We start from the raw sequence: 72,089 nt of genomic DNA on the forward strand, positions 1-72,089 counted from the left end.
TAGATAGCAGTAAGAAAGTAAGTAAAGAAGAGAGAGTAAGGAAGTATAAGGAATAAAAAGATACATGTTCATATTTAGCGATATAGTTTACCCTGGATTTGAGGAAGTTTGAGTGGTTTTGAAAGAAAAAGTGAGGCTATAGACCTGATGGATACAGATAAAAAGTTCCAGGCCTTAGCAAACTTATATGAGTACAGACAATGCCAGGCAGATTTGTTAGGTTTGCAGACAGACAAGAGTTTTTGGTCACTGGATCACAATGACTGACTGGGAACATAGTTGTGTAGAATGTATTTTAGTGCTGGACAGGCAGATGGATGCTAGATCATTTTATAGGTGGTAAGAAGATGTGTATAATTTATTTAATGTGGCGGTACTAACCAAGTTAGCCTTTTCAGTGGTGGGTTATGAAAAGGACAGGTGCTGCAAATTTAGCAACTTTGTTATAGTATTATTCAAGTTTTAATTTTTGTGAAGCCTGGAGGTTAGTAAGAATGGGATTGCCAAAAAGATGAGTGATGAGGAGATAAGTAGTAGCAAGTGTAGTTTTAGTTGTGTCAGTGAGAACTTTTTTGGGTCTGTAAAGCATCCCTAGTTTTTGATGAGCTTTTTTCTTATGCAATGTTGTATATGCAGGTTGAATGTTAGACTATCATCCACTATCACCCGTAATAGTTTGCTATTAGAGGTTCAATGTTTGTATTATTGAGAGAGGACTTTAAATTCTGCTTTTTTTATGAAAGAGGGATTTGGGGAAACAGTAGTAGTTTATTATTTTTTGGGTTGAGTATGAGTTTTAAAGCCATGTTTCAGTGGCTGTTAAAGCTTCCTGAGTACTTTTTTGGAGGTGTAGCATGATGTCAGACGTGCAAATGAAAGTGGAAGCATCCACATATTGCATTAGGGTAGCCTGTTGTGTGGAAGTACTGGTGGAAATGATAAAGAGGAGAGTTCAAAAGATAGAGCTATGTGATACACTGGTGGTGACTGGAAGATAAGGAGAGGGAAATGAGAATGTGTCAGACAAAATGAAATACATGCGGCATTTTACCACTTTGCTATAATTTCCATTTAATCTCTTTGTTAATAAGGTGTTGAACTAAAATACTGCACATGCATTTGCTTTTGTTAGAATTACTTTAGCCTACATTCTCTCAAAAACAGAACAAAAAGTTGTTCTAACATTGTAAATCAGAATTGTATACATCGCAATGCTGTGGGTTCAAACATAATACAATTCTATCGTTTTAGCAGCATGTCTGATGTATCACTCAGATGTTCTGGAATAATTCTATGCTTTAAATGTGATTTTGTTTGCCATATGCACAGTTTTGGGAATTCACATTGTACCACATAACCTTCCTTAGAATTGCATGAAAAATATGAACATATATCAAAAAGTTTTAAATTACAATGTTACTAATGATGATTACATGCATGAAAAATCTGAGCTTTCATCAAAACTTTTTTTAAATTACACTGTTGGTAATGGTGATCATATAATAAGCAATAAATTTCCTAATCTCTGGGTTCCATATCTTAAGACAATATCATCCAAATCTATGGATTTTAGATGCAATCTAGATTTTTTAACATGTCATTAAGACATTTCTTGACTGATATGATTCTAAAAAGTACAACATAAGCCCTCAGTAGAAGAGAATATGAAAATGAAATGTGCCAGTTCTCTTTTAGCGGTTTGTTGTGTATAGGATAGTCTGATAAAGAATGATTGTTTACCCATTTTCTTTGATTATTATAACTACTAGCCCTGAAAGTTTCCACACTGTCTATATTAATGTTATTTTTTCATATAATACATTTTTACCTGTATTATTATTATTATGATTAAGTTCTAGCTGATTATCCTACCAGTAGACAAAGTTTGAACCTAAGCATTGACTGCCTGAGGTTCATCTCACTGATGATCCTCCATAGCAAATCACTGTCAGAATCATTGTGCTGTAGTGATTCCTTTTTTGGGGGAATTTTCCCTTTTTTGAGTTGGTATATATAAGTTCAGGGTGTGTGGGAGATTGTAAAAAAAGCATTTTCTGGCGAGATGTTTTCAGCAAATGCAGTTTGGGGATTACGATGCTTGGTGCATTAACTTACATCCATTCATAGTGGAAGTGTTCTACCTATCATTTCCAAATTATAGTATCTTAAGTATTTTGATTGTATGATTAGCATTATCTTTTTAAATATCCTACAAGCTACATTTGTTTGGTCTTAAGAATTTTATTACAATGGGATACAAGATTCTATTACTTTTGATGGATAAACATTTGAACCCTAAAAAGGTTGTCCACAGATATCTGTCTAAAATGTTTGAAAATAATTTTCTTTAATGCATAGTAAAGGATAAAACTGGAGTAAGATTAATGCACTCCATTTTGGTAGGGTGTGAAAGAACAGGTCAGCAAGAATTTCAAAGAAGGACTTATACAACTGAAACAGGAAATAACTCAGTTGGTACAATAATATATTAGAATAGTAGGTCAAAAATATATGTCATCATTCTACAAAAGAAATGAGTAGGTAGATAAAGTAATGCTACATAGGAGATATACAAAATACTGACATTACATGGTAGAATCAGTGAACTAAACTGATGCAGGATTTTATCGATGTGGGAAGAAAATAAAGCAAGAAAAATGGATACACGATGCATTAGTCAAAGGATAGCATGATTATTGGGTGGGATACAAAGACGAGTTAAAACTGCTTAATCTTTGAGGTTTTCAGTCAGCAAGTAAGCAACAGATAGGTGACTATGGACAGTGCTGATCTATAGTTGCAGTGTTGATGATTACTGTGATAGTTATTAAGCAAGGACAGTTTTCTAGCATAAAACAGACACTGATTAGAGAGGCACAGAGTTTGTGAGTGCTGTCTTTGAGTCTGCTTGTCTACAGTGCAAGAAGTCCATAAACTTTTAAAATGTATGTCACATCCTCTATAATAACAAGCAGTGCAAGATAAAGTAAAGACAAATAGAAGAGAAGGCTGTCATAGGCTTCACCCAAACAAACAGTTTAGAAGATGGATTGATGGATGGATGAATGGATGGATGGATGGATGCATGGATGGATGGATGGATGGATGGGACAACTAGCCAGTAGAGAAAACTATGATGAATGAATTAACTTAGCAATATTAAAGAGAAAGATATAAGTTTGGAATAATACATAGATGACTGCTAAAGTAATTATATAGACTTGAGCAGTAAAAGCAAACATAAACTTTACATATTGGAGAAAATGGGTCTATATTATAAAGCTGAAAGCTCTAAAGAGCGAATACAAGTACAACGACACATAAAGAGTGATGTACAAAAATAGTGAAACATGTATTGAGTGAAAATCAAAACATCAGACGTGTTTCTTTAAACCACAGTGCCATGCAGGTATACATAAATTAAATAAAACTAAAATAACTTTTTGCAGGGGAGAAAGCGCCCCTGCACCCCCCATACCCCCCTACTTAAATATACCAACTATGAGACTGCACTACAGTGGGGAAAAGGATATATTTCCTTATCCCCAGGATCATGCTGCTGGCCAAAGAAATACGTTTGATGTTCTAATTTTCGCTCAATACGTCTTTTGCTATTTTTGTACATCGACTATTCTGTAAAAACAAGTTCCTTAATCCAATGGAGTATACTGCTGCCATGCATAAAATTGAAGAAAGCAACTAAGTGTAATAAGTCATCCACAGGAATGAGGGTATAATTATCAATATGGTATCCGTGCTCCATCAGTATTTATGAGAACCATTTTGTCACAGCTGAATGTTATGCTAAAATTGATGGATCCATATTTATAGCAATTTTGGAATTCATTACAAATAATGAAGAATGTAAAAGTGTCTCCTTAATGGGTGTTTGGGGGAAGAAACCCTCAAAAAAGAACAGGATATATCTATCTATATATATATATATATATATATATATATGCAGAGAGAGAGAGAGAGAGAGAGAGACACACACACACACACACACACACACACACACACACATATATATATATATATATATATATATATATATATATATATATATATATATATATATATATATATATATATATATATATATATATATATATATATATATATATATATATATATATATATATATGTATATATATAGATGGGTATATATCTATAGGCCTACTTCAAAACATTGAAAGCCCACAATATCCAGGACCAAATTGTTGAGAAGAAAGCACTGAAATCTTACTTCAGCGAATGACCAGATCAATCCATTCTCAGGGTAAGTAACCACTCATACCACAACTAATAAAAATGAAACTGTACCATCCCCAACCCTGCACCCTCCCACACACCCCTAACTAAATATATGAACTCTGAGATCACACTACATTTGGAAAAAGAACAAAGTACACCTTGGCCAACAGGTTACTTACCTTGGGAATGGATTTGCCGATCTGGTCGTTCTCTGAAGTGAGTCTCAATGATTTGGTCTTTGATATTGTGAGCTTTTTATGTTTTCAGGTAGACCCATATCTATATGTCTATATCAATATCTGTATCTATTTCTATATCTATATCTATCTATCAATCTATCTATATATCTATCTCTTTATATATATGCACAATACTGAGTGTGTTCTGGGGAATAGGGCAGCAAAAAAAAATCAACTCACCCAAGATGGTTGTTTGAATGATGGCATTTTCTGTCATCCCTTGCCCTAGTCATAGGAATGACTGGGTAAATTGATAAGGAGGGGACTGATGATTGACAGCTACTGGGATCAAAGAAAAGAAAAGAGAAAAAATACTTGTTTTAAATTTCTAGTAGCATGTCGGAAATCCATTTTACCCTTATAGTTTTATATTCTTTTTATGAATAAATGTCTTATTATATATATATATATATATATATATATATATATATATATATATATATATATCTGTATCTAGCTTCCTATTATATGTATCTATCTCTATATGTATATTATATATAGATAGATATATAGATAAATAGATATTTGTGTTAAGGATCCAAAGATCTTTAGAAACTGTTGACCGAATAAGAGAGGCACTTTGACTGGGGGGGCTTGTGCTACTGGTTGCTGGGATGCAGCCTACCCCTTCATTAAAAACAAAAAAGAAATTAAAATTTCAGAAGAATATGAAAGTTTATTATTATATTTCATTTAAATGTTATAAATCCAGTTTAAAATTCACTTTCAGTCTTGTTCTGAGTGCCTAGAATTCTGCACATGCCCATTCACCCTAAAAAATATGATTATGATCTACCAGTGGTCCACATGGGGCTGAATGACCTTATGTACTCTAACAAGGGAGACATGTGGAAGGATATGACTGAGCTTGCTATGCATGTGTCTAAAGCAATATAGACACTTGTCTTCAATGGCCTTTTTGCTATCACCAAAAAATGATGCCAAGATTCAAAGCTTTAGTAAATGGTCAAGCACTACCAGTGAATTGGAATTTTTTTTTTAGTACTTGGAATAGACCACAGATTTTCTTAGCATTTCCTGTATTTCTTCATTAAATAGTGTTGATCTGAGGAGACAGTGAGTCCCATGTTTTCAGTCTTCCTTATATAGTGAAAACAATCTTTTCTAACACCTGTCTCCAATACAAGAGCTGCCATCCTTTTCAACAGAAGCGCAGTCTCATGAAAGGACATATGATTAGACTGTCCTGGATAATTCTCTCAGACAGTGGATTTTTAGAAGAAATCTTGTTTTCTTAAAAACATGCTCATCAGCAGACTGTACAAAGTTCCACTGATAGATGAGATTGCAGTTGCAGTTATTAGGGTTAGAAGTCTAGTCAACAAACCCATTCTGAAAGATATAGGGTTCATTATGAAGAAACACTGCAGTGTTCAAGCTAGGACCTCAGAATCTTTCATTACATTCTTTTTCAATTGATGCAGGACATATTTGCAAAATTGTAAAATCCAGCTGTGAAAAGGATATGCCCTTGAAACTCAAGCAAACCTTAGGTGTATAACCAAAAGTGTTTTTAGAAGGACACATAATATTAAGACCATAATACAGAGTTCATTAGATATTTCTATCATTTGCAATGAAAAAATGTCCAAATGTGGGATGTGCAGACAATGTAGGTATATTACACAACAAATGTCTCAGTTAAAAACTATCAGATGACAATCCCTTGATTTGCAGATGCAACTGCAAAACTAGAACAGTAGTACAACTTGTACAATGTCTTTCCTGTGATACATATTATGTTGAAAAAACAAAGCATTCCTTTAAAGAAAGGACTTTTAAGCATATTGCATACATCAAGAAGGGGAATGTTAACAGTGCACCATTTAAGTATTCTCTTACTTGTCCAAACTACAAGAATTTGTATTTTTGTTATTAGAAAAATGAATATCTCTGAAAAGGAGGTCTTTGGAAATTGAGACTTGAATGGGAAGAACTGTTGAGACAACTCAGACTTAACACAGCAAAGTTTCCAGGAATGAAAGACATTTCCATATTTCCAGTCTTGAAACTAAAATCTTTGGAATACTATGATTAGATTTGTATGCAACGGTACACATACAATATGATGTACGTGTTTTATCACTTTAAATTTTTATGCATGCTAATTTTACTTGCTGATTTTGATTGGCTACTGCTGATCATATCGAGTCTTAGTCTTTAACGTGAGGTTGAAAATGTTTTTGCAGTTTTGATAAAGTCCATTTGTTGCTGTGGGATGAAAGTGTCCAACGTTTTCTTGTGAAGACAAGTGGAGTTCCTTTAGCACTTAGATATTTGTTTGTACTTCAGTACCTTGGCTGTGGGTCATTTAGCTACTTTGTTAGGCCTTCTGCTTTGTCAGCCGATTGTTTGCACCTCTCTTAACAAGGATTTTGTATTCTAATTAAAGCCTTTACTGCCCTTAAGCACTGTTTACCTGATGGACATTAGAACGCAGTAAATTCTAATTTGCAACATACTAATGTGGTTTTAATCAGAGCCACAAGTTCTAAAAAGTAACTTGAAGCTTTCTTGCAAGTTAAAATTATTCATATATGTATATTTACAGGGACAAGGTTTCAGAGCATTGAAAGCACTCCTTCTATTCCTGGGTACAGTGTCATGTCAGAAGTTTTGCAGATCAACTAACATGCCTTCACTACTATTGAAATGTGGATGGCTAATAATCATCTACCTCTAAACCCAAATAAAACAAAAATGCTACTATTCACTCCCAAGAAAAACATATCTTCCAACAAGACAAACTTTATCATTCATTCTCAAACCAATGCAACTATAGAAGTTGTCTACCACACTAAATTACTAGGGGTTATCATCAATGAAAATATGTCATTTGACCTCCATATCCATAATAATATTAAAAAAACAAACTATAAGCTAGGCTCCCTCTACCGACAAAAATACTATTTCAACTGCTCTACCAAACAAACTCTTGCCTTAGCTTTCCTCTTATCCTCACTACTCTATGGCACTCCACTACTAACCAATATCCACTGCACCCTAAAATAACAAGCTTGAGACTTGTTACAACAAGGTTGCCAAATTTGCAACCAATGCAAAATACTCTTCTCATCATTGTCATCATCATCTTCTTTCAGCTGTTCCCATTAGGGGTTGCCACAGCAGATCACCTGTTTCCATTTCTTCCTGTCCTCTGCATCTTGCTCTGTCAAACCAACCACCTGCATGTCTTCTCTCACCACATCCATAAACCTTATCTTAGGCCTTCCTCTTTTCCCGTTACCTGGTAGCTTCATCCTTAGCATCTTTTTCCCAATATACTCAGCATCCCTCCTCAGCACATGTCCAAACCAATGTAATCTTGTCTCTCGGGCTTTGTCTCCAAACCTTCCAACCTGGGATGACCCTCTAATATACTTTTCCTAATCCTGTCCACCCGCATCACACCCAGTGCAAATCTTAACATCTACAACTTTGCCACATCCATATCAAGCTCCTGCCTTTTTGTCAATGCCACTGTCTCCATCCCATATAACATAGCTGGTCTCACTACCCTCTTGTAGACCTTCCCTCTTACAGGTACTCATCTGTCACAAATCATTCCTGACACTCTTCTCCACCCACTCCATCCTGCCTGTACTCTCTTCTTCACCTCTCTTCCACACTCACTGTTACTCTGAACTGTTGATCCCAAGTATTTAAACTCATCCATCTTCACCACCTCTACTCCTTGCATCCTCACCATTCCTTTATCCTCCCTCTCATTCACACACATATATTCTGTCTTAGTCCTGCTGACCTTCATTCCTCTTCTCTCTAGAGCATATCTCAATCTCTCCAGGGTCTCCTCCACCTGTTCCCTACTCTCACTACAGATCACAATGTCATCTACAAACATCATAGTCCACGGGGACTCCTGTCTGATCTCGTCTGTCAACCTGTCCATCACCATTGCAAATAAGAAAGGGCTCAGAGCTGATCCTTGATGTAACCCATTGTATTTCCTTAAAATCACTTATCTGGCTTGAACTTTCTCATCATCCCACCTACCTACAGCTAATCACATCTCACAAAAAATATTTGCAAACCTTCAGACTGCCCAGCCCTCTCCTCCATCCTTTCCCACTACCACCCTAACAGGCCACTTATATCTGAAAACCAACTACTAGTGCAAGTACACAAACCTAGACTTCCTGTGTCGCCAAGCTTTGGAACTCTTTACCATCAGCTATCAGAACCTCTAGTAAAATCGCTTCCTTCAAAAACCAATTGCAATTACATCTCTCTTCCCTCTGGCAATGCACATGCCCCTACTCTCATTCTTCTATAACTTGATTGCCCACACTCTAAGTTCACTCACACACTATCCCACATCCCTCCCCTCTTCAAACTCACTCATAATCACTACCAAAACAAACCTTGCTAAACTTTTACTCTTCTATCCATCTTTTCTACATTACCTCTCACTGCCCCCTTCCAATCCTTTTACTAACCAGTTTTTACAAAATACCTTGTATATACCACTTATCTGTGTTTAATAACTCAATTACTCTTCTAGTTCTGCAACTTATGGTAGTTATTATGCTCACCTATACTCACATGTACATATCATTTGTGTGTCACCCTTACATTTATGGTATATTACTATGTATGCATTTTTTACTTGATTTTTATCTGAAGCTGCTTTATATTGTATTTACTGTTGGTATGTCTTTTACTGTTATACTGTGGAGCTTTTCTCCCCTGGCCTCCAATGAAAATGGGTTCTTTTGGCCAATAAATAAATAATGTCTAAAGTCATATTGGCAATTGTGGGGAATTATCAGTATTACTTAATTACACCATCACTTCATGACAGATTCCTTTTGACACTACATTTGAACTCCTAGATGTCCAATTCAATATAAACAAAACTGATTACAGTTTCATAGCTAGCTACAGAACACCATCTATGTCCATTTCTGAAAACCATAGCTATCATTACACATTAGCTGATCTCCATTAAACCCAGCACCTTTTGACTAGGGAACTTCAGCTATCCATCAATAAAGTGGCTGACATACACTGCCAATGGACAGCATGCCCAATGCCTAATTGACATTATAAACATTAACTCTCTCTCTCTTTTACAAATAGTTAACCATTTTACTAGGGCTCTCAGTGTCTTTTATCTAGTACTCAAAAATACAGCCATTTCTTGCACATCTCCTTATGTATCATTATGCCTTGTTGAATTGAACCATTTATTAGTGACCTTTTTCTTTAAAACTGGTGTTACTTCACCTCTAAATACCTCTGCATTTAGGGGTTTCTCAAAAGATAGATCCCATGACTAAAGCTGCTATAATTCCCCACTGACTTCTGTTCACTATATTGATAAGGCAGTCCTTATCCACACCAAATGTAATAAGACATTTAGAAACAAATCATAGTGGTGGAATACCCATGTAATTAAATTACATAAAAAAATAAATTAATGTAAAGCTTATAAGAGGTTTCCTTCTACCTAGTTTAAGTACATCCTTAAGGAACTTAGTAAAGAGCCAAATGAAACCATTATGAAGATCATAACTGATCATCAACTTAAAATAACCACTAAAATAAAACATAACTATAAATCTTTCTTTCACTATGTTAGGAAGCTATGAACTAACACTAAAGAATGTTCAAAGATTGACCTCAGCAATACTGTTCAATCTGACCAAATGAAATAGATAATATCCTAGCTGACCTATCTAGTGCAAATTTTATTCCACCAACAGCTGTAGCCATTCCACAGATTCCACAGTCCCAACCACCCCCTTTAATTAATAATGAATACGTACTCTCAGCCCATTCAAAAGCTAAGAACACCTCATCCATCAGATAATATGCAATGTTGCCAGATTATCAGTGCCAAATATGGTCTATCTGAACAACTACTTAGCATTTCCTTTAGTTACATTCCTGAAGCCTGGAAAACAGCCATTATAGTACCATTACATAAGGTTGGGCCAACCATGGACACTGATAACTGTAGACACGTTAGTCTCACCAGCCACATATGTAAAGTTATGGAGATTATTGCCTCAGGCCTCATTAATGTGAGCTTTGGATATTTCTTAACCTTGGACCTCCATCAATTCAGCTTTGTCAGAGGAAGATCCTACATTTTTAACTTCATTGATTTAATTGAAAAAGTAACAAAAGTAATGGATAACAGTTATGAAGTACAAAAAGCATATGTGGACCTGGTCATGCACTTTGACACTATTCCCTATGCAGTCATTATTGACAGACTTGTAAATGTGAATAGAAATCATTATGCTGTGTTGAGGATTACTAACTGCTTGTCTAAAAAAATAAATAAATAAAAACATGATTAAAGACAAATGGGCCATTTCTAAAAGCAAAGATTTACCAGTGGTGTACCACAGGACTATTGTTGGACCCTTTTCTTTTCGGCATCTGTTTCTCAGACCTTCAAGCCAACACTGCTGACCTAATTTTAGCTACATTTGCAGAGAGCTGCAAATTGGCAAATGGCTATTCTTATTTGATCTTTTACTGAGTCACAATTGCTCAAACATGGACTAGACCATGTTAACAAATGGTGCATGGACAGTGGTCTTAAGTTAAATGTGAAACAAGCCATAGCATCAAAACTGTAGAAGTCTATGAGTAAAGTATATGGTGTTAACTTTTAATCATAGGAGTTGTTAAAAGAATAACAATAGAACATTTTGTGAGGATTGGCAATGCCAAGTGCCATGTTATATGTCCAGATGAGTAGATGTTTGTGCACCTGCACTGAATTCATGTGTGTGTGTGTGTGTGTGTGTGTGTGTGTGTGTGTGTGTGTGTGTGTGTGTGTGTGTGTGTGTGTGTGTGTGTGTGTTTGTGTATGTGTAGATTTAGGCACTTTTCTTAATAATTATCATCTGTCCATCATGTCTCCACAGTAGTTTAAAAGCCTTTGATTTGGTTCTTCTATTTTCCAAAGTCAATCAGACCAATTATTTTATTTATTTATTTATTTATTTAACATTTGTTTTCCGGGAAAGTCTGACTTGGAACAAAGCGAATTTTCAGCAGAGGACTGGGGAGAAATGGTCTAGATGCATGTCTTTATAATGTGTCAGGAAACCGGAGCACCTGGAGGAAACCCACACGTTCTCAGGGAGGACATGCAAACTCCACACAGAAGGCACCACAGCCGAGAAATGAACTGGAGAGTCTCTTGCTATGAAGAGACAATGCAACCACTGCACCACTGCATCATCCAGTTATCGAATATAATGCATCTTTTGGTCAACTTAAAGAGACCTCAGAGATTCATAACTAAAAAGAGCAGTTTCCTCAGAAAATTAGTTCTCAGGACAGACTGGCAGCCCCCTCTATGTACTCAGTCTGCATGGAGCTATACCACTGGTCTTTTGACCCATGAAAGATTAAAACTTCCTTGACCTCTTGTTCCTTCACAGAAGAAATGGTACCTCAAATGCCCAGTTAAAGGAACAAAATCTTCATGAGCAGATAAACAACACACATTGGTGTGATGGATTCATATCCCAGTGTACTCGCCACCTCTGGAGCAAGCTTACACTATATGTCAAGCAGACTAGCACAATTGCCACCTTGAAAGTAAGCCTAGATAATTGGATAGGCAGCCTCAGATTCTTCCCTCTTCCATCTTGTCTTGCTATACTTGAGGCTTGGGAGGTGGCTTTTGAATAGATAGAATTTTTGGTTAAGCTTGTAATGGTCTGTAGACTGATTGCCAAGTACGTACCTATGAACCTGTTAAGGAGCAAAAGGAACTAGAATCAAGGACATGCTAAGAGAGAGGCAGCAGCAGGTATTTAGTAGAGTATTGAGAAAGTGGGATGAGAAAGGACTGACATATACAGAACAGATGCAGGTAGACTGAAGTAGAGCAGGCAAAGAGGACTTTGGGGCTGAAAGTAGGTGATTGGTTAGTATACAGGTGAGTAATTAGAAGTGATGTGAAGAAGGAAGAGGAAGGTCAGAGATGATCACAAAGAGGTCTTACAAAAAGGGGCAGTGATTGTGGGAGTATAAAATAGGGATGACAGATGTAGAGGGCATTGGGAGAGAAGATGGACACAACAGGCTTTGGCAAGCTTAAGTAGAGGTGGATAAAGGAAAGCAGGATGTGGGAGAGAGATAAAGAGTAGGCAAAATCATAGGGCAGGAGGAAGTATTTTCAAAAGTATCAAGATTAGCGAGATCAACATATGAGATTGTTACATAGATAGGATACGGCTCCAAAGATATTGGTAGAAGAGGGTCATTGGGGAAGTCTAGAATGTTGGAAATACATGGAAAAGGAAGCTGATGATATACAGATGTGGTGGGCCTGTATAGTGATGCAGAAAGATCTGCAGACAATGAAAGCAATATGGAATAAGTTGTGAAGGAGAGAGTTAAAGGGGGAACACATATTATATTTATTCAGATTGGCTGAAAAGCATGGGGACTAGAGGACAGAAACAGGAAGGAGACGCCATTGACGAAACATTTGTTAAAAAAGAAAATTTCAAAAAAAAAAAAAGAAAGCAGGGGATGTTGATAGTATCAAGAAGATAAGCTAGGATAGTGGATAAGACAACCGTTAGTAAGTGAAGGTAATAGAAATTGTGTGAAAAGTTTAAAGGAGGAATAGAACATGGTATATTGAGGTAGTTAGAAAAGAGTAGGGTGGGCTGTAGGAGTAGAGAGGCAAGGGGTGAGTAAGTCTATAGTTTCAGTTATGGAGAAAGTTTGATAGTAAACGGTGAAGGAGAATATGGAAATACAAATTATGTATGTATAAAGCATGCATTGTTATACGTGGATTTCCTTTGCTTTTCTGGAGGTATTTTCTATTACATATGTCCCAGTGTTTTTTTCCTGTACTGTATGTTCTTCTTATGTGGACATTTAATTGTGACTTCTAGGTGCACTATAAGTTGATGGATTACTAGAATTTTTCTCCCGAGGCCTTCTCTGAAAAACTGGTTCTGCTTTCTCTGAGATTTGCGGTTATCAAATGCAAATAAATATATCCCAACTTAATGGCATGCAGCTGTATACATGAAAACATACTTAGCTTTAAAATGGGTTCTGCTCACTCTAAGTTTCACAATTATCAAACAAAAATTAATAAATATATCCTGACTTATTGAGATGTGCTACTGCTGCTTACAAGAAAACATACTTATCTTAAAAATGGAGTCTGTCCATTTCCATTTGGAATTTCACTACTATCAAATCTAAATACATAAACAAAATATATCCCATATTAATGGCATGCTGCTGATTATTGCCAAAACAAACTTATTATAAATCATGTAGCATCTCAGACTTATTAAGCATCAAACAGAGAGTTGCTTCTAATAATCTGATTCAGCTTTGTAACCCTTGGTAAAAACTACATAACACCATATCATGAAAAAAACTGTATATGTACCTTTTGTTTCAGTTTTCCTTACTTTCTCCCCATGTGTAGAGTCTGCCACCACTGAAAGCTTTATCTAGACTAAAACCATATCATACATATGGTAGTTACCCTGATGTTCATTACTCTGCAGCCACAACCTTTTATACCCATCCCTTCCCTTCACTCCCTTAGCCACCTGTGTAATACTGCCATCTTAAACAATGCAGATTGGTCAGTCATGCAAATTAACAAACCCATCATTTTCTACTCCTAACCAGAACAGTATTTTTCTCTCATTTATGGAAATGTGACCTTCCTCTACACCTCTCCCTTTTTAAAATGCCCAACTTAGACTATTGCCCCCAGTAGTGTGAAATTTGACTGATAAATACACACACTAACCACTTACATCTGCTCTTTTTAGTTCTATTACCATCCGTATAAAAATAAAAATTGAAAGGGACCAGCGAGTAAAGCTCCTATTTTTATTAAAATGATTAAGCGCTTTTGTCCACAATAGACATGGACTTCATCAGAATAACTCAGTATCACCATCCACTTCTTTAAATACACCAAATAAAATCACATGACAAGTTCAATTAGCACTAAAACTGACAAATCTTAAAATATTAAAGGTGTCCCATCCCGATTGTATTACGACAAGCCAGCATACACTACAGCACTAGTTTTTCAAAAAAATTATAAAACATACAAACTATCCCTCTAAAATCAAAGACCATCCAAATAATCCAAATAACTTAAAAACATACTATAATGTGCAAGAGAATTGCAAAGCCTAGTTAGGACCAAATTAAATCAAATACATAAAGCTCCCCAGTTTTCATAAAATAAACTGGGCCTTTAACTTTAAAACACAACTAATGGAAGCCATCTCATTAAGCCCCAGGGGTGGGGGGGGGTGGCATTACATCTCAACTGTCACTTCAGCTCTTTGTATTTGAGATATAAATCAGAGGAACCACCTCTGGGTCCTAGATCTACCTGATTGATGGCAATAAATTTAAAATGATGAAGGGGGTTATTGTTAATGTGTTTAGCTGATACGTTTCTGTCACCACCACGATGAATGTCGTAAACATGTTGGTAAATTGTTTCCTTAAATGTCCTTTTAATTTTACCAGTATAAAAACATTTGCAACATTGGCACTTTGCAACATGAACAATATTGTTATTGCAATAGAATCTTTGTGTTAATTTGATGACCCCAAAGTTTGGATAAAAACTTTGGTTGTCTCCAAGATAGATCTACATTGGGAACACTGTCCGCCTTTAACCATAACCCCTTTAGGGTTCCTTAATAGAGCTCTTTCAAGGAGAGTCTTTAAACAAACATATTTTTATATACAATGGTAGGTTTCAACCCCACCTTACTAAGATCCTCTTGCTCTACCCCAAAAATATTCCAGTTCTTATTGATAAGATACCATCAGAATGTGTGTTGTACATCAAGACTAAAGCTTTCTGAAAAAATCTTATATCATTTGAAGTAGCTAAAACATTGTGATCATGGGTACCTGCAACTCAATCACCATTACCTAGTAAGTGAGAAAAATGTCCTACTTGCCTTTTCTTCTCAACCTCACTAAAGATACTGTTTAAAAATGGTTCTGCATACCCTCTTCTTTCCAACATCACACTTAAGGTAGAAAATTCCTCTTGAAATGTTTAATTGTTAGTACCCATTCTAGCCAGTCTCACATACTGTCCCTTCAGCAAAGATTTCTTTTGGTGTAGGGGTGCCAACTATCAAAATGAAGTAACAAATTAGAATTTGTTGGTTTCCTGTACAGTGTGGACTCAAACTTTCTCCTGGTTTTATCTTTAATTAAAGACACATCAAGGTAGTTAACCCTGTCCTTGTGTGTCTCATTTGTAAATTTCAAAAATCAGTACTAGAGTTCAAAAACTGGAAAAACTGGACCAATCTGTCCCTAGTATCAGTCTGAAAAAAATAATTATATAATCTAGGAAACATCCATCTAGAGACAAGCCATCAACAAATTCAGATGTAAAGACCTTGTTGTGTTCCCATTGTGCCAATATGACATTAACAAATACAGGGGCATATGCAGAACCTGTAGATATCCTGTTCCTCTGCCTAAAGTTCTGGTTCTCAAATACTATAGAGTTATTCTTTAAAATGGCTTCCATAAGGGTTCTAAGAGTGAGAATCTTAGTGTGGTCAAACCCAGAACTGATACATAAAATAATCATAGAACCACTCGATGCCTTCCTTGTTTGGAATGACTGAAAATAAATTTTGGACATCTATGGTAACAAACAGTAAGTCATTCAAGTATAAGTCATTTGATACCTTAGATATAAAGTCCCAGGAATCCTGATAGAGGTATTTATGTTTTAAATGTACCCCTTTAAATGAAGATCCATGTACCTAGCTAAAGGAAAAGTCTTGGATGCCTTAGCATCAACAATTCATCTCAGCGGAGGGTCATCAAGCCCTGGGGGGTGGTGGCATTACATCTCAACCGCCACGTCATCTCCTTGTATTCGAGATATAAATCAGAGGGCCCACCCCTGGGTCTACCTGATTGATGGCAATAAATTTAAAATGATGAAGGGGGTTATTGTTACCATCCAAAAACCTCCCTTTTTACTATCATCTTCTGACAGGTCCTTCTCTGCTCTTACAGATCTTTGGTTCCTTCTGTCCTCATTTCTGCCATACTGTACCTCCACCCCACAAAATAAATATTTCCCCTTTGGTGCTTGTCTTCCCCAACCTACATTCTTCTCCTCTTCTCATCTCTCTTATTGACTTTCCCTTCTCCCACCCTTTCCCAGACATACTACCTTCCAGTCCTGTTGTCTCACATTAAACCCCTGCTTCTCTCCCCCAGTTTTCTATTCTCCTTTGTGTCACTCCTACTGACGTTTTCACTCCACCATTACAACTCTTTGGTCCTCCTACAGGTTTCTTGCATATGTTTCCATAAAATATGTGTCATGACATGTAATGTTCCCAAAATATTCAATACTTTTATAAATACAGAGGCTATAGGTAAACTGGCATTCTGTATCCTAGTATCTTGAATGTAGTTATGTATTGTGCATGGTATTTATTATTTGTTTATTTATTTTACTTATTGACATTTGTTTACAGGGATATTCTGACTGAGTACTGGAGGCTGAGAGAGAAAAGTTCCATTTTACACACATCATGGACATCATAGATTCATAGGTTCATAAGTAGGTACTAGGCTATCGGCCCTAGGGCCTATACAATTCTAGCCAAAAAGGTACCCTGGCTTTTGCCACCCAAGAAAATTATTTCCTGTGACCCTGTCGAGCAGAGCCACAGAGGTTATCCCCGGGGTGAATTTCCTATTTCCCATCAGTCATCAAGATTTTTCTTGAAGAGTGCTAATGAGGAGCTTTGTTTGACATAGACAGGTAGTTTGTTCCAGAGTATGGGAAGTCTCTGGGACAGGAATCTATCACTCCAGCATGTTCTGTTTATTGTGGTGACAAGGTTTAGGTCCCTAGAGCATGTGGATTTCTTTAAGTGGAGCATGTCCAACAGCGCTGGGTTTGACATAGCTTTGTATGTTAGGCAGAGATCGCCTCTAAGTAGGCAATATGTGACAGAGTAAAGCTGGAGTTTTTTGAGACGGTCTGTGTAGGGCATCTGTTTGAGGACTGTAATCCTCTTTGTGAGGTATTTCTGTGGCCTTTCCAGTTGTTGTAGATGTCTTGTGAGGTACATACCAAAAGGGGTGCTGTACTCTATAATGGGTCTAATGAGTGATGAGTAGAGGGGAACAATGATCTCTTTTTTCCTGGATGAGAAACCTTTTGTGATGACGTATGCCACGTAGAAGCATTTCCTGACTACTGTGGTGATGTGATTATCAAAGGAGAGACTACTGTCCACCTGTGTCCCAATGTTTCTTATCACACTTTTGGTGTTAAGTAGACTACCACCTGTAGCTCATGGGTACAGAGTTTTTACCAAATGGGATGACAATGCACACTTTTTGGCATTGAGCTTAAGGCCATGGGTTTGACACCAGGCATCTGTCTCAGTGAGGCCCTTTTGCAGGATGTCCACATCATTAGGAGTTTCAATTATGGCTCCTAGTTTGCAGTCATCTGCGAACTTCATTAGCCAAAGGCCTTCTGTGTTAGCCTGTACTTCTGAAAAGTAGATTACAAACAGGAGAGGACCCAGGACTGAACCCTGTGGTACTCCACTTGTCACTGGTCTGAAGTCGGATTTGAAGTCTGCTACTTTCACAGTGTGGGTTCTGTCAGTGAGCCAGTTGGGAACCCATCTTGTGACATAGGGATTTATACCTAGTTTAGTAAGTTTATCTATAATTCTAGAGTGGGGGATGGTGTCAAAAGCCTTGGCGAGATCTAGATAGGCTGTGTGAACCACCTTACCCTCGTCTACGGCTTTGTTGACTGCTTCAAAGAAGTCTATCAGGTTTAGGAGACATGATCGGCCTTTTACAAACCTGAACTGGGTGGGGTCCAGAGTTTGGAGATTACCAGTGTCGTTGTTTATAAGTTCCATAATGATAAGTTCCATGGCCTTGCAGACCAGGCTTGTTAGGCTAATGGGGCGGTAGTACCCGGGGTCCGTGGTGGCTCCCCCTTTGTAGAGTGGGATAACCGTCTCTGTGCGCCATTCAGTGGGCACAAAGTCTGAGGTGAGGCTATGACTGAACATGGTGCTTAGGTGGGGTGCCAATTCATTCTGTAGTTCTTGTAGAACACAGCCTAGGATGTTGTCAGGTCCTACTGATGCTGTGTTCTTGGCTTTGGAGAATGTGTTTCTTACCTGTGCAGCTGTGACTACAGGAACTTTGCATTCTTCCGGTATAGAGATATGCCTTTTAGGGGGTGAGAGGGGGGTAAAGTTAGCACTGAACCTATCTGCCAGGATGTTGTTAATATCAGTTGGTTCTGTATATTTAGTGCCATTGTGCTGTGACTCAGAGCAGATCTGATTGTTGCCATTGAGATTCTTCTCATAGCTATAGAATGCTTTATGGTTGCCATTAGAATCAGTGGTGATTTTGTTTTCATAACTAGCTTTGGAGGATTTTATGATGGATCTCAGCTTCTTACTGAGGCTGACCAGGGAGTTCCTCCAGTCATGGGATTTTACTCTTTTTTGCAACAGTTTCTTTCTTCTGTTGTAGAGTTTGTTTATGGCAGGTGACCACCAGATTGGCTTCCTTTTTTTGGAGGCTAGCATATTGGTTCTGTTAGGGATGGAAAGCAATTTTAATCACTTATGACATTGCATCAGATATTTTCAGGACTGTTGGATCTGAATTGTGCAGTCTTCTTACACTTGCGCTCCAAACCAGCCATTTTACATTAAGAAGGTTTTTCTGCACTCTTATGTCAAAAGTGTGCTGATCTAAACCTATCTGAGTGAGGGATTACTGTTGGAAGACTTATTGTGAGCTTTCCTGATTGGTAGTTTGCTTAAAATCTGTTCCTTTTTGCCTGTATATACAGTAAGCCTCAGCACAACTGCAGTTAGCAGTGCCTTGTATAGATGCAAACACCTTGAAGATAAATTTCCATAGAATAGCTATCACTGAAACCATACCCAGCATCCTGCTGCCGTAGGAGCAACTTAGTTGTACAGCATCACTCTGTTGGTTAATGTTAGACTACACAATGTATAGGTCCCACTCATAGTGCCTGTGCTACCAGCACAGTCCAGTCTAATTAGTCCATTCCATTCCCTGACAAAACCCTCAGTAACAACCTGATATAATGGATGGGCAGTTTCCCACCATTTCTGTAGCCAGCCTGAAGGACATGGGGATCCTGAGGCAATGTAGCAATTGTCTCATGTTTGCTGACAACCACTTAATCCTGAAACAAGCAAATATTACATTTGAGAGATGTAGTTATACTGTGAAAATGGAGGCAAGACTCTCACATACAGACAAATCAAATGCAAAATGGGTTGTCAGTACACACACATCACTTCCCACACTAAATAAGGATTTGGCACATTAACCCACATCTGCAGAGATACTCACTTACCTCCAAAATGTTTCATTCAAAAAACACATATATACACAACAAAACAAACAACAACCACAAGAAATAATAATACACACATTAGTGTCTCAGCAAACAATCTCAAAAGGTGAAACACCACAAAACATTACATACTGGTCATAGAAGATTCCATAGTAAGACACACGGCTGTCCCACACACTAGGCTGGATAAGGAGAAAGTTACGATTATCTGCCTGTTAGGTGCCAGGATACATCAGATTACACAAGTCACTCAGCCACAAGTGCCTGTATGAGTCTGTAATTGTCCATGTAGGTGTGAATGACCTGAGACGTACCTCCCTGGACTATATGAAGACAGGCAAGATTGAGCACTCAGATTATGTGTCACAGGCAGGTATGAGCCTGGCCTTAAGCAGCAGTCTACCTTCACCAAGGATGATGTCACAATACAAACATAAAATGGTTGACTTTAACAATTGGCTTAACTTTTGGTGTCAATCCAAAGGGACCCAATATTTGTCAGCTTAGGAGGACATGATCGACACTGTTTTGCCAGTGATGGTCTGCACCTGTTTCATCTAGGATTTTGGATACTGGGAAAGACTTTAGCCACCTCTATCATGCCTTTTTTAGGTAGTGCCAAAGTAACCAACCTCCCAATGTAACAAAATCTTCTCTTGCTAAAGTCAAGGTACTTCTGCTCAAGTCTAGGAGTCTAAACAAGAAACTGCACTGCCTAGAAGCACTCCACACCTTGGAATATGCTGAAGTCTGTGCAGTCAGTCACTGAGAAATGGTTAAAAGCTGCAGAAAGCACCCAGCTGTGCAAGGTTACAATATCTTCCATATGTTCAGACAACCAATTGAACAAGAAAGAACCAAAGAGGGAGGTGTATCTATCTTCATATAGGATAAGTACACCTCAAGACTAGTTAAACAGTATGACTCTCTTGAGCTACTCTGTTTCCAGCTAACCATATGCAAAATCCCATACCACATCATCACTGGGTATAGATCCCTCACCATGAACCAAAACCAGGAAAAATATACCGAACACCTGGACTTACTGGAGTCACTCATCATGCAGCCCAATACCTTTAACTATCCTACCATTCACTGGAGAACATACACAACCACTAACATGCAGGATCAGAAGTCAATGGATTTTGTCAGTGCAAATGCTATAAAACAGCTGGTCAGCACACTCACAAGAGGCTCAGATGTCTTGAACACAGTACTCACTAACATGAGAGAACATTGCACCCCCCCCCCCGTGTGATGTCCTTTCTGGTAAGATCAGACCATAAATCAGTCTTATTCAATGTAATTATAAGACCAGATAACCCATCAAGCTCAAAAATGCTTAAGAATTTTCTAAGACAAATCCCCTTCTACTTAGTGATGGCAAAAAAAGTTTAAGGCCTCCTTGAATGCAGATAACATGGACTCCAATACAGAGGTGTACACCAATACCCTGCATAACCACTTAAGCAGTTGTATAGAATCGGCTGTACCTGACCAGATTAAAACCAGGTGTTAACGAAAAACAAGCCACTCTGGTGGACCCCTAGTATTAATAGGCTAGACAACAAGAGAAAGAAACTGATGTCCAAGAACAAGAGAGAACTGGCTCTAGGTTAAACAAACAAATCAGAGATCTTGTCAAGTCTTTTGAAGGACTACAGTTTTACTCATTAATCTGAGCTCTACAAGAAGAGTATCTGAGTTGCAAGCTCTTATGGTGAGTCACCCCTATCTCATTTTCCATAGGAATAGTGTTTCTTTGAGAACTAATCCTACTTTCATGCCTAAAATGTATCCACGTTTATATTAAACCAAACTATCCATCTCACCACTTTCTTTCCTGAACCTAAAAATGAGGGAGAAAGGATATTCCATACATCGGATGTCCACTGACAACTCAGATACTATCTTGACAGAACTAAATCTTTCAGATTTTGGATCAAATGTATATTTCTTGTAAAGGTAAGAAGAATGGACGACCTTTGTCAAAACAGACTATGTACAAATGGTTGAATAAGGCTATTACCTTTTGTTATGCTCACCATAGCAATTTTTTTCCAGACAGGGTCATCTGTGGCTTTTTTGGGACTGGTTTAATTTTAGAAATATTCTAGAAACTGCTACTTGGTCCTCCGTACAAACATTTACAAAGCACTGTACGCTTGATCCCTTGTCTAGGTCTAGATCAAGCTTTGCTAGGACCATTCTCCAAGTACACCTGGACCTTTCTCCTTCCACCTCCCAAATGTAATTAGCTAGACTAATCTACCCATATAGATAAGACAGTGATCAATATGAAGAACATAGTACAGTTGTGTAAGCAGAACTTATCAAAATAGTAGATGTTTGAGTGATCACTGTTGCAGTAGCTGCTTCCTCCCCCATCCCCAGTGTATTGTTTTTTTATGTCAAGGTATATATATATATATATATATATATATATATATATATATATATATATATATATATATATATGTGTGTGTGTGTGTGTGTGTGTGTGTGTGTGTGTGTGTGTGTGTGTGTGTGTGTGTGTGTGTGTGTGTGTGTGTGTATGTGTGTGTGTGTAGTTGTTTTTGTTCCTAGTATTGTCCTTTCCAGGCCCAGCCTCCATTTCTTTGCTGGCATGAAAGCTTTTGAAGGGCTTTGCACACAGACTTGTCTTTTAGCCAGTTCAGCTCATGCTGCTTGACAGTTTGGGCATGTGGAAGGTTCCCTGCAGCATTGGAAGCTGGCTGGCTGTTATACCCTTAGGAAGATATAATTCATATAACTAAGGTTGTTGCAGAGGTGATCATATGAACATCTGCTCCTTAGTTCAACTTTCACAACTGTACTTTCTTTCTTCTGAATTTTCAGTAAACCAACAATATGAATATTACTATGTCTGCTACACTTTTCAAAGTAATCTTCCTTTCAGTTTTAGTAATTTTGTTTAATGGTGCACTTTCATGATTCCATCTAGATGAACCTCCTTTCACTGACATTTACAGCAGCTTCTAATGTTAAAACTTTGTCAAGAGTATGGCAGTGTTGCTTTAAAAACTAAAAACTGTAATTCAGATTTTTTTTTTAAAGTTTGTTAGTACATCATGAATGCTTTTTTTACTGCAAAAGCAATTTCTGATAGAACGCAAGTTAATATCTGCACTGGCATTTTCACTTTGTGTACTGGTGACAGTTAACATTTTCTTCAGTCATTGAATAATGACAGGCTGTAAGGCCTTCAGTTTCTGAGGGAAAAAGACTCATAAAAACATTTATTTTTTGCCAAAAGTTTTGAAGTTGTTGACTTCCCAGACCTCTTCCTAGATGACATCTTCAAGATTAAATTACTTTAAGATCAACTTTTGTGAAAAAATGGGATTAAGGTAACAAAACATATTTCACACACTTCAGTGAGAATTGACTTGCTCATTGGTTCATGCATGTCCATATTCCACCTTTGATGACCACCGCTGTAACCTCCAACCAAAGTACTACACTGGGCTCTCTCACCCAGTATTTTTATAATATACAGCAACTGATGTGAATAATTAGTTATCAGAAAAGGCTGATAGCTAATTATTCACATCTGGTATCAGAAAAGGCTGTCTTTTATATAAAGTGCAAATAGCAAGTATATTTTCCATGTCATAATAGCAGTAATGCACCCAGGAATGTGACAATGTGTGCCACTATGATTTCCACAGGACAGGACATACAGTATATCTAAAAAAACAGCAACATCCTATGATAATTAATCTTGTTGAAAGACATACATTGATGAATATTAAAGACACAACAACTCCTCTGACTTTCAAAACCAGATCTTGCAGTTTAATCCATTACCATTTTCCTGCTGTGCTGACATTTAGAGATAAAGCTCTGTCTATGTCCCTGGCAACCTGTGCACATATAGTGTCTTGGGTTCTAAATGGAGCTGCAGGGGAGGATGGGCATGCTTGGCATGTGTGGGAGGGTGTTTATTCAGGCCATGCACGGCATATGCTGAAGGGCATTTATTCAGTCACAAGAAAAGTTACAGACTCTCACAGGAAGAGCAGCAAGTTGAAGATGCAGTGTGAGGGCAAGTGTGCAGACCTCCAAGCCCTTGTCATTCATAGATCAAGTACATGGGAGTATTTGCTTACATGTGTAGTATGTAGCATCCCCTGCAGTGACACTAGTCACACATGCCCCTAATGGTAGCACTAGGCTATTACAATAATCCCTCACTGCTAGTATGCTGGCGAGGCCACAAGCAATTTTCATGACTGCCTGAATGAAGGCCTCTCCTGATGGCTGTCACTCCCATACTGTAATGGGCATGTCTGTAGTATAAGGGGATGAATGGACTAGGTCTAACTAGAGGAGGTCTAATAGTCATCAGCAGAGAGGCAACAAGGAACAAGGAACAAAAATATATGACCTTTTACTTTTTTTGATTTTCAAAAACAGTTTTTAATTATAGTCCTAATAAGGTAGTATGTTGTCAGACTATCTTCATTCAGTCATTTGTCCATAAAAAATGTAAACTCACATCTAAATTCAGTTTAGATTTTATACACCATAAACAATAGAGCAATTTCCTTGTTGAGAATAATAACTCCTACAATACTACGTTTTTATCTTAAATTTATGTTGAACAATTCTGCAGTCCCAAAAGCAATGGCATGCAGTCAAGCTCACCCAGTGGTGTATACAAATATGCGTTAACTAAAATACAGAAAGCTCAATAAAACACATTCATATAAAAATACATTTCTTGAGCTTTCTAGACAATGGTTATAAATTATATTGCTAGTACATTACTATCAAATGGCTTGATTATATACAAACAGAAGTAATCAAATGCTGTTTACTGTACATGTATGCAAAGCTTATAGTTAGTTAGAATAAAATAAACTCTGTGCTATTCAGTATCCTTTATAGACTGTTGTATATTTGAAGTTTATATCTTTAAGGCTAATGTGCACCAGCTACAGTGACTTGCACGTAAGTATGGTACACAGTTCTTAAAATACTTAAGCAGAATATACATTTCATGGAGGTAAGACCACATCTGCTGTACCTATGTGTTATTTTGTTAAGCTGTCTAATGTGACAAACTAAACAGTAATCCATTAAAACATCTATCCCATACAAAAATTGAGTTGACACGGTTAGACTCTATAAATACACAGGTTGTTGGGTGGACCTAAACATTTCATTTAAAGATCAAGTTGACATATGTAATAATACTGTCTTAAAAGAACTTAAAATATGTTATAAGCTGGCAAAACATCTACCCTATGACACCAGAAGAGCCATTGAGACTGGGGTCAATACCAAAAACTGAATATACATTCCAGTCTTTACCATTAACTCATTTCAAAATACCCATGCCTTTCAAACAACATTGGACAACACCCAGTTATTACCCCTAACTCATCTCAAAACACTAACTCTGTTCAATCAACATGGCACAGAAAGTGTATGTTTATACCCTTTCATACTCACAAGAATATTACTGCTTGTTGTTGTAGAAAATACTGGCTTCTAATAACTGCATGTACAACGATAAAGCTAAACTATTTTGCCATCAAACATATTTCCCCTGTGGTATAGCTCTTCTTCTGTGAACAGGCAATAAAGTTTTCAGTAAGCTTTATACTTTAAGATCTTACAACCAAGAGACCCAGTGTCTAAAAAGCCAGCCTTAAGTTTATATGTAAATGAAAAGTAATTCAACAATAGATGTCCATTTTCTTGGAAGTTGATATCTGATACTGTCCAAAACGAAAGCAACTTGGTGAGCTTTAAAAAAAGCAGGTAATAGATTATCTAACTGTAGCATATAAGTACAAGTTAGAAAAGAAAAGTGACATATCCCTTTCCTACCTCTATTCAGAAATAAAGTCAGTTTCCATTTTGTGTTTACCTTGCACAGTTCTGTTGTATGATTGCATCGGTGTACACATGCTCCTATTTTTCTAACCAAATTCTGTTTTATGACTGTATCTGTGCACACATGCTCCTATTTTTGTAACCAAATTCTGTTTTATGACTATCTGTGTGCACATTCTCCTATTTTTGTAACCACATTCTGTTTTATGACTATCTGTGTGCACATTCTCCTATTTTTGTAACCAAATTCTGTTTTATGACTATCTGTGTGCACATTCTCCTATTTTTGTAACCACATTCTGTTTTATGACTGTGTCTGTCTGCACATGCTCCTATGCTCCTATTTTTTAACCACATTCAAATTTGGAATGCTCATTTGTTCATGCATTAAATAATTAAAATGTGTGTCTAAAGTCGGTATAAATATAATTACAGTGAATATAAACTATAATGTTGCCTACAGCTCATTTGTAGGTGAAAAGGGACTCTGCAGCAGTCCACTTAAAAGGTTAAAAAATAAATAATTTTTGAGATCTGTGTTTCAGTTGATCACTTAAATCATCTTTTGCATTACTTTCTTCTTTATGATGCTCACATACACAAACACACACACTCATGCTAACACAAACACGTACATGTACATACACACATACATGAGAACTTGTGGAATCTGCCAGAGTGCTTTATTTATTTTATTGCATGAATTTATTTTAGTAACTGAGCAAGGTCATAATCATATCTGTTTTAGGAGAGACACAGATGATTTAAAATGCTAGTAAATCATGTTGTTATATTTGTTTTTATTTTACTTTCAGTGTGGTGTAAAACATAAGACAGCATATGTAGTGCACAACCTGGCTATCCCTGCATATCAGGTCATTGATTAATATGAAGTGTCTCTTGCATTTCCTTAGGATGCCACTAAGATGTAATCATGACCTCCTGATGGAAATATAACTTAATCGTAAATGATTGACTAGACATTATCCTCATAATGTTGCTGACATGAGTTTCTACGTAATCTGACAACTAAGAATCAGATTAAAAAATAACTGTAAAGTAGGAAACAACTGCAGATGATTGCCAGAAAATAAGCATATAAGAACAGAACTGCCACATTATGCTATTTGACATATACTTGTAGCTTATATGCATTTTGATAGTAAGAACATATCTGTTCCTCAAAAGGGTTACTCTTGTAGTCATTTTTATCTATTTGGTTTCCACACTCCACTACATTTGCATGAAAGTAGGTTATAAATGCTCCTCCACTCTTTCTATTTCCTAAACTGGCTCATTTAATCAGAGGGACCTGCTTATATTCGGAGTTCCTCACCTGAAGCGTGAAATTGCTTTTCTAACAATCCTGTTATGAGTTAATAAAAACTGATTCTGTTTTCGTCCCTGCCCTTTGAAGTGAAATGCAATGGCTAGGAGTTCAGTAAGCTCAGGTGGGAATGATTATGGGCACTGTACTTATATAAAAGGTGGGAAAGTTCTTACAAAAGTAGCACAATAAAATCAGTTCAAAGGCACTGAGCTATGTCATCTGTGATAGTTTAAACAACATCCTTTTTTTTTTATTTTATTAGTTTTCAAAATCATTCCACAGTCCTCCTCCATCTCAAGGGCAATGCGGGTGAACTGCTGTTCAGCCAAATTGCTCTTAGATGTGCATGTTCTGCATGTAATTGTGTGTGTGTGCGTGTGTGTGTGTGTGTGTGTGTGTGTGTGGCGTGCAAGGTGCGTCTGCGTGTGTATATGCATATGTGCATCTCACTCAGGACTTATTATTTGCCTTATGCCCATTACTGGGGAAGGATCTGGCTTCCACATGACTCTCACTAAAATAAAGCAGATACTTGAAAATAAACATGTGAATTGTTAAGGATGCAAAACTGTAATTGTATCAAATGCAGAATGTATATGTCCTTGGCTAATTATTGAGAAGTTAAATATTTGTTATTGTGAATCAAGAGAAAATTACTATAGTGAACTGGTCAGTATCAAGTAAATACTTGAGTAAGCTTATGTGAAAATTTTTATCTGGAAGTAAATATTGTACCACTGTTATATGTTACTATCTATCTGTCCTATTCAATGTAATTTAAAATGGCCACGATGCAAGTTATTGAATCACTAACTGATAAATGAGTATCGCCTAGTGAAATGAAAGAACACTTATTCAACCACCAGAGAAACAAACCCAGGCTGAAGGGCTTTGCCACCAGACCTTTCCTTCCCCCTTTTTAAATTTGATTTATTTAATGCTCATTTATTGGATTAAAAGAATCATTCAAAAAGAAAAATCCTTTTCTGTTACTGCATGGTCCATAATCTAGTGCAAGAGCAAACTCTGAGTTTGTAAACTCATACAGAAAAACACTGACAATGATAACAGAAATTACCCTACACTTCTAAAGATGATATACATTTGGATCTTGTAGATAGTTTTAATCAGTTGAATACACAACAGGAGTGTGTGCCAAAAGGAAACGTCCACACAAAAAGTACTAAAACCAAAGCACACCAAACCAAGAACCCAGCTGTAATGATGAACGGCCACACAATAAAGCCCAAGGAAAGCTGATTTTAATAACGTTGTTAATACAAATACGTTTTCATCCAAGTAGAAGACTTTGTCAGAGATTACACACATTAATTACATTAAAGATGTAATTGGCTGTGAGCTCAGGGGATGGTATATAAGGAGAACAATGAATTAAAGTTAAAAACCTTCTAATAGCATATTAAAAATTTAACTAAAAACGTATAGCTAACTTATTAGACATATAAATGCTAAAAACTTCCTTAAAAACACATACTCATAATAAATACGTATAATTCATACATGTAATATAAATGCAATTAAAATATATGAATTTAAATTGTTAAATGTGAATATAAAATATGTCTTTATCTTATTTAATGAAATAGTGAGTACAAATGCTCCCTCTAATTATCTAAGTAAAAATTACTCCAGATTCTGCTATAAAATTACTATAATTTAACAGCTCTGAGTTTTAAGACAGGGGCCAGGGAAATAAAATAATTTAAGCCAAACTTTTTGTTGGCATCCAGTTTAAGTTGCCAGAATAATTCCCGATATTCAGTTGTGGTCTCCCAAGGCCCCCCACATGGATTCACTTCTACTTTTTCTATCACGAAAAAGCTAAATTTGGCAGAAGGACAAGTGATACTATCCCCGGGATTCAGGAAACTCGGCACAAGGACAGTTTTAGCCTTGTGCCGAGCATCCTCACTACAGATGGTGCAGCAGCACCATATGAATATGTATGAGGTCGCAAGTGCAGGGGGCGTGCACAAGTGCTCTACGGAGACGTAAACATGCCCGACAGTTGCAAAACCTACTATGCCTACTAGTAGAGCCCGCCTCTAACAGTAAGTCAGTAATTCAGTATCCATGGATACCGAAATGTATGCTAAGCATACAAGAGTGTCCACGAACAGTGAAATAAAATCGAAGTAGTAAACCCACAAGCACTTAGAGGAATGTTGAGCCCTGTCCCTAGAACATTCACAATTAGATTCCCTGTCCCTGTGTCCCTGTTATACATTTGAATTGCTGCAATATTGAAGGTGTAAGCAAAGCACAGCATGTTTGCGCATCGCTGCCCTCCGCCGAGCATAGCTTACACATCAAATTCATTCAAATAGAGAAAAACATGTGGAATCAACATAAATGTCAATAGTGTAGTGTTTAGAGCATCTGCCTAACGAACAGGCATTCACGGTTCAAGCCCAACAATAGCACATATCATTTTCCATGTGGAATGAATATAATTTTGCTGTAAAACCGACATAAGAATATCACATGAGATATTTAACTTAAATATCATTCAATCAAAGTGGCATTGTCATAATGAATAAGGCACTAGTAAGCAGGTGTAAGCACAAATAAGCAGCAGTAAACATATATAAGTACCAGTAAGCAAGTCTGAGTGTGCTTGCGCAGGTCTAAGCAATGCCCAGCATAGGAAATGTATATAAGTATGTACAGATATATAATATATATATATATATATATATATATATATATATATATATATATATATATATATAAAATAGCACACAAGAATGACATATGTTTACAGGCTATGCCAATGGAAATGAGGGGCCCAAGCAAGAAACATGAAACACGTAGCATGACCTTCCATCCACCCCAGCTGGACACAGGAAACATACACACAAACCCACAAACAATGTAAATAGTCCACTGCTCCCCAGACCACAGGCAGGATACAACCGGGGGAGGGGGTACACAGTGCACCCGTGAAATCTAATCTTGGAACACAGACAGAAGCTCCCTTGCGGGGCACCCAAAAATTGACAAGACCAAAAGAAGGTGATACATTGACCATTCTGGCTGGGGTGTATACATACCCAGAATACAAGGGTGGGAAAGCCTGATGATCCATGGGTCAAGACAATTGTATGACATGGGTCCTGTGAAGCGGAGATTGGGCAGCGTGTAGTGGTGTGGTCAGAACTGACCAGGACCCAGAGTAAGGATGGGTGCTGTAGAGGAGGTGTGGGTGGGGGAACTATGGGTAGCTACTTATGGGTCTAGGTGTGCAGGTGTTGGCTGATGTGGGCCTATATGGACAGCTCCAAGGATGTAATCAAATGTGCTCATTGGGCAGAGGTGTCACCCGACGAGCAGCCACACCCACTATGAGTCCCACTGCAGCAAAGTGTAATCTATATGGCAAGGAACGGAATAACCAGATGTAGATGTATATATGTAGAGGTACATGTGTGTATATCTACCCATAACGACATAGAGATAAGCCTCTCCCATTGCGTAGTACAAATGTATACATACAGAGACAGAATACATATACATACCCACATATAGATAAATACATATGCAGACACCCATAGACCCATATGATGTTGGATATATATATATATATATATATATATATATATATATATATATATATATATATATATATATATATATATATATATATGACTGTAAATATACACATGTATATAGCTAGGATATGATACAGCAGTTACGAATTACATATGTTCACAGGCCGTGCATATGGGGGTGAGGGGTCCAATAAACAAACATGTAACACATAGCAGCAACCCCACCCCCCCCCCCCACCCAGCTAGGCCAGTGAGACATACAGACACACAATAAAAGCAAACACACCACTGCTTCCCAGTCCACCAGCAGGATACACCAGTGGGAGAGACCTGCCAGGTCTAATCTTGAAACATAGACATTGATGTCCCTTGTGGGACACCAACAATTAATGATCATCGGAGTCAGTCCCAGTAATGATTCATCAAACTAGGCTGTAGACGTACACGGACCAGTAGGTTGTGCAAGCCTGATAACGCATGGGTTAACACAATGTACAACATGTGTCCTGACACGCGGAGTGTGGGCAGTGTGTAGTGGTGTGTTTATACCCCACCTGCACCCACAGTAAGGATGAATGCTGTAGAGGAGGGGAAGGTGGGGGAATTATGGGTATGCAATTATGGGCCTAGGTGTGCAGGTGTTGGCTGGTGCAGTTGTATTAGGATAGCCCCGGGAATGTAAGTAATATTCCAAAATGGGCATAGCTGACGCCCATACCTCCATCCCCTAAGAGCAAATCCACTGGACAGGACATAAACCATTGGGGGAACAAATAGGGACCATACCTCTGAACTGTCCCTGATTTCGACTCAAATTCTAACTCTGTCCCACTTAATCCCTCCTAAAACTAGTGACTTTTGGAGGAAAGTTGGTGAATTACACGTAATAAATAATGACAACACTTAAGAGTTATAAACATCATTTACCTCAGAAAATGTGTATGAATTCATATGCTCTGAGTTTGTCAATGTATCAGGTTAATAGCACTAACAATTTAAATGAGCAAAACGAATCAGCCACTAAGGGTAAAGTGCCTCAGACAAAATGTAGAAACAAAATCCAAAAAACCTTTATTGTGGCACAACACGACTATAAGAAGCTGACCTTTTTTTGAACACACGAAACAAAATGAATCCTCGCATTACTCAGCTAAGCGCATTTGAGAGGTCTGATAGGGACAGAAAGCACATATTCCACTTACAACCTTAGAAAGATGATAGAATATTAGGTATGCAGTAGCATGACTTGGCTGAAGGATGTGGGTTCCAAAACCCAATTACTTGTTTGTATTGAAGAGTGTCAGTTCCCATGTATTAGCCAGACAGGTGCAGATTGTAAGAGGAACACACCAATAATATGAATCAAACTCTGGACAGGCATCGGATTCCGTACAGTAGAATGGCATGCGTTCGCCTAATGGGCAGCCATTCCCAATACTGTAGGCATGTAATCCGATGTAATAGGCATCATAAGGTAATATTGTAGTCCTCACTCCCACCCAGGGGTGTGAATGTCAGATGCAAACATGAAATGCAGTGCATTTGCAAGTGCGGGAGCAAGCAGGTGTAAGCCTGTTTGGCTGCCAGTATGCGAGTATTACACTGGTGAAGCAATGTAGAGGCAAACTGAGTGTAAGAAACTGTAACTGGAGGTTAGCATTGCTTAGCTCCATGAAAACCCATGCACACCCACTCACAACTGGTTTAATGTGCCTTAATCACTCCGTATACAACGGCCTTGTTGTGCCCAGCAAGAAAATAAATGGCCTCTGCAAGGCTCGAAACCAGGACCCTGCACACACAGCTTATGTGATTTGCCGCTAAGCCATGGCAGATATACAGATATCGGATGTTATCACAAACATATCATCCAGCACAGTCATTCAACAGTATAGGAAATGTATTCCATCATGTAGATGTATGCGTGTGTGTTTATGTCCAGCTATAGATACATACATATATATAGGTATATATGTATGTATGTATGCACATATATATAGGTATATCAAGAACATTCCATGTGACAACAAAGCATTACAAAGGAATGAAAAGGGAAACACCAGCAACGCCTGTAGTATGTAGTGGCGTTGTCCTATGTAACATCAAGACCCCCTCAGACAGACATGTGTCATTAATACACGCAAACATTTGTACATTGGCCAAATACATCACTCTGTGCATTTTATTTATATTAACACAACAGTTCCTGTCCAATCATTATGTGAGAACAGTACTCTTGCAAGGTACTGTGTGCAACATCATCATCATGAAAAAGATAAATGGGGTAACCATAGAGGGACCGGTAGTGTTGTGTGTACAATGGGGTCACCTGCATCACATGTACCTGGAACCTTTAGGAGTCATGTGCATACCAGGATTGTGTGCCTGAGAGACAGGGGTGAGGACAACTGGAGTACATTGTGATGCATATTAAAAGGATTACATGTGTCCAGTGGACACTTGTGTGAAATGGACACCTATGTATGGGGCAAATGTTGTTCTAGGAACCGATTGGCCTTTTGTTTCCGTAGGGTGAAAGTGGGATGTGGGGGAAGGGGAGTAGGTATGCTCATGGAGGATAGGTTGGGTAGGATGACAGACAAGACAGCATATAGGGTTGGTATATGACACATGTGGGGGGATACACCTTGGACGGGGAGGGGTGTTTGGTAGTCACAAGCCCATGAGCTCTCAGATGGAAACAGTAGGATGGAGGTCCCCAGCCATGGGTAGCCACCACTGCACCAAAACAGCTGCAAAGGTGACAGTGCTGTGGGCTGTCTAGGAGGGGCAGGCTCACCCTGTAAATGTGACACTTTGCCCTCGAGCTGGCATATCTGGCCTCTAAACCCCTTATTGAGCCCTCCTGGACTGTACGACAGCAGACAAGTTCCTGTCTGGACCTGCTCCCAGGGGGGACACGCCCCATCCTCAGTGGCGGTTACACCAGAAGTTAGTGCAGAGCCAACAGAGGTGGAGGTCCAAGGCTGGGTCCCAGATGTGCTGGTGCCCTGTGCCATGGCCAGCCGAAGTGGGAGAGGAGGTTCTGCCGGGACCTCCAAACCCATACAGCCCATGGTGTTGCAGTTTTAACACAGATATGGCTTAGTAATAGGTAAATAGGTTCATAGGTAGCTAGTAGGCTATCTGCCCAAGGGCATTTATAAGTGTAGCCAGAGTGTGTCGGCTTTCGCTGCCCCATTGATTAATTAACCGATCCTCTATCAAGCAGAGCCAATGAAGTGATCCCAGGGGTGTATTTTCTTTTACCCATCCACTCTTCAAGGTTTCTCGATACTTTTCTAGATACGAACCCTTTAGTAATTAGATGGGCCACATAGAAGGATTTCCTAACTACTTTGGCAATGTGATTGTCAAAGGAGAGATTACTATCTACCTGGGTCCCCTGATCTCTTATTACCTCTTCTGTATTAAGGGGACTGCTACCTATGTGGTAATTCATGGGTGTTTTGTTTTTCCCAAACAGGATGACTATACATTTTTTTGGCATTTAGCTTGAGGCCATGACTTTGACACCAGGTGTCCGTCTTAGTAAGGCCCTTTTGGAGGATGTCCATGTCAGTTGGAGAGTCAGTTATGGCTCCCAGTTTGCAGTCATCAGCGAACTTGGTTAGCCATAGTCCTTCTGTGTTTGCCTGTAATTCTGAGAAGTATATGCCGAACTGTAGGGGTCCCAGGACTGAGCCTTGTGGGACACCACTTGTGACTGGCTTAGAGTCAGACCTGGAGCCCGCTATTCTTACCGTGTGAGTTCTGTCCATAAGCCAGTTGACAACCCATCTCGTGACATAGGGATTTATGTTCAGGCTGGTGAGTTTTTCTGTAATACCCGAATGGAAAATGGTGTAGAAAGCCTTGGCGAGGTCAAGGTAGGCTGTGTGAACCACCTTTCCCTCATCTATGGCCTTGTTGACTGTCTTGAAGAAGTCAACCAGGTTTAGTAGGCATGATCTGCCCTTAACAAAGCCGAACTGGGTCACTTCAAGTGTTTGGAGATTCCCAATGTCTTTGTTAATGAGTTCCATGGCGATGTGCTCCATAGCCTTGCAGACCAGGCTAGTCAGGCTTATGGGGCGATAGTTAGCAGGGTCAGTTGTGGCCCCTCCTTTGTGGAGAGGAATAACCATTGCTGTGTGCCATTCTATGGGCATGTAGCCTATGGAGAGGCTGAGGTTGAACAGCATGTTTAGGTGGGGGGAGTTAGATCATTCTGTAGTTTGTGCAAGACGCAGCCTGGGACACCATCTGGTCCCACTGACGCTGTGTTTTTGGCTTTTGAAAGGGCTGTTTTCACCTGTGCGTCTGTGATTTTTGGGACACTATACTTTTCCAGTATTATTGTGGGCCCTTTTGGGGGTCATGGGCGGGGGGTGAAGTTTGCACTGAATCTATCTGCCAGGATGTTGGAAATATCAGTAGGTTCAGTATATTTTGTGCTATTTTGCACTAGTTCAGTGCATATCTGCGAATTGCCATTTAGATTCTTAAAATAGCTAAAGAAGGCTTTGTGGTTATCTTTTGAATCCTTGGCTATTTTTCTTTCGAAGTTAGCCTTGGATGATTTCATGAGGGACCTTAGTTTCTTACTGATGCTGATCAGGGATGTCATTCCTTCTTGTGATTTGCTTTTTTTCTGAACTAGTTTCCTCCTTCTATTGTATAGCCTGTTTATTGCAGGGGTCCACCAAACTGGTTTCCTTCCCTTAGAGGTGTGAGTCTTGGTTTTGCCAGGGATGACACGATCCATGCATCTTTGTAGGTACTCATAGAGTGCATTTGTAAAGGTTTCTGCATCTTGGGCAGTGTTATTCTTTAGCGTGGGGGCTATGAAACTTACCACCTCTGAATTAAGTAAGGTGAAGTTTGCTTTAGAAATTTTTTTTACTGTGATTTCCTTAGTTGGGGGTGGTGGTGGGGTATGGACACCCAGAGTGATTAGTTTATGGTCTGATCTAACCAGTGACGGGTTGACCTCCGGTGGGGAACACCTGTCGCCCATGTTGGTGATGATCAGGTCCAATATGTTTTCACCTCTGGTAGGGGAGATTACCAGCTGATCAAAGGAGTTTGAGTTGATGAATTCCAGGAAGCGATGGGCCTGGGAATTTGTACTCAAGTAGTTTTCCCAGTGAATGGTAGGGTAATTGAAATCACTCAATATCAGGGTGTTTGGTAGGACCTTCATGTTTTCCAGTGTCTCCAGAAAGGTGGAGTGGTGGTTCTGGGTCATGGAGGGTGATCTGTAGCAGGCCACAATTTATATTGCAGATTTGCCCGATGTTAGTTGCACATGGATGATCTCAGAGGTATCATGCTGTGCCACTAACCTGGAGGTGTAGGTATCCTTGATGAATATGGATACACCCCCCCTTTTGTGTTTTGATCTGTGTTCTTTGGCTGACATGTGTGGTATGAGTTGTAGCCCAGTAGTGCTGATGTGTTTTCTGGAACCTTGAACCAGGTTTCAGTTACTGTACAGATGTTGACATTCTCCATACTGAGGAGTGCTTCGAGCGCGTGCATTTTGAGATTTAAACTCCTGCGTTGAGTAGCATAACCCTCAGATTTTTGTTAATTGTGCTATTTACTGAGGTGGGTTTGACTTTTGAGCCTTGCTTAAAAAAGGCACTATGGGGACAGCAAGAGCCTTGGCCAGTATTCAAAAGCCTAGGGGTGACAGGTGCAAGCCATCTCTTGCGAAGCAACTTGACTTGTCGCGCATGTCGTCCCAGGCTGACAGACACTGGATCCCCTTTGAATGACACCAGAAGCTTAGCCAATTGTTGAAATTGATAATTTTTTCTTTATACTGAGGTATCATTCTTGGTGAGGGCAGGATGCTACTCAGGGTTTGGGTCATACCAGCCTGGGCTGCATGATCAGAGAGCTCTTCCATGTCTCTTTTCATGTTGTCCAGGGACGTACATCTCAGGTCATTCACACCAACATGAACAATGACAGAGCCATATTTGTACTTGTTCTGGAGTGACCTGAGTGCTTGTGTAATGTGGCGGATTCTGGCTCCCGACAGGCAGCTAACAGTAACCTTCTACTTGTCCAGCCTAGTGAGTGGAACGTCAGTGCGTCTGACTACAGAGTCACCTATTACTAGTGTGTTAGGTATGTTATTTTGTCTTAAGGGCTGTGATTGTGCTGCGCACTGATTTTGTGTTTTATGTGCTGTCTGGTTTATGACGGGAAGTGCAGGTTGTTTGGGTGTCTGCTTTGGACTTCCCTGATGCTTTTGCAGGTTTTTATTTAGAGCCTTTGAGTATGATTTTGTGTATTTATAAGTATTTTTTGCCAGTGCTGTTTTAGTAGGTCTTTGTGTGGCTGGAGGTGTGGTGCAAGTGTTAACCTTCTCCTCTTGACTGTCTGTTCCAGTCTTGGGTGGAGACAGCTTAGCTTCCAGTTTGGCTGTGTAATTGCATCTCTCGCATATGTTAGTGTTTTGTGGTAGGAGGAGAGGGTTGTCTGTGTACATGAGGCAGTTGTAACATTGCCTCAGGATACCCAGATTCACCAGCTGGACTGGAGAGTGCACCTGTAGTTGCCCTTTGGTCATGCCTTAATAGTAGGGTGAGCTGCTTAGTCACTTGGTTAGTGAGGGGTGAATAAAGAGCCTTGCCCTGCTGGGTGCAATCAGTGTCAGGGTATATTAGTGCTTGCTATTAGGTCTGAGCAAGTGCTGGGGTGTAAGATGCTTTTTGAGTGCTTAGGTTGAGAGTTAGACTAGTTTCAAGGGAAAAACTGAAGAGGAGACTTAGTTGATCCGGGAATAATTTAACCGTAGCTAACCGGCACTGCCTGGTGTGAAAACCGTGCAAATGCGTTTTTTATAGTAGTGAAATGAAAGAGATAGAAATAGCCCAAAATGGCCAATAAACTACTAACTTCTGGGCTGGAACCACTCCTTGAGGGACAGATAGGTTGCTCAAAGCTCCACTCTCTCATAGGTGAACAGAGAAACTTCCTCCTATCCAAGTAAGGTATGGGAAACTCAGAAACTAGTATCACAGCCCTGAATTTGGTACTAGCCTGAAAACTGGACTATACTAGCTTAGAAAGGTGGGAAACAAGGAATTTTTTTGTTTTTTTTTTTTGAAAAGATAAGGCAAAAACAGTAAAAAAATGCACAACTCATTTCCTCCAGCAGAGCTCTTTTGAGCGTGTACCTTTAACTCCCGGTGGGAGTGGCTTCAGCATTTAAAAAGTGAAGTTATCACCTTATATTTTTACAAATACCCATTGACAGAGGTGATAAATCAATACAATTCTGTTTGCCATCATGTATGCTTCAAGATAAAATTTTCTGATACCTTGTATGTAACATGGTTTTGGAATTATTAATGCAAATATGAACAGGCAATATTTGACACCTAGAGGCGCAGTAGGAGGTAACTGCAGAAATGCCTGGAGACGTCACTCAGCTGTAATGAGTTAAGACAGCTTTAAACAACTACAAACTGACAAAATAGTCAACAGCATTCAGGATGACTTATAACAGCATGCATAGATATGACCATCAACCCAACACAACAGACGGTATACATTTGCAGAGGGAGCACAACACATGCATCTATACTGCATGACATCTGTACAAAGTGTAAAAGACTTGTGACTGCAGCTATGAGCAGTGGCCCATTATTGGCATGTCACTGAACCCCAGACAGTGACTGTCATACCACTGTTTCATGTGACATATGTCCAATCAGGGATGCGATGGCAGTACCTCTCATCACTATCACCATGTACTGACTGCAATCCTCACACTATGCTCCTGCAATTCACAGATGTGTGCTCAGTGAGTAACACAGGAAACAAAAGGTTCCAAACACTGACCAGTCCACAGATGGCCCTACAGATGGGGGTTCCCTCACAAACAGAGCGCTGTCTTGTCAGTTTTAAAATAAGCAGAATAGCCATTACCACACACAACTTGTTAAACTGGCAGTAGTCTCAATGAAGCATAGCTACACTTAAATGCTGTAGTCATGTCTGGCACATCACCCTCCTGTCTTTAGGCTATTTTCTACTGTATATGTTGTTTGAGGAACATCCAGATATCATCTGTGATGCCGTTTACCAAACACCAGATCCAGGTTCCACTCACAGCGACTATCATGGGCAAACACCAACATGATGTTCCTAGATATTGTGCTGTGTTTCCATGTGATTGGCTATGGGAACATCATCACAGCTGTTCCACATGCAATCAGCTAGAGGAGGACTGCAGTAGGTGTAGAGGCCATCACCTGATCATGACCATCACTTACAAAATACAAGCTGCTGCTGAGCAGGTGTACAACTCCACATCCACCAGAGAGTGTGTGAGAGGGACAGACAGAGGCAAAGTACATCGTAGAAGGGCTTGGAGACTAAAACCTAAGCATTGTCTGTCACACACCTACCAGTACAGGGGTTCAAATCCCAGAATGACTAGTCATTACTATTACAAGTGCATGCAGTTACTCCATGTGCCACAAAGCTGACATGTTGGTGTGCTGTAAGAACATATATGTGTGCTGGTGAGTGACATCTGCAACAGAGATATAGTAGACATACATTAGGTGTAGCACACATGGCTGTCCACATGAATGGATGTCATTGTCAACACAATCACACTCTCTAATGGACTCACATTGACACACTTTGCCAGGCCCACAAATACACTTCCTAACTACTTAGTTTGCCACACTGAAGTAATGCACAGGTATTACATGCACCACAGGGGATATCTGGAGGTTCTATGGGCTAGGGCATGTGAACATGTCTGACATCAGTCGGTATGCCAATGGAAGTTATACTGGGTGTGACTGTGGTTGGGAGCATCATACCCCACACACAGACACAAGGTGCCAGTACTGACATGCATGTGTGCATTGTTTCATGGGTGTGTAGTGGTTGGCTGTGCAAGATGGCTGTACAAGGCTGGGTGAGGGGTAATCATTGGCATCACACCACACGACAATGGTGTGCAGTGTGGTACAGGGGTGTAGTGTCTGCAATGTCCCACACAGATGGGTACTGTATGAACTGTCCTGACATCCTGGTTACCATTGTGTATGGCCATTGCTTTGCAATGCATGCCATGTCTGTGTGTGATAGTCCTTGACATGGACATTGCCCAGAATGTGCATGTCCCACAATAATGTATAGTGACATGTGCAAGTGTACCTGGTTTGGCCGGCACATGTGTACACAGACTGTTGTCCTCAGATATGCCAATACTGACCTGATGTGGCAGGACCTGCTTATAGACAGCAGGTTGACCCTGCACCTGCATTGATAGCATGATACAGTTATTCCCTGGTGTCAGTGGCATCAGTCCATACAGAGCATGTATGTAAGGCATTGTATGGCCTCTGTGGATCACATTTGATGGCACCACATATGTTGCAGGCATCCTGTGGGGAACATAGTGAAGGCACATTGTCCGCAATTATGTGCCTATTGTACTGCTGGACAGGGTGCCATGCCCTCTGCAGCCCACTGCAATCACACCATGCCTACTATCTGTCTTCAATGTGCAGGGTACTAGCAACATAGTGGGATATTCTAGGCAAGTGTGTTTGTGTATGACACATGGGTTCAGAATGTATTCCGGGTAATAGTAGGGTTGCATACCTTGTTCACCAGGCCTTTTTCCAGATGTAGGGGTATGGCTTGCCAACACAGTCCCTTGGTTGATTGACATCTGTACTCCTCGTGAGGTGGACATTGTGACATATAATACGGATACCATATAGGAAAACTACAAAATCCGCACCCAACATGTCCAGTGGTTAGACACTCACAGCCACCTCCACACAGGCTCTGACTGTCAAACACACACACACACACACACACACACACACACACACACACACACACACACACACACACACACACACACACACACATGCCATGTCTTGGAATAGAATCCCTACCTAACTAGTTTATCACACTACAGCATTATGCAGTTACAGCACGTGCTATGGGAATTACTAGATTACAACAGTCTCAGAGGTGTATTACTAGGTGGATGACAAAAGCAGGATTGCCAAAGGTGGTTATGTGAATTATAAAGAGTGTGCATACTCTAAAAAGCATTGTTCCTTTCTCAGGACGACAGACACACACACAGTTGGCCTGTCTGGGATTAGAACACCTACCAAACTAGTTTAACACACTACAGCATTATGCAGTCACAGCACATGCCATGGAGATTACTGGGTTACAACAGTCCCAGAAGTGTATTCGTAGGTGGGTGACATCAGCAGGATTGCCAAAGAAGGGCATTTAAAGTGTACTGCGAGTTGTACATGTCTGTTACCTGTGTTCACCTGCTGCTTACTGTCACGAAAACACATTTACACCTGCTTGCAACTGTCTTATGCAGTCCTAATCGACAGGAATAACAAAGCTTGCAGGTCTTGAACCCTGGACCATGCACACTGAGGTCACTGGACATACCACTAAGCCATCTGGGTTATATACATGTTGCATGGAGTTTATAATGCACATCTTACTACAGGTATTCCACAGTACTGAAAACAAATGAAACAGTCACTTTGTGTACATATGCACAGTACCCTTGAATGTACTGTACTCTGTGAAACAACAAAGACCAGTCCACAGCTGTACAACTGACAACTGTCATAACTACACACACACACACACACACATATATATATATGTATATATATATATATATATATATATATATATATATATATATATATATATATATATATATACACACACACCTACGGGATGTGTACACACACTTATATATATGCATATACACAGACATAGCTATAGCCATATATATGTATACACACATCTGAACACCCTTTGTGACACAGAAGGGTTCCAAAGGAACCGATGTGTACACAAAACAGAGGCATCTCTTGAGTTATAACATTTAAATCTTAAGCAGTTCACCAGAGAAAAGATGGTTGTTGTGTATGTGGAGTTTGGGGTGGGGAATGATGGCTAATGTAATCTACTCCAGGGATTGTGAAGTTAGGGTGGGGGAATGATGGGTATGGACTTACACCCCAGTGACCACTTCTATGTCACTGCTCGACAGTGGCACAGGAAAATAACATACCCAACTGTAGTCGTGCTTGACTGTGTATTATTTACCATTCCTAACTGTGTAATACTTTGTAGACACCGGTCAGCACAGATGGCTACCATGGTGTGCTAAAAGACATTACACATGTGTATGCCTGGCTACAGGGTAGTCACACACACAAACACACACACTTGCCAGTATTGTGCATACACGTCTTGCCTATGTAAAGGTAACTAGTACAGTGGTATGCAGTTGGGGTATGTGCCACAGAACACATACAATTACACTTACTCTGATTCCACTTCTGAGCTGGGTGACATCACAGGACTGATTACTTGCAGTGGGGAGGGGGGAAGAGAGAGGTCTAGCAGTTGACAAAGATAAAGGCCAGTGCAAAATGAGGTATCTCTTTCGAATGCAGCAAAACCCACTCTCATGCCAGGATGCAGACACAAATACACAACCACACTCAGCCATTTGCTGACACACACACAAGCATTTGTTGATACACACACACAAACACACTCAGACATTTGCTGACACACACAAACACATGCACACAGTTGCCAGTGGTGGGATCAGAATTACAGTTCACTATTACAGCACTACGCAGTTATGAGACACACCACAGAGATTACACATTCCAAGGCAGTCAGACTGCCCTTCTAAGATTGAGGACAACAACAGGGAGACTGACAGTCATGAAGTACATAGCTGTAAACCGGTGTGTTTAAAGTAGGTGTCCATTACAACCTGTATGCACAAACAAGACACACCATCTGCAGGTAGGCCTGAGAAGTATAGTTGTAGCACAACAGGAACCTGAACTGGAGTATGGCCATCTGTGGAATGGACAATTATACAGGGTTATGGTGGGCATGCTCATACACTTAGTAGCACAGGGCCATTAGGGATGCACTATGACTACAACTACACAAGGTTATACTGGGCATGCTCATACACTTAGTAACAAAGGGCTTGTTGGATGCATGGACTCAAATTACACAAGGTGGCAGTGGGTACACTCATACACTTATTAGCACAGGGCTGTTTGGGATGCACTCCGATTCTAACCACAGAAGGCCACAGTCTGTATGCTCATACACTTACATGTACAGAACCTGTTGTAATGGACTTCTATTGTAAACACACAGGTTTACAGCTATGTACATCTTACCTGTCAGTATATATGCACATCATACTGGTTTACTACTTGATATCTGTATGTGGCCCGTAAATGATATATCTGTGTCTGTGCTGTGTGATATACATGCATACATGTACATGACATACTGACATATATATGTTAAGTATACACATTCATGCATGTGTGGAGGTAACAGACAATTGGTTACCTGGGACACACAGATGGATGCCTCCTACAGCATGTGTCACACACCTTGCTGCCCTGAAAGGCATACATTGATTGCAGGTCGTGGACAGTGGCATTATACATGGAACAGTTGCATGTGCGCCGCATTGAGGAAGGGTACTGAGGTGCAGGTGTCAAGATGACCTCTCCCGGCTGTGTTAGTAGTTGTCATTATTAGCAGGACTGCTACCCTACGTATATCTCACATTGGTCATATACACAATTTCTGCTGCTGTCCATCACCGTGCATGAGACATTTGCTACCAAGCATATTACTGCCACTTGCAGTGATGTCATGGTACAAGTGGCAACTGCTAGACCAAAACAATGGGCCAATGTCCTGCTGTTATTATGAGGTTGTCCAGTGTCTGTCAATCCGGGCTGTTATGACTGATCAACAAGCCTTCAACACAGAACACATGCATCCATGTTTCACATGTGTAAGGATAATACCTAGGTCGCATTTACCCATATCACCGCATTCCAAGGCAAATGTCCTACACCCAGAAGTAACACCCTGACACTTACAAGGCAATTGCATTGGATGCATTGGATGCTTATGCTAACCAGTGATAGATGTGTGGCTTTAGTAATCCATTTGCTCAATGTAGAACCTACAATGGGGAATACTGACATCTGTGTAGTGAGGAACACCTGGCTAAAGGCTCTGTAGTGCACAATTGCACTACCGCCATATAGCTCAGATCCAGACATGTGGACCATAACAGTGGTATGGACCATTCCAGGTGGTGGTGTACACATATTCATAAAGGTTACTCACATGTAAAGACCACTACTCTGACATAACGCATCACAGATGAGTCAGGTACAGGTGACAGTGGCAAATGCTGCATTCTAGGTTGTATCCTCATATACGTCCACCACCTTGTCCCCAGACTACCAACACACATCCATATGTGGTATGACATATTATGGTAGCCACCATATAACCCTCAATTGGTGGACTGTACCTAGGCCTACATCAACTGTGCAAAGTACCCATGTACAGACACAGCTGCATAATGTGTTATGCAATGCAATAATACCACTGTTTGTAACCAGTTCAGTTGTACACATACCAGGGTCACTCGGATGTTGTCAGCATTAACACGGTTGACTGTTGCTGTACACCAGTAAACAACACCCTCATGGTTGGATATGACCTAACCGTACCTGCCCGGGATATGTACATCCCACACTCATACAACATAAATTACATTACCATAGCTTTCATTATCCTTTCTACAAACAGGTGGCTACAGTCATTACACACATGCACATGGCAGATAGCATGCTAACAGTACATAAGGTTTGATATCTATGTTAACAGAGGTAATATTCCCTCTCTACTGGTCACCCATGACACCTATCATATCATACAACACTCCATGTGGCATGTATGTCATTAGACATGTCCACCTAATGCAATGCCTGCAAGCATACCCAAATAACAGGATCATAGGACCCACACAAGGCCTGTATTGACAGACTCAGGGAAATCCAGCTATGCTCTGTATGTTCCTGTGTAGTCACAGGAGATATGTTCATGACATGTACAGCCATGTGTGGCCACAGCTCCTACATATACCCCATGTCAACAATTGCAAGCCAGGCGTGCTGTGTGCTGTCTTGACATTAGCCTTAGTACCACAATAGCCAGTACATGCTGGGGTGAGATGTTTACAAGCCACAGACCTTGCACATGCTTGAATGAGTATATTGCCTAGCTCTAACTGAGCACATTGCTGGCACTCTTTCAGTAAACATGAGGTGTGTGTGTCAAATATGATGTGCTCACTGTTGACCATTACAGTGCCCTGGCTTTACCATGGCGCTGTCAAGAAATAGTTTGTAGGAGCATGACATGGAATAATGCTGTGTGTGCTGTTGTCATATAAGTACACTTGGCTACTCGGTGAAGGTGGTGATGTCCTACCAGTACATGAATACAACATCCATTATGGTGTAATGCTCGGCTATGTTTCACACATGGCATGGGGAAAGTGAGGAATATATCCTCTTCACCTGCTAGTGCACTTACTGGTGTAGACTGCATATGTGTACATGTATTGATGTTTGTATCAATTCCATGTGTGTGCAGTGTCTGATGTCTGAAAGTGACTGTTCTTTTAGTACATCATGCTGTTGCAATACAGCCTCAACATTGCCAACTGTATATGGTGATATGCTGTAAGTACAGTAAGCCATACATGAGGTATGGACAGATGTTTGGACATGACTACTAAGTGGTGGGGCTTCTTTGCAGATGAGTGATTACTGAGGATAGCTCACTGGTGTGTTATAACCATTCCTACAATAACCTGTGTAACTGCTAAGGTCAGGTTTTGTTAATTGAAGTGGAAGACTGACAATGTAGAATGCTGTAAGGGTGACACTGAAGGCAAACCTCATGACACCTGTAATCATAATACCTCCCCTGTGCATATATTGTGCATATATCAGCACAGTTGGCAAAAGAAAGAGTCAGTAAGCTTTGTACTGGATGCGATAGTGCTGTACTTCTGTAATACCTATCATGAGATAGGCAGGTGTTTGATTCACAGTACTGGCATGTGTGGGTGTGTGTCCATATATGTCACGTATGGTTGGGAATACATCCCACATGTTATCATGAACACTGTTGTTGACACCAGTACAGAGTGAAGTGTAGAAAGAAAGGCATAGGCAGGTGGTTGAACCTCACACATGTAAAGTATCTGTATGTGTGTGACATAGGTGTATATCTTTGTGAATGCCACAGTGTGTGTGTGTGTGTGTGTGTGTGTGTGTGTGTGTGTGTGTGTGTGTGTGTGTGTGTGTGTGTGTGTGTGTGTGTGTGTGTGTGTGTGTTTGTGTGTATGGCTGTCCGGTCCCTGGAATGAGGCTGTATTTTACCATAGTGAAATGTTAATGCCCCCTCCCCCCATCCACTCAATGCAATCTAGCATCCCTGTTGATATCATCAATCCTAGACGGGCATTCTAACCGCCTGTTAACATGTATGTCCTGGGGTGTGACCTATTGTTACATAGCCTACTAATGGACCCCCTCCCCACATACACTCACTGCACTGTAGTATCCCTGTCGATGTCCTCGATCTTAGGCCATTCCCACTACCTGTAATGTACATGTCTAATCTCTGTGGTGCATCTTGTAATTGCGTTGTACTATAATGATGATATGCACATAGGCAGGGGTTCTCATCTGAACACTGGCAACTGTCTGTTTGTCAGAGTGTGTGCTACTATGTCTGTAAATCCCTGAATGTGTGGGTGTGTCTGTGTTTGCATGCTGTCATGGCAGTGAGTATTACTGCTTCCCAATGAGAAGCCACTATTTCCACTGGCCTTTACCCTTGTCATCCGGCATACTACCCTTTTACCTCCTCCCCGCTCCAGGTAACTATACTTGTGATGTCACCCACTATGGATGTGACAGCTCTGAACACAGTAGCTTACTACACAGCTATTATTGCTCTTGGATCATTAGAACAGTAAACATAATTGAAACATTGGAGAATTTATCTGTGATGTGGAAGCTACAAAGTGCATGCAAGTATTGTCATACTGACCTGTGGGTAGTCAACATGTACATATGGGACACTAACCACAAACACCAACATCCCCCGGCACATGCAACTACACGTGAAAGGGGAAGGCGGAACGTCAAGATCAACATGCTGTTAGTGTTGTTACACATGATACATACTGTCAAATGTACAAAATGCATTCTAAAACTGTAATACATGGTATGTCTGCTGCCTGTCAAACCTACTCAACAATATTAATCTACAATTGTCTGCCTAGTATGTTCACCCTGTGCATCAGACCATATGAGCATGTCCCTGCACCAATGGTGTGGATGACAGGGATGCAGCACAGGCATCATCATATGCACAGACTGATAATGTTTGCCAGAGGCCTAGGCTGTGCCATTGGATGGCATCATGTGTATGTGTTAGGGACTGTGATATCATTGGGTGTGTGTGTGGATGCTATGCATGTATGTGCTGAGGTGCCCTACATTTGTTTCTGGTGTGTGTGTGTGTGTGTGTGTGTGTGTGTGTATGCATGCACACAGGTCTAGCATGTGGCTGGCCTACACAGGGGTATTATTGACAGCTGCAGACTGTACAAGGCAGGTTTCAAAGTTCACAGTGTCCAGCTGTGGCCATGTGACCTGTGCCTGCCAGGGGTTGCACGGACACTACCAGGCAGAGGTCCAGATTTGGGTACTGTCTGAAGACACATGTCCACTGGAATCATGTCCCTGTTGGGACTGTCCAGGACCATGTGCATGTGGCCTGCTATGTCCTGGTGTGGACTGCGCAGCACCATCTGCACTGCTACTGCTACCGCCATGATGGGAGCGGGCATGTGCAGTAGCATGTTCATATAGACCTTCAACAGGTGATGTCGCTGACCTACGTCCACGTGCCTGACACCTCACTCCCACCAGATGTTCCAGCACAGACATTCCACGTTCGAGAATTGACATGCCATGGTCAAGGACTCCCACCATGTCACCTAATCGTCTATCCAAAACATCTGCAAGATGATGGTGAGCATTTGCAAGTGCCTAGATGTTGTCAGTTAAAGAACGGACAGCAGCCCTCTGAAGCCTCAGACCTTCTCTATTGTGTCATTCAACATGTGCCTGTGCCTCCATTACAGCCTGAACCATGCATCTGGAGACTCCAGATGATTTGCTTTGTCTCACAGGGGCATGTTGGCCAGTGGTCCTCCTACAAGAAGTGCCGGCCACATGCCTATGTGGGACATCACCAGTCAGTTGACTAGGATCATGGTGTGCAGGCACACCTTCCATAGTCTCCACACTTCCCTGTTCTATGCTACCACCTGCCAACTGTCCTTCTTCTATGGCCAGTGGTGATGGGGTATGTGTAGGCAGGGGAACTGTGTGCAAGGATGAGGGGGAGACAGGTGGGATGGCAACCAATGGCACAGATTCTGCCCCTGACAATCCTGCCTGTGCCTCAGTCATACTATTATCATCACTGCTAGAGTCTGTGGGGACACTAACATCAGGTGGATCGCAGGAGGCAATGCATCTACATCAACACCTGTGAGGGGAAGACAAGAACTGTACATTACAAGTTATTCCAGACACACACAGACAGACAGACACAGACAGACAGACAGAGACAGACAGACACAGACACACAGACAGACAGACAGACACAGATACATAGCGAGACAGACACAGACACATACAGATAGACACAGACAGAAGCATACAGACAGACAGACACAGACAGACAGACATACACACACACATGCACACACACAGAAAGACAGACATATACACACACAAACACACACACAGACACACACACAGACACACACACACGCTACATGAAGGTAATATGGCAGATGGCATTCAGCTTAGACAATTATAGTTTCAGCTTAGACAATTATAGTGGTAGTTATCATACATCCCTGAGTTGCACACAACAGCATGCATGTGTTATAGCAGATGGCATGCACCTTACACAATTATAGTGGTGGTTAGCATACATACCTGTATTGCACCATTTGTGTTAGTAGCCTATGCCCCATACCTGCAACACAATGCATGCACTTTGCTCCATTGCACCACACTACCGTGGTGTGTGCAACATATACCACATGTTAACAGACCATCGCTGACCTTTGCACATCTGCCACTGATGCTTTGTTTTGGCCACCGCCCCTATGTGTGAGGACATGAGCAGTAGGCTATGTCGACTGCATACTATGTTTGCCTGAGCCCTAGCTTGCATATCTCCCCCAAAGCAGTGCATGTCTGTTCAACGTTATTCCGCCTACCCCTGAGCTGAGTCTAGACATTGTGCATGTGGCTGTACACACATGTTTGACATGTCTGTCCCTACTTTGCAATGGTGCCACAGACCAGCACAGGTTTACAGTACACCAGCCTGCTGTGCTGCGTATGATCTTGCCAGTCACACGCAGTATGACATGTCTTCTGCTGACATGTTGAATGGCATGCATACATGTATAACACTATGGTGTCCTTTCCAATCTACAGTACGGTACTGGTGTCCCAATGCAGGGACATGTTATACTAACATGGGCCTTCAGCTGATGCAATGTTATCTGTCCACCCTACAAATATGCAGGGACATACTGCACATTGAGCTGATGTGTATAGCCATTGCAGGGCATCATGTGGCTTCACAATTGCTATACAGTGTGAGCTACTGACAAGTTCATAGCCATTACTATGTTCACATACAATGCATATCTACTGTGGAATGTGACCCATGTCACTGAGGTGTATACACACTAAACCCTAATGTGGAATGTTTGACACAGATCGCAGAAGGGTATATGGATGACATCCCTGTACATCTGCAACCATATTACTGATGCCTGGCAACTATGCCCACACATGGCTAACTTAGCAGTACTCTATGTCCCACATGCCATCTGTGTACCTCACACACATGAGGAACAGGCATGACAGTGATGTCTGACACCAGCAAGGTGAATGTACTGTATCCGTGGCCTGATGTGGTTGTAGTTGTATGTTGTGCAACACATGTATGTATTTGGATACTGTATAGGTGAATACTTTCATGTCGTGACACACTCAAGATGTTCAAGACATGTTATGAGGTGGTTTCATGTTATGCCTACACAAGCTGTGCACAGGCCTGTATGATGTTTAGTGTTTCACATCTGCAATATCACCATTACACAAAGGCCATAGTTGTATTGTGTCGAGCCAATGTACAACAGGTTGTACACACATGTACATCACTTCTACTATATGTGTTGCTTCATGCCTCTGTCCATCCTCCATGGCCTTGTGTACACATGTTCTGTCCAATGGTTGTGATGGCCATCTTATTTCACATGTCACTGTTATCCCATATGACATACACCCATAAATGTCATATGCTCCACTGAGGACAGGGTTATGCAGACAAAGGTTGGTATGTATGGGATATGAGACATGTTTTGCAGGATAGTTGAGTTGTGTTGCAGTCAGCCCACAACATGTCATGGACATGTCAGATAGCACACAACATTGTGTGACATTCATAGCAAGGGTATAATCCACAAGGGTGTATCCTGTGGGCCAGTCATACTCCAGCTCCAACACATTTAGAGAGTGTGCACACATATGCTCTCTGTACAGTACTGTTTGTATTCCCAACATGTGTAATGCTGATATGTAGTACTTGTCCCTACATTGAAACACACCTCCACCATTGTATTCACTGTTGTCCACACATCTGGCAATGACAGTTTGGAAGGTTTAGTGTAGGTGTTTCATATAGTCTTCAATTGTTTCACATGGGTAAACACTGTGATGCATTGCAGGTCTGACCAGTGTCCATTAACAGGTCCACCATACATTATGTGTATGTGTGTTATGACAGATAGCATGCAATTAATATGTTCCATGCATTATCAAGCCTGGTAAATAATAACAATCTCACCTGAAACAGGCTGCTGTCGCTGCAAAATGCCAGAGGTACCTAAACAGGAGTGTCACAGCAGTAAAATCATTATCCACACCTGTGTGATAGCTACAGGGTGCAATGTCCATGTTAGCACATAAGCCAGTACAATACACTATGCTATGGAGTATGCATATCTGTGCCTACATACAGTAGCAGACTATAGTATGTGGCATGTGTGCATACATGCCTTGCATATGATGTTACATTACATATTGTACAGTAACACATGTAACTATGTTATATGTGCAGTACTGACTTACCAGGCAACTCCAGCCTCGGTGGTTGAGAGATACCCACCTCCACAATACCAGCTAAAGCTTGTGGATGGAGGTCTGCAGGTGTCCCCAGGTTGGCCAGTAGCTCCTCGGTACATGTGAGTGGGGGCTGGGTGAGTGGCCCCTCACCTGTTGCATCTTGTTCACTGGTGATTGCATTAGCACGCTGTTTCGCCTGTCTTATGAGGTCAGTGCAGTGTTGGCGCACCTGCTGATAGGTGCGATTGTGACCGCCAACATCATTTACCCTCCTGCAGAGTTCCTCCTACAGTGCATCCCGCTGCTGTGCATCCTGTGGCACATGGCTGAAGAGTGTTTTATGGTTGTCGAGGACATATGGGACGAGGACCTCATCCTTCAAGCGGCTGTACGCTGGCAGTCGCTTTTATATCACGTTATCAAAAGATGAAAATAGCAAACGCTATTTCATCGAACCTAAAATATCTAAACCACATAATATCAAACATTCAGAACAGCAAATTTTTTCCTTGGGAAAAAATTTGCTATTCCGAAACACATACACACAACACAAGCACACCTAAAAAACATCAATACACACATATACACTTATAATCCTAAAACTAACCCTACACTAAACTATACATACACTACTATCTATCCACTTACCTTAACCCAAACCCTAACCCTAAGGTCTGTCACTATCACACACTCACCTAACCCACACCCTAACCCTAACTCACTTAACCTGCCCCAAACCTTAATTCACCTAACCCGCGCCCTAGCCCTAACTCACCTAACCTGCTCCCTAATCCTAACAACCACACAATCGCACACTTACCTGAACCCGACCCATAAATTTCCACCACAGCACTGAAAATAGCAAAGCCACAGAACCCTAGGAAAGAATTCAATGTTCTGCAGATTCACTATTTTTAGCGTTCACTCAAAACGGGTCAATATTAGAACATTCAAAGTCTTAAAACTTCAATGTTCTGATATAGACCCCGACAGTCTGCTGCGTGACATACCTGGAAGGCATAATGATGGAGACAGGTCACAGTAACTCACAGAGAAGTACAGAAGTACAGCTGAACATATATGTGCATCACTTTTATTAAGATTACAAATACATCTTTGCAAATCTAAATGACACTAACACCACTGACATGTATAAGTCACACACATTTGACACTTACTGGTGATGTGATGTTATCACCATATATGTGTGTGTCATGTGATGACATTGCTCATACACCATGTGGATGTTGTCTTGATGTGGGCATGTCAGTTTGCCTGTACTGGTGTCTTTACCTATCAGCACATGCCTGGATGTGTTCACATTAATGCAATCGACCTTAATGCTGTGTTTATGTCACATATATAGTTATATATAGCTGTAAGGGACATGACCTGTGACCCTGCAGACTTGCAAGCATGTATGTGTTTTGCCATATACATCTACATGGCACTGCACAGCTGTGTAGCATCCTGCCATGTATTGCCTGTGTTGCACATGTGTAACACATGGGACAATAGCTAGCCTGATGGCATTTGCAGGGTTGGATATCAACTATAGCATGTATGGTCATAGTGATCTAGTAGGCTATATGCCCTGGGTCATTTATGAGCCTAGGCAGACAGGTTACCTAGCTGTAGGCAACAGACAGGTATGTTTCAGTGGCCAGTTCAAGCAGTGCCACAGAACTGATCCACAAGGTTACTGATATATTTGGCATGTGGTCATCACACCATGTCACAGAGAGGAGCGATATGCAGCTTTGTTGGACAGGGATGCATAGTATGGCAACAGTATGTTAAGTGTATGGGACAGAAATCTGCATGTTGTGATCCTTGTACTAGAAAGGTGGTTGCCCCTGAAGTATGTGTTTATTTGGGATCAGGATGTGTTAAGTGTAGCATGTCCAACACCTCTGGGTTGGACATGGCTTTATTCAGGGTAGGCTGCATGCTACATAGTGCAGCTAGGGATTGGGAAGGGCAGTGTAGGCCATCTACACATGGGCAATAACCCTTAAAAGAAATATGTGATCTATTATGGGTCACATGGGTGTTGAGTATGGCTGAGCAATTATCTCTATATTCCTGGATGGCACCCTGTCATGATTAGGGGTGCCACATATGACTACCTGTCTTGTGTGGTGAAGTAACTACCAAATAAAAGAGTACTGTCCAGCTGCATCCCATGCACACAGTTGCCATTATGTTGACCGCTGCCTAGGTGGTAGTTCATGGGTACAGGTTTTGTAACATAGGGGATGACAATGCAATACTTAGCTGTCAGATTGTGGCCATACGTCACACACCACACATCTGACACATTAAGGCCCTTCTGTATGTTGAACGCAGCACACACTGAGTCGACTATTTCTCCTAGTTCATAGTCATTTGCAAACATCAATAGGCTGATGCCTTCTGTGTTACTCTGTGTGGTATAGATAACAAAGAAGGGGAGTACCAGGAATGAACCCTGTATTACTGTGGCTGGCACTAGTTTGATGTGCGTGTATTAGTCAGACACCTTCTGTAGTGTTAGTTCTGCCAGCAGTCCAGTTGCCAACCACTCTTGTGACATAGGAATGTGCACCTAGTTTACTGAGTGTAGCTGGAACATAGTATGGGTGATGGTGTCCCATGACCTGGCAAGGTCATGATATGCAGTGTGAATCAACCCTACTGTCACCTACATCTGTACCGAGTACATCAAATACATTGATCACGGTTCATGGCCTTACAGACCAGACTCAGCAGGGTAGTTGTGCACTATTTCCCATTATCAATGGTACCTCCCCCTTTGTGGGGTGTGATAACTGTTGCTGTGCACCATTCAGTCTGTACACAGCCTGACATGGAGCTATGATCGAACATGATGTGTATGTGGAAAGCTGAATGTTCTTACATTTGTGTAGGATACACCCTGGGATGTTGACAGGTACCATGAAAGCTGTATGTATGGCATTAGAGAGTGCAGCTTGTACCTGCATAGTTGTTATTACAGGGACCCTGTAGTCTACATGGATATATTACTAAGTGTACCTGTTGGGGGGTGGGAGTGGGTATAGGTGCTCCAAGACCCTATCTGGATGAACGGGTGCTATTTCTGTAGGTGCAGTATTTCCCATGCCATAGTGCTGTGCAGCACAACAGGTCTTGTTGTTGCCATTATGATTAATGACACAGCTATAGAATGCTCTGTGCTTGGCCTCATAATATGTGGCTGATTAGTTTCACAGTAGCTTTTTGTGATTTTATTTGGTGTATCTGCATCTTACTGAGGCTAACCAGGGATCACCTACACTCATGTGTGTTCACTCTTGCAACAGTTACTACCTTCTTTTGTACAGTTTAAAGCATGGTACCACCAGTTTGCCTTGTTGTTTGTGCTGGGTTGAATCATGGTTCTGTTTCAATGGCACAATCACTGCACATATGTGACTGCTTAAGGTTCATTTGTGTAGGATTCAGCACTTGGACATGCGCTGTCCATCTGCATGGGTGCCATGACAGTCACCACTCTGCTCTTAGGAAACATAACATTGGCATTGGAGACCAACTATGTGTAGCATACTGTTAGCCCTGTTTGTGTGACTACTGTGATCCAGGTCAGTGGGGTCGATGGAATCCAACATGCATTGAGCGCAGGTGTTGGTACATGAGGAGTCTTCCCAGTTTATAATGGAATAGTTGAGAGTAGCCATTATTATCGTTCTGTTTCAGACCTAATTTTCCCCATTACAGCACATTATGACAGTTGGGAAATCTGCGGCCTGGTAGGTGATCTGTCTCAAGGTACAATTTGAATTCCACTTTGGCACAAAGGTAGTTGCTCAGCATAATGGATCTGAAGTTATGCAAGTGCAACTAGCATGGGGGTGTACTCGTGGGTGATTTGTCGCAAGGTGCAATTTGAATTCCACTTTGGCACAAACGTAGTTGCTCAGCATAATGCATCTGAAGTTATGTAAGTGCAACTAGCGTGGGGGTGTACTGGTGGGTGATCTGTCGCAAGGTGAAATTTGAATTCCAATTTGGCATAAAGGTAGTTGCTCAGCATAATGCATCTGAAGTTATGCAAGTGCAATTAGCATGGGTTTGTACATATCCTTCAGGAATATGGACACATCTGCGTCCCATGTGTTCCAATAAAGGATAATGGGCAAGAGGTAAGGTATGTGTTAAAACATGGTCATGCAGGTGTGCTATCCGGAGCACTGAAACATGTCTCAGCCACTGCACAGATATGTTCTCCATGCTAGTGATCGACATATGTGTGTCCATATAGTGTTTCTGACATGTATCATTGTGTAGCGAGACACACAGTTTATTGCTTGGCTGTCCCTGTAACAGCAGTGGACCTTCACTTGAACTGTGCATGATGAAGGCACTATAGGGGAAGCATGAGCCCTAGGCAGTATTTAGATTCCCAGGGGTGCAGGCCATGTCTGGCAAAGCATCATGGTCTGTCAACCATGTTATCCCAGGCAGATAGATATTGGATACCCTTTGACTTGCACCACTACACTAGACAATTGTGGAATACAATCTTTTTGTCCCTGTACTGCAGTATCATTCTGGCCAATGGCAGAATGCTACCCAGGCCTTGGGACATACCTGCATGGGCTACAAGACCTGACAGTTCCTACATGTGTTTCCATGCAGTCCAGGATACTGCATCACAGGTCCTGCACAACCTCATGGAATATGCCAGAGCCATGTGTATAGTTCAAAAGGTGGTCTGAGTGTATGGGTATGTGGCTAATCATGGCAGACAGGCAGCTGACAGTATGTATGCCCTCATATAGATTGGTGTGTAACATAGTGCTAGAGTTTGCATTCACAAATGAGTACTGTTGGGCATGTTTCCAGCCATGTGTTTTGAGGTGTGGCACACTTATGCAAACTATGTCATACAGTTTGTGTATTTCGGTGTCTGTCTCTTCCAGCTTGGGGGGGTCACTTGTTTGGCCAGATACTTAGAAGCATCTGTGAATGTGTGTGATTTCTGGTAGTGTGTGTGGGTGTCCTTACTGTGTTCTTTAAGGGTATGTGTTGGTTGTGTTGATGAGCTGCATGTGTTAACCTACACTTCATGACTGTCCAGTCCAGTCATGGCTGTAGACTGGGCTGCCTCCCAGCTTACCCCTGTAGCTGCATCCCAAACAATGTGTGGGGCATGGTGTTAGATGGGTTTGGCAGTGTACATGGCATAGAGATTACATTCCCCCAGGATGGCCACATACACAAAGCTGACATTAGTAAACACCAGTAGCTGACTAGTGGACATGCCTGTATGAGCATTCAGTACTACAAGTGCCAAGTACTGTATTTACTTTACTTATTGCTTATGAAGATGTTCTAGACAGTCATGCTCACATGTAAATATTTGTGTTACGGATGTGACAGCACTGGCTATTACAGAAACATTGTAGCTACCTTTATCAGCAATCATCCTCTGAGGAGCACATCACATCCTGTTAGTTGATTACAGATGATGCAAGCGTCTACAGGTCTGTTTCCTTCTCTGGGTATATACTCACATATCCACCAGGACCATGAGCTCTGTTGGGCACAGACACCCACTCTCCAAACAGAGTCATGTATCAATAGACTCTGATGCCACTATCAACATGATCAGGATATTATCAGATAGAGTGAGCCATCACCTATGAAGCGGCTATTACACATGGGCAGATGTCTCCTACATCTTACACTCCTACTGCAGATGTTACACTGGAGTTAAAGATGATATGCAACCTGTTTCATTACAAGTGCTGTGCACTACCTTACATATAGTATGTGCAAGTGGCTGTTAGGTTGGCAATGAGAGGTTGGGCTACACAACCCTGGTAGTTCAACCAGTGTGTCTCTACTCTCAATATCCACTCTATGTACATGTGCACATAGCCATTTGGCCCAGCCTTGTAACAAGGGTCACTACACATTTGCATAACATGTACACATGCACAGCTGTTATTGCTTGCAAACAATACTAGAGAGGACCAGCCCTGTACCAAGGGTCACTTCACATTTGCATATCATGTACACATGCACAGCTCTTGTTGCTTGCAAACGATACTAGAGAGGACCAGCCCTGTAACAAAGGTCACTACACATTTGCATAACATGTACACATGCACAACTCTTATTGCTTGCAAACTATACTAGAGAGGTCATGCCCTGTAACAAGGGTCACTACACATTTGCATAACATGTACACATGCACAGCTGTTATTGCTTGCAAATGATAAAGAGGTGGATATTACATGTGTTATGTGCATGGATAGTTACCTGGCTCTTCCAATTATCTTTGCTATCATGCTGCTAAACTGTCAGATGAATACAAATGATATGTATCCTGTTACTGAGTATTGTAATTGCCAATAGACATAACTTCTGTTTCCATAACATAACAGAACTGCTATGTAGAATAGAATACAGATCTGCCTAAAATACTGTACATTACACAGTTATTAGCACAATATCCCACAATGCACACCATATTTGCATGGTAAGCCCACCTTTAACATGTTCATCTTACTTATACACCCATACATATGTCAACTGTTACAATATATCGACATATATTATCCCCTGTTATAGCACACACTTGTTGGACCAATCCTGACACTGACAGTGGCTGGAAGTGAATTGGTGGGTTCCAAGCCCATATCATCTCTTGTGGTGTATGTGGAGTGTGCCGTGTGGCCTACAGCAGTACACACATAGAATACTACAAGCATTACTACTGCTCAACAATACATCACTACAAGATAGCAATTTCCACTATATGCATTGATTACACTGTAATTCTTACAGAACAGGTACTAAATACACAGACATACTACATGTTATACATACCTTCTTAGTAATAGGAGGTGTTATTGACTAGTATAATACTCATTTTCGGTTAATCTTTCAGTGTTTTGTACTATCCTACAGGTAGATACAGATGGTTTGAATGTGTGACAAGACAACCTTTTATAGTTACAGATCAGTAACATGTGCTATCCCGGTAACCAATTGGTGTTCCTAAGTAGCTAATTACATGCACATCAGCTGTGCTGCTACTGCCTTAGCCAATACCATGGCTACAGTGGAGAATAACTGAGTACTCCACCTGGGCGTTGTGCCTTTGCCTTACTTGTGAGGAAGACAGCGTGGAAGTGTTGGTTGGAATCTATTGCAACAGCTGCATGGAGATGAACAGTAATATATCGTGTGTAATGCCTAGAGGATTTGGTCTAAATGTGAGTACTGCTGTTATATTTCTGAACATTGCTACTTGTGCAGGGTTTGTCTTTACCTAATACCTCTGCATATGTTTCAGTCTGGCCAGGATGTTTGACCAGCTCAAGGCTGCATAGCTATGCATATAATGTTAGGGGGTTTACAGTGTGCTTACCAGACATATTTAGTTTGGTGTTACTGTGTATCATACTGTGCTGATAATCAGTACTCAGTAACATTTCCTGGTGTACAAACCTTTCAACCCTCTGAAACGAGATTAGTGCATACAAACCCTGTTACATCAGCAGCTGTTCAATTGCATAACAGCAACTATTTCACATTGGGCCATGTCAGTGTGTCTGTGTCCAGGTATGTTAAGGTTTCAGCAGATATTTACAGAAGTTGAATAATAGGTTATGGTATGGCAGTAAGTATTGATGTAATTATTTTGGTTATGGGGTAGATGTTGGTGGGTGTATATAGCACATGCAGGTGTCTAGGAACCCCTTTTATACAATGTTTATATGTATGTGGGTGTTAAATGCTTCCTGTATACCATGCAGGTACTTTTAGTCCTTGAATCCTTTTGGCAATACATCGGAATGTAATAAAGTTTTTCAAAATGAAAGTTGTCTGTGTATTTCTGTCATGGATATTTGCAGTCATTGCAGTTGTGTTGGTGACTGTGTCCATAGAACATATTTGTAATAGTGTATTGTCATATAGTCTTCATATGTTATATTCATATTGTTTGGGTATGGGCAGAATGTGTGATTGCTATGATCCATGTTATACTCAGATATAAATACTTTGGATGCTATCTACAGACATGTATGTATGTATATATGTATATATATATATATATATATATATATATATATATATATATATATATATATATATATATATATATATATATATATATATATATATATATATATATATATATATATATGTGTGTGTGTGTGTGTGTATGTGTGTGTGTGTGTGTGTATGTATATATATATATATATATATATATATATATATATATATATATATATATATATGTATATGTATATATATATATATATATATTATTGCATATGTTTATCTGTACCTCCATAGATGTGTAGATGTTTTTGATCTATCTATATATCTACATATATATGTAGACCTGTATATATCGACATGTTTCTATGTATCGCTCTCTCTCTCTCTCTCTCTCTCTACATATATATATATATATATATATATATATATATATATATATATATATATAAGCATACACCTTTAACTGGGTACATGGCGGGTTGTCCTATTTCAACACATTCCTCCCATTTGTGTTTTAACCTGCCTGCATACACAACTGGGATAGGTACATCCCAGGTAGCTTAGTGTTAGGTTACTCTGAGGATGGAGTACATGGTTGCGGGTTCTACTCCTGGAAGGTGTTATTATATTACCTCTCAGAGTAGGCACTGGTAGGGAAAGTGTGAATAATGCATATTTACGCAGCTGTAAACAGGTTTGCCTGTGGCCTGTGCGATGTTAAGCAAAGGTTAAACCTGTGAAGTGCTTCTCCGTTTACCCTGTTTCAGTGCCGCTTACCATCATGAAAACCCATGGAAACCCACTTAGAACTGCTTAAGAGTGCTTTAATCTACCTGCATCCAACAGTGCTTATTCTGGCCCTCAAAATAACCTAACAGCCCTTGCAGGTCTTGAACCCAGGACCATGAACACCACAGTCACTGACTTTACCACTAAGGCATCTGAGATATGTACCAGTGTTATGGTGTTTAGAATATACATTGTACTACAGACATTCCTCACTACTGAAAACAAATGTGACAGTCAGTTGGTGTACATATGTCTGATATATGTTAATGTTCATATGTTTGTGAAATTAGGTGTTGCAATGCGACATGACAGGGTGCATTATGAATGAAAAAAGTTCTTGTTTTGTGTCCTTTTTATATTGTTCCCATACTCCATGTATACCCCTGCAGTTCACTTATTGGACATCCGACCCTGATCCTGCTTGATGCATGATTGCATTACCCATCATTCCTCCCCCACCCCAATCTTCACATACACAACAACCACCCTTTCTATGGTGAATTAAGTTAATATTAATTGTTATAATACCAGAGCTGCATGTGTTTTGTGCACACTCCAGTTCCTTTGGAGTACTTCTGTGTCACGAAGTGTGTTCATAGATGTTTATATATATGGCTATTGATGTAACTGTATAATATATATATATCTATATATATATATATATATATATATATATATATATATATATATATATATATATATATATATATATATATATATAGATCTATGTGCAGACATCACTGACATGTATTATATATATATATATATATATATATATATATTTCGTATTAATTTGTAACAGTAATACACATGTAGACTGGAATGTGTTGGCTCAAAAACTACATTACATTACAATGTACTGTACATATGAACACAAAGTGACTGTCCCATTTGTGATCATTACAGTGAAATGCATATGGTATAAGATGTAGTCTCAAGACAGTGAAACATGTATACACCTCGGATTGCTTAGTCGTAAGTCCCATGATTATAGTGTGCATGGTCCAGGATTCAACACCTGTGATACTTTACAAATGTTTTTTACTCCAGAATAAGGCTCAGTTAAGCAGTTGTAAGCATGTTTAAAAGTGTTTATGTGACATTATAGCAGAGGTTAAACACAGTTAAACAAACTTTGTAACGTATAACCTGTAAGCACAAACACAGCCACATCCGCTAAATACTCCGGATATATACATGTCAGTGAAGTAACATCTCACTATGTGCTGACATAACATTACATTCTCTGTTGACTGTACTCTCCAGCACACATGGGTTTATGTGGGTGTTTCGAATGTTTATTATACAGACTATTACTACCTATATCTGCAAGCTGTGGTTAAGGTATACTTTTGCACATGATAAACATCCCTACCTTTATCGGGATTGGAACCTTGAATGCACAGATACTATGTGGATGCTGTAACCATTGCACTGTTGACATTAACGTTGCTTCTGTCTATTTCCTATTTAGATGATTTCTATGTGTAAGCTAGGCTAAGCAAAGGGCGGAGGCCCTCGAAGTCACTGAGCTTCATGTACTTTTGAAATAACAACATATAACAAATGTACTATGAGACAATACATTACATTCCTAACTACATTAGGTATAGCCCCTCACTGACACACTTCAAGGTAAACCTTGTTGTGTGAATGGGTAACAGAATATACACCCCTGGGATCATGTGTCCCAAAACCATACAGCCAGGGGGTGGGGGAGCCTGTCCAGTTTGATAGCTGCGAGACCTGTTGGGGGAATTGAATGGTGTTGAATTGTCTCATTAACATACCCTCTTTAGATCACTAAGTGCCCCTATTACCCTCCACAACTCCAGTCTTCAACAGCTTCCAGCAACTCTGCGCTTCATTGGCTATGCTTGACAGAGGCTCAGTTGCGTCATCAATGGTGTGGGGAAAGCCAACACACTGTAGCTATGCTTCTAATTGCCCTTGGGCAAATAGGTAGTAGTCTATCTGTGAACCTCTAAGGTGCAGGCCATCACAGCCATAATATGTGAATAAACAGACTTTCAGATCACAATATACAGTGAGAAATCACCATTTAGTCAGGAAACAGTTAAGTACAGCAAGAACATACAGAACACTGATACTTAGTCACTCCAAATGCCTATCTTGGAAGCTAGAAGACTTGTATAAGTTTAAGGCTTTCTATTGCTTACCAGTAGGTTACCTACAGGAGAAATGAAAAACAAGCACAGATGAGGAACATGCATGTGACGATACCATACCGGCCTATGTGTCAGCCTTAGGCTTTGGAATACTGGCCAAAGCTATTGGCACCCCTATGGTGCCTTATTTAGGAGATTCTCAAAGGTGAATATCAGCTCTGTAAACAAGACAATAGCAGATTCAATGAGGGTTATGCTACTCAACACCAGGGGTTGTGATCACAACATGCATGCGCTCACAGCACTCCTCAGGATGGACAACATCAACATCTGTGCAGTAACTGAGATCTGTCTTAAGGCTTCTGAGAGCACACCAGCACTACCAGACTACAACCCATACCACACATTTCAGCCACAGAACATGGACTGACGCAGACATGGAGGGGCTGTATCCATATTCATCAGGTATAGCTACACCTCCAGGTTAGTGGGCAGTATGATACCTCTGAGATCATCCATGTACATCTAACATAAGCCACAACTGCAATGTAAACTGTGGCCTGCTAGGGATCACCCTCCATGATCCAGGACCACCACTCCACCTACCTGGAGACAGTGGAGAACATGACAGTCCTAACACACACCCTGGCATTGGTCGATGTCAACTACCATATCATTAACTGGGAAACTTGCTCTGGTACTCACTTCCAGGCCCAGCGCTTCCTGGAATTTATCACCTCATATGCCCTGTATCAGGTGGTAACCTCCCTAATGTGGGGTGGAAACTACTAGAAGTGGTCAAACATGGGCAACAGGTGCACCACAGTGGAGGTTAACCGGTCACTGGTTAGATCTGACCATGAACTATTCACTGTTTCCACACCCAAGTATCCCCCCGCCCACGGATACCACAGTGTATACTTTTCCTACAGCTATATTTACACTACTAGTGACAGTGGTGGGGGGTTTCACAGCCCTCATGCTAAGGGGAAACACTGCTCAAAATACAGACAGATTTACAAATGCAGTCTATACGCACCTACATGGATGTATGGATCGCGTCATCACTGGTAAACCAAGACTCATTTCTCCTAGACAAGGACACCGGCCTGGTGGACCTCTGCAATAAACAGGCTATACTACAGAAGTAGGACAGTATTTCAGATAAACAGCAAATCCCATGAAGGGCAGACATCCATGACCATTATTAGTATGATACGTAGGTCCCTCATGACATCATCCAAGGCTAATATCAGCAGGAGAATACGCAAGAATTCAAAAGATAACCACAAAGCCTTCTTTGGCTATGTCAAGGATCTACGTGGTGACACACAGATTTGCACTGTGCCGGTAAAATATAGCACACAATATGCTGACCCTACTGATATCGCCAACATCCTTGCAGATACATTCAGTGCATACTTCACCCCCTAAAGAGCCCACAACACTACCCGAAATGTACAGAACCCCACACATCAGAGATACACAGGTGGAAATGTCCCTCTCTAACATCAGAACACAGCATCAATGGAGGCAGATGTTGTCCCAGATTGCATCTTGCAAACTGTACAAGAGAACCTGACCTCCCCCACCTAATTAAGCTTTCCTATCTCAGCCTCTCCACAGGCTACATACCCATATAATGGTGTCACAACGGTTATTCCACTTCATCAAGCTGGAATCACAACTGACCATGGTAACTGCCACCCCATAAGCCTGAGTAGCCTGGTCTGCAATGGTATGGTTTGCATCCTCATGGCACTCATTAACAAAGACAATGGAAACCTCTGAACACGTAACCCAACCCAGGTCAGCTTGGTTGAGTGCAGTTCATGCCTACTGAACCTGTTTGATGTCTTACATGCAGTCACCAAGACGTTAGCTGGGGGAGGTGGTTCACGCATACTACCTGGACCTCACCAAGGCTTTTGACACCATACTCCACTCAAGTATTATTGACAAACACACCAGCCTGTACATACACCCATACATCACAGGTTGGGTTGCGAATGGGCTTACACACAGAACCCATATGGTATGACTAGCGATCTCCAGGTCCAACTCTTGACTCCTTCCTGGGAGCCCTACTGTTTGGCATATATGTCTCAAAGGTACAGGCAAACACAGGTGGGCTATGGCAGACCATGTTTGGCAATGACTGCAAAATGGGAGCCATGATTGATAGTACAGCTGACACAGACTTCTCTCAAGGGGCCTCACAGAGAATGTCACAGGGTGTCAATGTCACGGCCTCCAGCCAAGTGCCACTAACTGCATTGTCATTCCATTGTGGAATTGGCACCCACATATTAACACAAAAGTGGCAGCCACTTTAATATGGAAGAGGTAATGGGATATCTGGGGACTAAGGTAGATAGTGATCTCCCCTTTGACAATCATATATCCACAGTAGTTAGGACATCCTTCTATGTAGGCTGTCTGATTACTAAAGGATTCCCATCTAGACATACTGGTGTTATAGTGCCCCTTTACCCATCACTCATCAGTCCCATCATCGGGTATAAAACCCATGTGGGATGCACCTCAGAAGACACTTCCAACAGCTGGGAGGTCCACGAATGTACCTCGCCAAGTGGAATACTGGCCTCCAACATATGGCCTATGCAGCCAGACTGAATAAACTCCTGCTTTACTCAGTGGCATCTCATTTACCCAGAGATGATATCTGCTGGCCAACACAGCCATGTCGAACTCAGGCTTGATGGATATGCTCCACCTATGGGAATCCATGTCACAGTGAGCCACACACTGTAGTGAGCTGACCCTTGCCACCACAATAACTGGAAGATGCTGGAGGGACAGCTTCCTGTCACAGACACTCCAATATTTCGGAAAAACATCCATAACTACATTATACAGAGCCCCTCACTAACACTCTGCAAGAAAAACCTTGAAGAGTGGATGAGGAACAGTAGATGCAACCCAGGGATCCCACCGTTGGCTCTGCTCCACAGAGGGACAGTTAATGAATCAATGGGGTGGCAAAAGTTGACACATTTTGGCTGGGCTTATTAATGGCCTCTGGCAGTTGGACAAGTACCTACCTATGAATCTATGCATACAGTATCTGCATATGCTGATAGCTTAATTTACTGTTCAGGTGTTGACTTACCTTGTGCCAATGGCAGTTGTGTGTGCAATAGTTGAGGGCTGCCTATGTTGGATGCACACAGTAGACTATCTATACATGACAATTTACAGGTAGTCTTGTGTGTATGCTATCCATTTGTACTGTGTGTGCAGGTGGAGAAAGGTGTCAGTCCCTAGGTGCCTACACTATCAGTGTGTGTGCTATACGTTCCCTCTTTGCCAAGGGATGCGTATACTGGGCACGCTTCCGTCTGTCGACTGGGGCTGGCTCAGGGTGTTCATGGTCTGAGGAACTCTGTGCCTGTGGGGCCCTTGGCAATGGTAGTAGGCTGTGAGGGTCTTCACCATTCTGTCCCTGCTGCAGCTGCTTCCACAGGACCATATTGTGTAGCATGGCACACACTATGAATGTGTGAGCACATGTGCCTGGAGAGTATTGCAAGGCTCCACCAGATATGTCCAAGCAATGGAACCATGATTTCAGAATCCCAAACACACGCTTTATGATGATTATGGTTTGTGCGTGTGCCTCATTATGGCATTCCTGCATGGCTGTGTGTGCATTTCTGATGGGAGTCATTATCCACAATTCCAGTGGATAGCCAGCATCCCCCCACCAGGTGGCCATTTGGGATGCCCCCCCGGCAAATAACTGATACAGCTGTGAGGCATGCCAGATGTGGGAGTCGTGATAGCTTCCTGGGCTGCCAGCACACACATCCACAATAATGCCCTGGGCATTGCACATGACCTGGAAGTTGATGGAGGGGTATCCATTGCAGTTTATGTAGTGACTATCATGCTCACTGGGTGGTGACTTGATGTGTAAGTGCGTGCAGTCTATTGCACCCTGTACCTGCAGGTATTCTGCCACATGGTGGAAGAGACACATATTGATGGCCAACTCCTCCTGTGTTCAGGGGAAGTATATGTGCTCACTGGCATGTGGTAACATGGCATCCAGGAACTGGTGTAGTACCCTGGATACTGACGCCAGTGAGATCCCCATGATATCCCCAGTTGGCCTTTGAACGGTACCCGTAGCTAGTATTCTCAGGCTAACATATACCTTTGTATCCACTGGGATGGGTTCCCCTCTGTTTGTTCTGGCTCTGAGGCATGGCTGGCACAGCTCCACAAGTTGCTGTAGGATGTCCCTGTCCACCCTGTAATGCTCTACTATCTCCAGATCATATAGCCTCTGGTAGGTTAGCCTGGGTCTGAACACTCTCCTCCTCCTCTGGTGCCTGAGGTGTTCATGTGCATCATCCTCCACACCACCTTCAGTCTCGAACACATGCTGGTGGATCAAAGTTATGGCAGCCCCTAACATGTACATAATAAAAGTTCCCAGTCTGTAGACACCACTGGCGCAGAGTGTATGGGAATATACAAATGTGTGTGAAGTGCTTTCACACTTTATTGTATTGTGCTATGGATGCTGCTGATGTCAGTGGGTGTGTATGAGCTATTCCAGCTGCAGCGTGTCTTAATTATGGGTTTTGCAATGAGTACTGCAAGTGTGGGGCCTTTACTGTGGAGATCTACTTGCCTGCCTTGATTAATCTTTTGCCATTTAATTCACTTTTAGACCTGGATTCCCTTCCATTATCAGGCATGCATCCACCTGCCATCTTTCTTGTTTTGTACTTTCCCTACCCAGTCATGGCAAAATGTGCCTTGTAACTGATATACTACAAATCGGCTTTGTTCTGCTTTGACACTTTACTGTTTTCTTAGAAGTACAGCCCCCTCCCCTTTCCTGTTCTGCAGGTAGCTGCTTGCAGCCTTATTAGCTGTTATTAATTAGCACACTGTAGGCTCCTAGGTGTTAATTAGTCATTTGTACTCCAATTTCACTGCTGCAGCATTTCCTTATTTCTTTCCTATATCCTCCCTGTTTCAGCTGCAGTGCGTGCCGTGCATACCCGTTTACCGGGTTTACGCGCGTTTTCATCTCCGTTCACATGCATACTCAGTTACCTTGTGCATGCGTTTTCATCTCCGTTCACATGCATACTCGGTTACCTTGTGTACTCTCAGCTAAGCATAGCTATGGCCAATTCGACACACCCCTATCCTGCAGCTTTGCCTAGCTAGGGGCAAACCAGTTTAGCAATGCTCCAATGTGCTTACAGCAATGGTGACACACCCCACTCTTGATGTCATCTTTATCACAAGGGCACACCTCGGTGTTATAATGCTACACTGTGAGGTGCATCCTTACACCAGTGGGGAATCTGCGATTCACTATTACTCCACTCATTTGTATGGCATTGCCTACTAATTCCTAGCTATTGTGCATAACACTGTCACTGCCCCTTAGCAACCATTGCGCCATAGTATGGTGTAGCATGCCTGCAATTGACTATTATGGGGAAATCGTGATATGTGTTTCATTGCGGTTTTATTCTATATTGTTATATATTCCTTGCGATCCCCTTTGCGCACCGCTGCACTGCGCTTCCACGTCGCAATAGTGCGACTATATATATATATATATATATATATATATATATATATATATATATATATATATTAAATGTTAATTTTATATAACTCCACCCCCCAACACAACCCAAATAACACATAGCCCACAAACTTAGTGTGCCACTCAACCACAGTTCATAAGGCATAACATACCCATCACTTTAGTCATAGGTGACTCTATAGTCAGGCACACTGATGTTCCACTCACCAGGCTAAACAAGGAGCCTGTCAGGTGCCAGGATCTACCACATAATGCACACACTCAGGTCACTCCACAACAAGTAGAAATACGACACTGTCATTGTCTATGTTGGTGTGAATGACCTGAGATGTACCTCCCTGGACTACATGAAAAAAGACATGGAGGAGCTCTCAGATCTTGTAGCCCAGGCAGGTATGACCCTAGCCCTGAGTAGCATCCTGCCATCTCCCAGAATGATACCACAGTACAAGGACAAAATTATTGACTTCAGCAATTGGCTAAGCTTCTGGTGTCATTCTAAGTGGATCCAGTATTTGTCTACCTGGGACGACATGATCGACAGACCATGATGCTTTGCCAGAAATGGCCTGCACCTGTCGCCCTTGGGATTCCGGATACTGGCTAAGGCTCTTGCCAGTGCCTTTTTAGGCAAGGTTCAAATGACAAATTCACCACCATAACGGGTACAAGCAAGCAAAATCTGAGGGTAATGCTACTCAATGCTAGAAGTCTTAACCTCAAAATGCACTCACTCGAGGCACTCCTTAAAATGGAGAACATCGACATCTGTGCAGTGACAGAGACCTGGTTCAAAGCTCCAGAGAGCATCCCTGTTTTACCAGGCTATAATTCATACCACACCTTTCGGCCACCTAACCCGGAACGAAGCACTAAAGGTGGAGGCGTGTCCATATTCATTAAGGATATCCACACCTCCAGGCTATTTGCACAGCATAATGCATCCAAGATTATCCAAGTGCAACTACCTCTGGGCAAGACCGCAATCCAAATTGTAGCTTGCTACAGACCCCCCACCATGCCCCAGAATTCACACTCCTCATTTCCTGATACACTGGAAAGTATAAGGGTACAACCCAACACCCTAATAATGGGCAATTTCAACTACCTCACCATTAACTGGGAAACTACTCATGTATCAACTCTTTTGCTCAACGTTTGCTGGAATTCATAAATTCCAATGCCTTGGATCAACTTATTCACACCCCCACCAGGAGCAGCAATATCCTAGTCCTGGTCATTACCAACATGGGCAACGGTGTTCCACACCAGAGGTCAATTCCTCATTGGTCAGATCCGACCACAAGCTAATCACCCTAGACATCCACATCCCGCCCCCATCCCCAATTAGGGAAACCACCGTAAAAAACTTCTCCAAAGCCAACTTCACACTTCTTAAGATAGAAGGGGCAAACTTCATGACACCCATGCAGACAGACAATAGAGGTACGACTGCTAAATCCTACACAAATGCACTTTATAAGCACTTACACGAGTGCATGGATCATGCTATCCCTAATAGAGCCAAGATGCTATCCTCCAAAAAAAGGAAACCAATCTGGTGGTCCTCTGCCATAAACAAACTCTACAACAGAAGAAAGAAACTGTTGCAAAAAAGAGTAAAATCCCATGACTGGAGGAACTCCCTGGTCAACTTCAGTAAGAAGCTGAGATCCCTCATAAAATCCTCCAAAGCTAGTTACAAAAACAAAATTGCCACTGACTCTAAAGACAACCACAAAGCATTCTATAGCTATGTCAAGAATCTCAATGGCAACACCCAGATCTGCTCTGAGTTACAGCACAATGGCACTAAATATACAGAACCAACTGATATTGCCAACATCCTGGCAGATAGGTTCAGTGCTAACTTTACCCCCCTCTCACCCCCTAGACAGCCCATCTCTATACCAGAAGAATGCAAAGTTCCTGTAATCACGGCTGCACAGGTAAAAAAAAAACACTCTCGAAAGCCAAGAACACAGCATCCATGGGACCTGACAATATCCCAGGCTGCGTTCTACATGAACTACAGAATGAACTGGCACTCTACTTAAGTACCATGTTCAATCATAGCCTCACTTCAGGCTTTGTGCCCACTGAATGGCACACCATGATGGTTATCCCACTCCACAAAGGGGAAGCCACGACGGACCCTGGGAACTACTGCCCCATTAGCCTGATGAGCCTGGTCTGCAAGGCCATGGAACGTATCATCATGTAACTCATAAACAAAGACATTGGTAATCTCCAAACTCTGGACCCTACCCAGTTCAGGTTTGTAAAAGGCAGATCATGTCTTCTAAACCTGATTGACTTCTGTGAAGCAGTCACCAAAGCCATAGATGAGGGTAAGGTGGTTCACACAGCTTATCTAGATCTCGCCAAGGCTTTCAACCCCATCCCCCACTCTGGAATTATAGATAAGCTCACTAAACTAGGTATAAATCCCTATGTCACAAGATGGGCCACCAACTGGCTCACTGACAGAACCCACACTGTGAAAGTAGCAGACTCCAAATCCAACTTCAGACCAGTGACAAATGGAGTACCAGAGGGTTCAGTCCTGGGTCCTCTACTGTTTGATATCTACTTCACTGAAGTACAGACTAATACAGAAGGTCTTTGGCAACATAGTTTGCAGATGACTGCAAACTAGGAGCCATAGTCAAAACTCCTAATGATGTGGACATATTACAAAAGGGCCTCACTGAGACAGATGCCTGGTGTCAAAGCCATGGCCTAAAGCTCAGTGCCAAAAAGTGTATTGTCATCCCCTTTGGCAAAAACTCTGTACCCATGAACTACCACATAAGTGGTAGTCTAATTAATGCCGAAAGTGTGATAAGAGACCTTGGGACACAGGTGGAAAGTAGTCTCTCCTTTGATAATCACATGGCCACAGTGATCAGGAAATCCTTCTATGTGGCTCACCTCATCACAAAAGGTTTCTCATCCAGAAAAAAAGAGGTCATTGTTCCCCTCGACCCATTATAGAGTACAATGCCCCTTTTGGTATGTACCTCACAAGACATCTACAACAACTGGAAAGGCCACAGAAATACCTCACAAAGTGGATTACTGGCCTCAAACAGATGCCCTACGCAGACCGTCTCAAAAAACTCCATCTTTACTCCGTCGCATATCGCCTACTCAGAGGCAATCTCTGCCTAACATACAAAGCTATGTCAAACTCAGAGCTGTTGGACATGCTCCACTTAAAGAAATCCCAATCCCTCTGAGCTACAGGGACCTAAACCTTGTCACCACAATAAACAGAACATGCTGGAGCGATAGATTCCTGTCCCAGAGACTTCCCATACTCTGGAACAGACTACCTAGCTATGTCAAACAGAGCTCCTCATTAGCACTCTTCAAGAAAAATCTTGATGAGTGGATGGGAAATAGGAAATTCACCCCAGGGATCACTTCTGTAGCTCTGCTCGATAGGGGCACAGGAAAATAATTTTTTTGGGTGGCGAAAGCCAGGGTACCTTTTTGACTAGGCTTATATAGGCCCTAAGGCTAATAGCCTAGTACCTACCTATGAACCTATGAACCTATGTTTTTTATGCCAATGGCTATATATTTAGCCATTGGCATATATTAACAATATAATATATGTGTTTGGTCGGCTATCATGGCTCCGATTTTATGTTTGCAAAAATGTAAACCGTTTTCTGCGGTTACATTTCTGCATGCTTACACTATGCCTGCACCATTTCCTGAATCACTACATACATTCATTTACATGCTACTCTGCTGCACATGGGTTAATTAGCATACAAGGCTCAGGATTTGTGCGGGCGTAGCTTTTGCAGGTAGTGCACGTGGAAACAACTCGTACCTGAATCGCTCTGCAGCCATATTTGGTGTTAGAACGCTGACGCTACGCCTGCACCTGGCACACGCTTCATGAATCCCGGGGTATGTCTAAACAAGGCATTATTTTCGTCGTTGTTTTTGACATCATTTGTATGTTCATAAATACATCTTTTGAACTTTCTAGTGGTTTTTCCAACATAAAAAGCCTCTCAAGATTCATACATAGCAATATATATCACCCCTACATTTCACAATTGCAAAACATATTTGATTCCATTTTTATCTCACTTCTTGTTAAAAATAATGATGTCCCTTGAAGGATATAAGAACATTGGGAGCATCTCCCACATTTGAAAGTTCCAGCTCTCTTGGCTGCATTTCTTTTCTTTTTACTCTCCAAAACTTTGTTAATGATTCTCCCTTTCCTATAAGTAAATCTTAGGGGTTCATTAAAAATACTCCTCAGATCTGAAAGATTGTTAAATTTATTCCAGTTAGTACTCACTACCTTTTTGATCTGAGTAGATTTTGTACTAAAATTCAGAATAAAATTACTGCTCCATTTGGTGTTGGTTTGTTCTGTCCCAGATTTTCTTTATTCTAGTGTAATGGGCTTCTCTAAAATTGGGGCAAATTTGTTATGTCTTTCTTTTTTAATTTCTTCGAAAATTTCTTCTATAAGGGAGATGGGATATTGTCTATCTAGAAACATTTGTTTTAATTTTCCACTTTCCTTTTCAAAGTCTGCATCTTCAGATGTCATTCTACTACTCCTAA

Source organism: Protopterus annectens, chromosome 4.part1, assembly GCF_019279795.1.
Source record: "Protopterus annectens isolate FY-2018-M chromosome 4.part1, PAN1.0, whole genome shotgun sequence".
Taxonomy (NCBI): domain Eukaryota; kingdom Metazoa; phylum Chordata; order Ceratodontiformes; family Protopteridae; genus Protopterus; species Protopterus annectens.